Source organism: Haliotis cracherodii, unplaced genomic scaffold, assembly GCF_022045235.1.
Source record: "Haliotis cracherodii isolate W230 unplaced genomic scaffold, xgHalCrac1.p SCAF_1, whole genome shotgun sequence".
Taxonomy (NCBI): Eukaryota; Metazoa; Mollusca; class Gastropoda; order Lepetellida; family Haliotidae; genus Haliotis; species Haliotis cracherodii.
The window spans coordinates 70,857,533-70,929,621 of record NW_027266264.1 but is presented as its reverse complement, the minus strand read 5'-3'; the positions used below and the strand labels follow the sequence as shown (position 1 = coordinate 70,929,621).

General features: G+C 38.6%; 1 protein-coding gene across 2 annotated transcripts; it reads right to left on the bottom strand.

Annotated features, from left to right (window-relative positions):
- Positions 1–16,711: 16,711 nt before the first annotated feature.
- LOC139466911 (neuronal acetylcholine receptor subunit alpha-10-like) lies at positions 16,712–65,624 on the bottom strand. Of its 2 annotated transcripts, none has more exons than XM_071248665.1 (7): positions 65,316–65,624; positions 62,518–62,747; positions 32,225–32,436; positions 25,379–25,423; positions 24,896–25,005; positions 20,704–21,239; positions 16,712–19,252 (listed from the first exon to the last, which is right to left on the bottom strand). In XM_071248665.1, exons 2-7 carry the CDS (start codon positions 62,579–62,581, stop codon positions 18,618–18,620), a joined length of 1,602 nt encoding a protein of 533 aa, XP_071104766.1. In that variant the 5' UTR covers positions 62,582–62,747; positions 65,316–65,624; the 3' UTR covers positions 16,712–18,617. The 2 variants fall into 2 exon arrangements, with proteins under 2 accessions (XP_071104766.1, XP_071104826.1); XM_071248725.1 differs by having other exon boundaries at positions 62,518–62,704.
- Between the last annotated feature and the right edge of the window lie 6,465 nt (positions 65,625–72,089).

Sequence of the window (72,089 nt, the reverse complement as noted above, 5' to 3'; positions counted from 1 at the left end):
CAATAAAAAATGGTCGCTGGCTCAATTCAGAGCAGGTTATCGTGATTTAAAGATTCAGAAATACATATTTCAAAGCCCAACAGTATCTGCACATCTTGTAAATGTAATGTTGTAGAATATAAGTATCACAGAAATTTATGTTAAACAAACCACATTTTATACAGCGTTAGGATTATTCAAAAGCGTAATTTGAAATTCGTTATCACTGGTCAGCGTACTAAGGGATCATGTGCGTTGTGTAGAGCTACCTCCCTTGGCGGCCAGAATCCGCTGGTAGCTGGATCGAACCCTTTTGGTCTGTCAGCACAATAAGCTGTTCATCTTCGGCAGGTGTCAATCGAAAACGTTTCATATATACTCACTGTTCTAACTGAAATCATATTGTAAAGGCAACGTTATCTCTAAATATATTCATTGTATGCAATTTATATCTTCAAACACTCTATTACGACAAATACATTGTCCATTATCCTTTTAAAACCCGATCCAAATGATATGATGCTAAAAAGAGCAGTTCAATGAAATTACGCTCATGATCGAGACCAATTTTATGCTCATTTAGTGAATAGAGAGATCAAGGGTATGTTTCATAAAATTATTGTAATATAAAACCCTGTATAATCGAGGATGACGTACAGTAGCAGAATAAGGAGGAAGATTTGATTCGGGTTTAATTCCTTATTTGTATATCATGTGTAGTTGAAGATCGGATGCCTGGACATTTTGAAGCGAAAAAATACCTCGAAGGTCGTGTCCATACGAATTTATGAGAGACTGTTAACATCTGAGTATAAGGTACCGTGACTTAAATCTACTTACATAGTTGGGCTTCACCTTGGGAAAGAGTTGTGTTCCACATTGTGAGTGTTGTGCTTCAAAGTTGTGATCACACAACTGATAAGGGTTGGGCTTCTATATGCTGTCACAGTTGGAGAGCGTGTAGCTCATGGTTTGAGAGAGCTCGCCTCTATACTAGGTAGCAGGATCTGACAGGTTGAGAGAGTTGGGCCTCACACTATAAGAGAGTTGGCGCTTCACAGTTGTGACTGTTGGCCTATACAGTTGATATATTTTGATAAAAAAAGTTTATGATAGTTAGGCTTCACTTGGCGAGAGTTGGGATTCTGCAGATGGAGAGATTTCGACTTCACATTTTGTGAGTTGTGTTCTGATTTTTAAGAGTGATGGGCATCATCGTTGAAGGGCCCCGGGCCTCACAGTTGGCGAAAGTGTAATCTCACGTTTGAGAGAGTTGGGCAACTACTGGAGGTAGTTGGGACATAAAAACTGAAGGGCTGAGAAAATGCTTCCTAATTTATTCAAAGACGTTCAAAGACGGAAACCAACAGAAGGTGACTTGTCTGACAAATACAACTCCAATAAGAAGGCCGAAAGGAAGTTATAATGTTACAACATTTATTCGCCGCCATCGATCAGCATGCAAAAAGTTTGGAACATCTGTAATGGTACACAGCAATACAACATCCAATCACGCTAAAATATGTTTGCTTCATGCATGCTCTAATGATTTGTAAAGATGTTTTAATGCTCACAATCAAACGAGGAAATAATTGTTTCCTAATTTAAAGATCTTTGACAGTTTTTCTACGCATCTGTCATAGGCTGCAGCAGCATCTCTTTTGATGCTGCATGGAGCGAGTTACGTTTGATTGTTATTCAGTGCAAATGCTAACAATGATTACAAGCTCACGAACAACGTGAAGCCTTACAGTCAAATGAAAGGATTACCCGCATTTATTTGTGAGGAGGGAGATTTTAATGTTGATATTTGCTCATTATTTACATAATTGTTTGTTCAAAAACAATGTTTTTTGTTGCAAAAATATTTCCGAAAAAAACCCTCTTTAACGTCATATCTCCAGAAGCAAACGTGTTGCTTTTTATAGATATGAATGGTTGTATCGACGCGTACTAGATAGTGATCGATGCGAATTACCTGTTTTCCTACATTCTCCTGTCCGTCGGTATGGAGGTTTAGACAAGATAGCAAGTAATATGATAGTTATATTTCAGAGGAAAGCAACGTTATATCATGGAAAGCACATCATTGACTGAAAAAACAGAATTAATCATTAAGGTACTGGTCATGCCGTTGCGTGCGACAAATATTATCATCGTCTGATTTACGAGCTGTCGCAATTTGTGTCGAAACAAGATAGTCGCCAGGGAAATAGTATTTAGTTCCTTCCCATCATTCATCGCGACGGACCAGAGGAGGTGGATTTGTGTAATGATGTTTTATGGGCTGGGCAGACACGGAACTACCAGATTTAACAAAGCTTCTCCAAATTCTCACGACAACAACGGATTACGAGCTATTCAGTATAAGAATTCTATGACTCAATCATGTCCTGTGCAATGGAAGGAAATGTTATTTTGGTACGACCTGTTTAGTGAGTGACGTAAATAAGCAATTTACATGTATATGTTGCGTTCATTAATGTATTGCTTCAAAGTCAAGCCATTTAATTTTTTCTGGGGCTGCATGAACAGTTAATGCAATGCGATAAGTAAGATACACGGACATGAAGCCAGTATACTCCGAGTACAGTGTTGTATCATGTATCATAATTGGCATAATATTGTTTACTCATTTCGCGAAACCTGGTGTCGTCACTGATTTTGAGTGATCCATTCATATTATTTTCACCGCTGTTTTGCCTTTTTCGCCAATTGGAATCTTTCGCCGGATAATGGAGACTGGTTATACTCTGTCATTGACGTCCGATATTTACATTTCACTTCTCTCATGGAAAATACAATTTCATGTATTTTGATAACACGAAATGTATGTCTTTCTTCTCAGTTGACATTAACGCTATTCTATCATAAGTCGCGGCATTATTAAAAGGGGACCGTGCCTGCGGCTATCATCATATACCTTATAACTAAAAACGAAATGAGTAGGCGACTATCCTTGTCGTAAGAGGCAACTAACGGGATCCGGAGGTCAGGCTCGCTGACTTGGTCAGCATACCATTAGTCCCAATTGGATCGATGCTAATGATATCAATCACTGCATTGTCTGGTCCAGACTCGATTATTTATAGAATGCCGTCATATAGCTGGAATATTGCTGAGTGCGGCGTAAAACAACAAACCAACCAACGAACCAACGAAATAAGTTTCGTCCTCTAACACACAGCATTCACTGCATAAAGGTTCGACGTTGTCACTAGTGTATAGATCGGGTTTTCTAAATACCTTGATCTAAACCCACTTAGAAGTTAACAAGAGCTTTTTCATAGTTTGAAATACTCATATCACTCAGATAAATTGTTACAGTATTGTTGGTCAATCTGAACATATTCTTTGACTTCTTTATTTTTTGGCGTCATTTTTAGACAGGTTCCCATAATCCGTTGATATATCAAAATACCGTCACATTACCTCTGTGACCAAATGCCAACTGTTTAGCGTTTAACTATTCCACAATAATTCTATGTTAATGGGTTTAAGTTGAACACGTGCGGAATATGTATACAAATAACTTTTTTGTTGAACATTTCCTTTGAAATATGGATGCCCTCAAATAGGTGACATTAGTGTGCTTTAAAATCAATACTGAAGCAACCTCACTTAGTGACCAGATAAACAAGACTGTAGTAATATATATTTATGTACATCTTCATTAATAAAACAATACACTGATTCGTGATAGTAACACCTTTGGATTCCTTACGGGGAGCCGCAAACATCCAACACGCAAGCAATAGATTTAGAACAGAACCGTCGGCGTAACTCGAGTGAGTCACTGAATATGTAAGTAGATGGTATTCCATTTGAGAGAACCTCTAGAAAGTAATAATTTATTACAATATTGTTAATCGTTCCGGTGTTTTCAACGGGTAGGGTGATCATGTTTCGGTCAAACATTCATTAAGTGGGAAAAACAGTATTCAGAACTATCATTAGTATATACTGTTGCCATACACAGCGTATTTGAATAAATTGATCAAGAAGTGCCCACTGCCATTCAGAGAGGCAAGTGCACGCCATGGTGTCAGAAAAAACATGTTTTGAATCACATGTGGAAGGAAAGTATCTCTTCCTCTTCAATGATTGCTTCAGTGGGCTACTGGTTTCTCTTTGACGTCATACCTGTGATGTGTGAGTAGGGCCATCTTTTTCTTGGACGTCATACCACTGATGTGTGAGAAGGGACATATTTCTCTTTGACGTTATACACGTTATGAGTGAGTTGGGACATGTTTCTCCTTGACATCATACCCCTGATGTGTGAGTTGGGACATGTTTCTCTTTGACGTCATACCCCTGATGTGTGAATAGGGACGTTTCTCTTTGACGTCATACCCCTGTTGTGTGAGTAGTGACTTGTTTCTGTTTGACGTCATACCCCTTATGTGTGAGTAGTGACTTGTTTCTCTTTGACGTCATACCCCTTATGTGTGAGTAGTGACATGTTTCTCTTTGACTATACCCCTTATGTGTGAGTTGGGACATGTTTCTCCTTGACATCATTGCCCCCGATGTGTGAGTTGGGACATGTTTCTCCTTGACATCATAAACCCTGATGTGTGAGTAGGCACATGTTTCTCCTTGACATCATTACCTCTGATGTGTGAGTTGGGACATGTTTCTCCTTGACATCATAAACCCTGATGTGTGAGTAGGCACATGTTTCTCCTTGACATCATTACCTCTGATGTGTGAGTTGGGACATGTTTCTCTTTGACGTCATTACCTCTGATGTATGAGTTGGGACACGTTTTTCCTTGACATCATAAACCCTGATGTGTGAGTTGGGACATGTTTGTCCTTTACGTCATTCCTTCTGATGTGTAAACGGAGACAAGTTTGGAGATAAACGTACTGTGCTAACAATGTAGAGCTAGGTTACCTGCTGATAAAACCGCGCTAAATTGAATATGCAGCCATCTCTATGATGCATGGGTGGAAGCCTAAAAGACTGGCAAGTGTCTGGTTTATAAAAATATTAATTGTTTACGTGGGACAAGTATTGTAAGAATGAAATTATTTGTCTCCTTCTCTCAGAGAAATATAATAACAAGAAACTGTCAGAGGACATTGTCCTGAGGCAACCGTTACGAAATGATCCAGCCTAAAACGCATTTTGGTTTAGGTCTGTTCACAAAACCAATACCAAAACAAATATACTATTCGTTCCGTTCTAACCTCAACGTCTCCTGCTGAGCAGATATTAATAACATCCACAACGCCATATTGAAGCACAGTAATCCTCTTCCAGGCTACGTAATGCATATTTGCTGATGAGTCTTCGATGCAGTAAGGTATTCAGCGAGACAAAGCAATACATTAAGAACATGCAACATGTTTGACCTGTTCAAGAGCACAATAGCTCATCGTATTATTCGAATCTGCTACACACAACAGCAGTAAAATAACAAAGAATAGCACGAAAACTCATTTTGGCTACAAGGCAGGTGACCACGATCTCATAACGACAGGCAAATAGCGCACCTGTTTGCAATTCTGAGGTAGTTCCAATTCGCAAGCACTGTAGCTGAATTAAGCTTGGACGAAATTAAACTCTATTACCTTACGCATGTGGAATGTTCAATAAAAGTGGGCAAGGAAATCTCGAGGTGGCAGAGACCCCGTAAAGATAATTCGGTGGAAGTGTTTGGAAGAATATTTGAAATAATCAATAAGAAAATAAGACCCCTGTGGGTATGGGTAATATCATGCTATATGGTTATGGGTTCAGTCGGATATTTGCACAGCTTCAAAGGGCGCTGTGTGAATGAGTGTTAATGAAGGTTTGGAAAAGTGTACTAAACCATCGTTGTAATAGGCCTGAGATACGAGGAAGGGATTTCACTGTGCTAAGGCTGTAAGGCAACGCGCCTAAACTGATCTAAACTGAGTATTTTACTGTACACATGCTTGGCGTGATTGCGTGATAGTTTGTTAACGTGATGGCCTTCAGAGACACGTGAGCAGCGCGTTTTGACGTTATGTTGTGTTCATAATTACAGATATTACCTCATTATTTTGTGTCGTGACCTGTATCGTTAGTTACCATATTAGGATAGAAAGTATTATTCATAAAAACAGTCTGATGCCATTTGGGAGCGCTCAGTTTATCATCAGTTGTTATTTTTCATCTATAACACAGCAGCATATTTCTTTCATCGGATAATATACTGTTTATGACCACAATAGAGCCACAATAATTCCCGCCTTGTCCCTGATCAATGCCTTAATCTAAAACGAAAACGGAGAGTGCATTTTATTGTGTTCAGCTTAATGCAGTACGACAAATGATTGCGAACATGGGCATAACCAGAGTAAAGATTATTTTAGAATTTGTTCTATCAGGTGAGGTTCTTCTATTATAACCGACAAAGAATAACTCTAGTGATTAAAAAGAGCACGGTTGGACCAGTCCAATCGGTTAATATGACGTCATCCGGAGTAGTGCTTACTACTCATACCTAGTAAAAGGGGGCACGGGTGGCCCAGTCGTCTAAGGCGCCGCGATTCGCTGTGCGGAGTTGCGTCCCTTGGGCACGCCAGAAACCTATGATTGTGGGTTTGAATCCCGGTTCGCCCCGATTATGTTTCTAGGTTTTTCAGCACCATACCCGTGCTCGTGGGTTTCACCGAAGTGGTAAACGTCTGAAACCTGCATCACTTCGGGCTTTCCTCCCACATTAGGCTGACACGCCGCGGTATAACTGGAATACTGTTAAAAGCGGCGTAAACCCAGCTCACTCACTCACCTAGTAAACCCTTGACAAAACGTTTCAGCCATATCTGTAGATAATCAAGGCCATGACGATCATGCAAACCAGATGAGACCAAAGAACACTGATTAAACACTCTTATGCCGTTACGACACAGATGTAAGTGAATTCGACTAAAGCATGAGAATCGTCTCAATGAATTACAATCAGGAAAGTAGTCCATCATAATCTGAACCTAGTTTATTACCATGGAGTAGCCAATCACGGATCTCAAATTCGATTTCACACATATGTTTGATACATGTACCAGTTATCTCAATGGGGTTCTCATCCAGAGGTGTGTAAGAAACGCCTTAGACTTGCGCCACTCTGGGCATCCCCTCCACACAATCTGACACGCCTTGATATGACTGATATACAACGGGGCATTAAACCAAACCCACTTACTATTAATAATGATTTTATTTGAGCTAATATATAAATGCTCAAACATTAAACATGGTTACAATTGGAACATTGCGTTCAGATTTTATGTCTTTTACTGTGATCAATTATAATAAATAACAGACAACTTCAAATGCACATAATCTTTTATTTATCACGATTGTAATAGTTAAAGTTGCCTGGCCACTTGCGTTTCATTTGGGCTGCTGAATAAAAATATTTACTTAGCTGTCAACAAGTAAATCAAAAACTGAACTTTGAGCCCTGTTTTTAGGATTCGGTGTTCACATCAACATCCCAGGTTCAATTTGAATAGGATTTAATACATGTGTATTCACATTGTTGGTAGAGTCGACGTACACACTTGTGAGGACGGTTAACACAGTGGGAGAGGGACCTGTTTCCCTCACCTACCATGTAAATGTGGGTTCGAATCCAAGGTATGGTCTGATAACCCATTACCTGTTTACGTGGGTATCACCTCAAACATTCACATCCGACTGCAGAGATATTTCTGTTTCAATTTTAATGCGTTAAACACCATATGAGGATATTCCAAGACATTAATTGATATACCGATTTGGAGTATATGCATGCCACACATACTGTTTATTTTACTTAAACAAATGTCACCTGAAATGAACAGTTCGCAAATATAATATTTCGCATCATACGTCGCATATTCTTTTGAACTTTTTAAAAATGAAACGTAATAAAAGCATTTTTTTCGATCATAATGGACCATGCAATGGAATTCCTAACTGCAAACAGTGCAAAGTGATGCCATAATTCAAATCTAACATTACAAATCTTCACTTCTTCAAACTTTGATTGACATCTATTGAAATATGAACCAGCAGCTCGACTCTTTATGACGACTTTGATGTGGATGGCTTTGCTATTGACATGATTCAGATGATCCTGCTGATGCTTCCACACGAAGCAGTGGGTATTTCTGTTGCAACTTGAGGCCCATAACGTGACTAACTAGGCAGGGAGTCGCTGTAACGGATCGTGATTTAAGTGAAGTTCACTTTAGAAATCATTCAAAACATTTTATTTTCAGCTTAAACTAACTAATGTTGTTAGTAGGCTCATCGTAAAAAAAGTCTTGAAGTCAAATTTTCTCGGTATCCTGTGCACAATTACTTTTATGTGTTGTTCTCAAAATGTAACCCCTGAAGGTGTAGAGGTTGTATTTCGATTCTTTCGAAAGAAACGAATAAAGACATGGCCAGAGGGAACAGACTAGATGTTTATTGAAATACGATGAAGACAAATCTTTTTATGTGTTTTTAAGAAACTCCGACTTGATGACTTGGATTACAAGATCTATTTTAACAACATGAAAATCGGGAGAGTAAACCTCCGCGACGCCGAGACCCCGGAACCTAGCATGTCCTCGTCGAACATCTCGGATGAAGTTAAGTCAGGTGCGCGGAGGAAAGTAACACCTTTGGTTACATTTTAAAAATCCAAGCCATATTGTTTTGCCATGTCGACAAGGGTCTGAGTGGAGTCTGACGTAACCTTGAACACTAAAGTAACTGTTAAAGACTCCATCTGACATTCATCACAAGGTCATTGTAAATCCGATGGTTGTGGTGTCACGACAACACATTGATCCGTTATATGAGAAAGAATTTAAGATGCGTTTTTTTAGAAAAGACGCCTTGTTGACGCTACACTGTAAGCATTAGACCTGTCTCGGATGTCTATCTGAAACAATTACTTCTTATCATCAACATGAGGGGGGCACGGGTGGCCCAGTCGTCTATGGTGCCGCGATTCGCTGTGCAGAATTGCGTCCCTCGGGCATGCCAGAAACCTATGATTGAATCCCGTTCCGTCCCAATTATGTTTCTAGGTTTGTCAGCACCATACCCGTGCTCGTGGGTTTCACCGAAGTGGTAAACGTCTTAGAACTGCATCACTTCGAGCTTTCCTCCCACATTAAGCTGACTAGCCGTGATATAACTGGAATTCTGTTAAAAGCGGCGTTAAACCAAACTCACTCATTCACTATCATCAACATGAAGGCGACCCTCCTTCTTTCAAGTTTACTTATTGAATAGAAGGAAAACAATAAAAAAACATTACAATAGCTAATGTTATAATTTCATAAATGGCATGCAGCACACGCATTGGGGCCAAGGTGCGTAATCTATCTGCTTTACGAACACCTATGTCATCCTTATATTATCAGAAATATTTAATATTTAACATTCGTTTCATATCTTCGAGAGTCCGAATGGGGATTCCGGGTCAGTATACTTCTCCTTGCAATGTGCCGCGTGCTTGTCGTTAGAGAAGACTTAAAAGCGGATCAGGCGACCTCAGTCTGTAACGTGGTTGAGTGCATGTCATTGTACCTCGATAGTGTGGATCATTCACTGGTCGTGATACGAATACTTTCATAACGGGACTATACACATTTAACTTGGATCTCACCGCGATAACAGCATCCACACTTGACAGACAGAGATGAGAGTAAGAAGACCTAATTTTATATGCGTTAATCTTTACACGTATATGTACATCCGTTATGCTGATTAAATTTGGAGATAAACCAACTGTGTTTTGAAATTTGAAATAGTCTTACTGTAGATAGGATATCTCGTATTGTAATGTGGAATCGAGGGCTTCAGTAGGTTTATCGCCAAGCTACCATGACGAGAAGAACGCTTTGAAAACTGTTCTCTCTCAGAACGCATACTTTTTTGTACACATGGACACATAGGCCAGCTATCGTTGAATGTGCCGAAAAAGAGATCACAGGTAGTAACAGACATAAAAACTGTTACTCAGGTTTAGACATTCAGAGATTATTTATGAGAGTCTTACTTTTTCAAAATAAGGGTTAAAAAATTCATAATTTGTACTTCTGTTCTAGTTAGTTTGAAGTTAAGATTTCTCAATAACGGTATTACACATTCTGAATGTTCGGAACATCTCTAGATCTGTCCATCGTGTTGTGACAGTATTATCCCCTTGTTGTCAACACCTTACCTATGTTATCCCACTCATATCATGAAATTGTTGTTACTGTTAATCCTCCCTCTAATGTATATATTATGTACTAAGTCCCTCATTCAGTCTTGCTTGACAACGGTATAAGGATCTATACCGAAACGTCGCTTTTTACAGTCTTAAAGAAGTTGTTATCCATTAAAATTGTGTCTACCATGTCATCCGTCAACTTCTAAGTAATGCCCATCAAACAATACATTCTGAATTCTTCACTTTCAGTGGTTGCCAAATAGGTGTTCATGGTGGCAGTAATATTTAAAATGGAAATGGGCCTGCTAGCACAACCTCATTGCCAAAGGAACAACCCCGAAGAATGGCTGAATACCGCTGTTTTTGTCCGAAGACATTGTACGACACGAGAGCGTTTGAGTTACTGCTCATTTTCATGACTGGTGATTATGTGGATCTGTCACAGCGGTAAGTGTGTGTTATACTTTATTGCTTGTTCTCTGAAATAGAGTTCCCCACTTTTGAAAAGCTGTTGTAATGTCGAACATCTACAATACTAACAGGTTACCGACAGCCGCAAGATTTTTGTTCGAAATGCCATAGAAATTTTGAATCATCAAATGGAATCAGATACTTGATTTTAATGTTAATTTGACCAATCAGAATAAAGCATTAGTCTGTGTAATGGTACATTTGGAAATGTGATCGTATGCAAGAAAATGGGCTTCATTCCTACATACGGTAAATCCTCCCCAGGCGCTACTTAAACAGATTGATATGTTTCATGTTTGTCGTGCGCATTGTTATATTTGGCTAGCTGTGTGCTGGAATGTTCCAATTCTATCGGTTCGTGTGTTTTGTACTTGTCACACATGTACCTATTTGATGCTTCCCAAACAATATGAAGCCTCTGGTGTAATTCCTACAACAATTGTATTTTGCGAATGATTTAATGGCTGGTTTACTTAGCGTCTGCGTAGTGTCTGCGTAGTGTCTGCGTAGTGTTTACGTATGTAACATTGTGCTGTTACTGCTATGACGTTACTTGAGACGTTCCTTGATCTCTAACGCGGAATAACCCCCCCCAACACACTCACATATTTAAATACCATACACCAAGAACGTTTAAGCACGGTGATTATCGCACAAATTATGTAATTTATGTTCAACGTATTCCATGTCCCATGTGGTGCTTTTATGTACTTCTAACATTTGGGATAATCTACACTTTAGATGTTCTTGCTGAGAAAAAATCGCCATCGACTTGTGACTTTCCACACTTGGTTATTCAAGAGAGTAGACTTGTTTGAGTGAGGATTTGAAATATTTCTTGAAAGAAGTGCACCTATTCTGAATGTTATTTCTATAATTAGACTTGTAGTTAAGATGCAGACAGACATTTCGCCCCACTAGGTAAACACATTTTATTGCAGAGGCTTACAGAAGCGGTTCTACATACCACAAAGGGAAGATTACCAGTTGAAGCTGAGAAAATGAGGGCAACTATGTAGTTACAGGAATGCCATAGATGAGAGAGAAGTGGCCTTGATGTACTAGAAATGTCACTAAGGTGCATCCAGACCGGCCATTATGTATCTGTGATGCAGGGAGGATGGGATTGAGAGTGTCGAATTCGATCAAAACGTTCGAAGAACTAGGGGAAAAGGGACAAATTAGTAGAATTTATCTGGCTTTGCCTCTCTGAAGGGCAATTTAGATTCCGTTTTTCATAGCGCCTAATTAGTGATTTTGACACAGGAAAAGGAAGACTCGTAAATATTGACGGGAAAGTTGTAGCGATTGAAATCAATCTTCAACTAGGACTGAGAATATTGGTAGATTTAGCTGTATGTTTTTACATCATTATTCGTTCAACACTTTACGCAGACATTATAAGGACATTTGATAGGGGAATAATTTCACAATTTGAAGTCTTATGATGTCAAAGTTGGCATTTGTTATCAAGGGAGTAGTACGGTGACCATTTCATCTGTTCGAGTCATTACCATGTGTTAAGGCGTTTGATATGCCCGTCTAGATGTTCGTTCATCATTATGAATACAAGAACACATAGGCATACACAAGGGATAGGCTCCAGTTACTGTTATATCATTTCACCACTAACAACATTTGCTACACAAAACAGAGATGTGTCCTTAAAATGAAAAAAAATTAATGAAAAGTTTGTTGACGTGCACTTTCACTTAAGTGTTCATCTGTTGTGGTAGTCCTGAGCTGGTTGCTTGTATGTGTGAATGTGGTAGTCCTGAGCTGGTTCCTTGTATGTGTGAATGTGGTAGTCCTGAGCTGGTTCCTTGTATGTGTGAATGTGGTAGTCCTGAGCTGGTTCCTTGTATGTGTGAATGTGGTAGTCCTGAGCTGGTTCCTTGTATGTGTGAATGTGGTAGTCCTGAGCTGGTTGCTTGTATGTGTGAATGTGGTAGTCCTGAGCTGGTTCCTTGTATGTGTGAATGTGGTAGTCCTGAGCTGGTTCCTTGTATGTGTGAATGTGGTAGTCCTGAGCTGGTTCCTTGTATGTGTGAATGTGGTAGTCCTGAGCTGGTTGCTCGTATGTGTGAATGTGGTAGTCCTGAGCTGGTTGCTTGTATGTGTGAATGTGGTAGTCCTGAGCTGGTTCCTTGTATGTGTGAATGTGTTTAATAGATGTATATACCTCGTGAAACATTATCAGTTATACTATCATCTAAGTTACATTTACAATGGGATACTTACATTTATGTTCAAATGCACATTTGTTCCATCTGAGTTCATGAATTTATCACGCTGATCCCAATGACATTCCCACTGTATGGCATTGGAATCTGTTATTGCAGTCGGCATCGTCACAATCGCATTACACTTGTCAGTTGTTGTCTGATGATAATCACTTTATAGGCTTGTTCGGGGTATCATTTCAGAGTTAGTGAGTTAATCGTATCAGAAGCTATCGGTCGCCTATGACAACCAGATATTACATTGCATAAAGTAATTAATATTATGTCATGATAATAAATCATTCCATTTAAAACCACGATATGCACAATATTTCAAACCTGACAGTGTTTATCGATTTTTCAAACAATTATTTACTATGATAATAATAATGAAAAATCGCGAAGGGGAAGACACGATTCAAGCAATGGAGGAGGTATGCGGTGTTTGTTTGGTCATATATTTCCATCAGTTGATACAGCTAATGTAAATGCTTCAATACAAATTTCACTTTTAAACGTATTCTGTGACGATGAAATGGCCAACTTACACGCGTGCCTTTTACGTCAACAGCTTTGTACAAATTTACTTTTCATAAATCAAGCGGGGTAATTTCTCGACCTAACGTTATTCCAGAGAAATCGAATGTAACGAACAACCAAATACATTCAAGTGTTGGGGCAATGGAGTCTGGTGGCAGTACAAGACAACCTTATTATCTGACTTGGTCAATAACGACTCGCTTCAGCCATCAGTTTCCCTATAATAGGCTCAGCAAGGCGCTTAGGACATGTGTGAAATAAGCAGTTACGAAACTGTCACGAAGATTGCCTCCTATATCAAGAAGAAGATTCGGGTAGAGAAATGAGATCATTCTGAGGGCTTCTGTGGTGGTATTTGGACCCGGAAACGTCTTGCTACGTATGAGACGAGATACTATTTCAAACGACTAGTTACAGCGTTTTACACTAGAGATGTCAACGTTGCGACTGACCAGTGATTGAGTGGGCTGATTGATTGGAAGTTTGTAGCACTGGTGACCAATGGTTTAGAGGTGAAGGGGATAACATTATATACCTTAAAACTAGATCAGAGTAGTCACATCTAAGAATGATGCATCACTTCCACGTATCGGTATTCAGGGTTATTGGTATACTGTTGTGGTATTTCTGTACCATTCTGTGGTACTTTGTGAAATAAACGTGAGTACAGAGACACGTTTTGGTCGCCGGTTTGTTTTATTCATATTCCAGGTGACAATCCATAGTAGGCTTGAAAATGCCAGGAATATGGTAAAGTGTATTGACGAATATGCTATCATATATTTAGAGCGCCTCTGTGGTCTAGTGGATAAAGGGTCTGCCCTAAGAGCGGAAGCTCAGTGAACTTGAATTGCCTGGATTAACACAGATTGTGTGACGTATGTAACAGACGTGACAATCTATACACACTAAGGCTTAGTGTTTCTTTGGGCCTTCATATAGAGAGTGGACGTGGATACGTTAATGACGATCCGTCAAGTAGGATGATATGAAACGCTGAGATCACTTTGATTCACTGTGAAGAGCATCACTGTGTAGTGGAGGATGGGGAGGCCCACAAACCATTAGTCTCACCCACTTACATGAATTCTGGCACGTACGCGTGTAACTCAGGGAATTAGGTTTCAGTCCATATCAGCTATATGGATACACGCGTGTGGGCATTAAATATTATTATCTGGGGGACTAAGGTGACGTGAAATGGGGTTTAATGTCGCGTCCAAGGTTAAGAGATTGCGCGCGCGCGCGTTTGTGTGTTTTAACATGAATACCAGGGTAACAACAAGTATAATCTTTTAACGCTCTACCACTAGACCACGGCGAATAAAGGATTCGAACCACATCCAGTGCGATGCCACTTTAACCACTACGCCTGAAGCATACTCTTCAAAAGAAGTTAAAGAACACCAGATTGTTTCATATGACTACTATATTTAATCTGCCATGTCGGGTTATATAATTTTGCTAGTATATATTTATATTTTTACACCTGGAAAAGGGTTAAGTAACACCTTCTTGCATTCCCGATTATAATTTTTGGAAATGTCTACATTGGATGTTGATTTGAATATAATCAAAAAAACTTGGTAAAGAACAATGAATATACCTCATATGGTCGCAATTAATGAGTTATGCCACTCTGGAAACAGACACAGATGTGTTTTATCATAATACAGAGCTCCATTTATGATAAGTAGTTATTTATATCAATATATGTTATGCAGCGTTAAACCCTTTTCAAGGGGTATATATGATTTCATGATACATTCGCATGAGTAATATCTGAGCAGACTGAAACGGAACTAAAATGTAAATTCAGTTATTTTACACTACCTCATTCAGATACAAATTTATTTCACATGTAACTGAACCAAGGGGAAAGAAAGTAGACATATCATATTTAAACCACACACAGAGCCATCAAGTAATACAGAATACATTGTAGTAAATGATTGAGAGAGTTAAAATTTAACGTCGCATCGGCATTATTTCAACCATATAGCGACTTGTAGTAAATGAATACCAAAAAACCTTTACAGCAGATACAACTTTTATGTTTATATTTGACATAAAGTATGTACACATATACAGTATGATTTTCGAATAGTAATATGCTCTATATACAGATCAAAGTGTGCGAAAACCAATGGCTATACAAGCATCACAAGTAGCTCAAGCGTATATAGGATATAGGAGCGAGAGAAAACGAGTTTCCATGTACACCACGTCCTTGGGTAGGACAATCAATAGTTCACAATAACAATACCTTTGTCAACTAATATAATAGCCGATCATATCAACAAGGATAAACTATGTTTATCACATTCTTCAGATTGTCCCGTCGATCTGCAGAACAGATTGATATTTGTGTACTACTGTTGTATAGGAGCAGTAAGGCAGTGTAACGTTCAGTTACCCATCCCCTTTAATTGTGTTGACGTCGATATGTGTACGATGACAAATATATACATGGTGTTTTTTTAGAACACATTTAGATATATTGCCATGCGTAGATCTCATGACGGATATATTACCCAAATTTTATAATTTGGTGAAATTGCAAGTTCGATGTGTGCTTGAAAGGTCGTTCAGTGTGAGCTTATGAATTCGTTATTGATTAAAACTTAACCAGAAGGCATTACACGTGAGTGACCATGTGATAATCGGAGCTGTTTTTTGGAGGCTCGATTCTTTGTCAGCTGCAGTTGCTAAACCATATATATAATAATATATATAATAATTCCAATATTAAAGAATACTATTTACTATTATAAAATAGAGAACGCCTTGCAACAATGTGTTTTTGTGTCAGACAATGTAAAATAGTCTGCAGCATATTTTGTTTTTTGGTAAGCCAAATCATATTAATAATATAATATAAGAATGGACGATCCCTTGCTTGGACCTTTTACAATATCTGAGTTTTTTGGTACCTATATGATGTTATAAAAGAAAATTGTTCGTGGCAACGGGAGGGTGTACGAAACGATCCAGGCACACTACTGCCTACTGCATACTACCAGCACCAGCTTGAAAACTGACAGCAGTGATGGCTGACAATTGGCAGTTTTAGTATAAATGCTTTAGGTAGTGAAGAAAGCGTTGTATAATTACTATTTGTAAAAAAATAATGCGTGTCAGCATTTGTTGTGATTATACATAATTTAGTATATGCTATATAACGTACTTACAAAACTGCACTCATAGTAACTATACCTAAGTCTTGCTTTGCAAACAACAATGTCCTTACATATACTACACAAAAAAGTTAAGGATCACCTGATTCTTTCATATTACTAAAGTTAATCTGTCATACCATGAATAACTATTACTATAGAAATATGAAAGAATAGGTTGTTCTCCAAATTGTGAGAGTAGTTTCGTCATATGGTTTTATGCTGGCTTATTCTACGACCGATTTAAGCGAAAGCAAATTATGAAGCATGGTACGTTTCCACACCTCTTGATACTTAATCTTGTTACTGACTATGTCGTTGACATGAAACCAACATTGAAACATTCTCATTGTTCGACCATGATATCGATAACAGTGTATTTGTTCATAACAGAGAACAATATAATCTATATAATACAGTAACATTCAAGCTTATACATAGCTGCATGAGGGCAGAATAACATGAACTAAACACAGCTGTTCAGCATCTTTATAAGTATATGCACCAAGCCTAAATCGAAATACAATTACGAAACTATCGCACTTAAGCTGGGCTTGAAATTATCCGTATCGATATTACATACAACGTATAATCAGAATTGTCCTGAAAACTTTGACACGTGTATGAAATGATATGACCAGGGTAAAATCTGATCGCAATGATAATTTTGTTTATGATATAAATAAACAACCGAGCACTAATACATTGTTTAAAATTCCATAAACACCTTATGTGATATTTGTCTTCAAATTGAAATCAATAATTAACTTCTGCTGAATTTCTGACACGTGGAATATATTATGTCTAAGCTTGGTGTATATATCTTTAATATCTACATGTAGCTTAAACTACTCCCTCCTCAGAACATTTATAATGAGTATAATTCATGCATTCAATTACAAAGCACAAAGAAAAATAAATACAACAGTATTATGATGACAACAATATATCCTTTCACACAAAACTTGTGACATTCTGTAGATAAACCCGTCTGTCTGGAAGGACATGATTAGATACTTGATTTTCAAAAGGGCAACGTTCACTGAAGCGCTTATAACACACATTCGAGACAACTGTATATCGTCCAGTGATATGGAAATAAAAGCAATAAAATCCTTTCCATTATCATAAGAAATCTCTGCCAAAAGCAGTGTCCATTGCGCGATCCGACAATATCATGAGTATGCGTTTATGAATTACTATAAAATAGGGATGATACAAAGGCGAGTGTACCATTTTAGCGCTGAGGCACCCGTCTCAAACACACGCAAAGGCAAGTCAAGTGTTCATTTGAACAAACACGGGAACACAGGGAAAGCCAAACTTAGGAATTGAATCGGACATTATTTCGGTAACTGCTGCGTTAATTTGGAAATTCCCTCCTTGTGTCTACATAAACAAATTAGAAAGTTTTACTAAGGCCGTGAATTATGTAACCCTGATAATTTGAGCAAGAGACGCATGACGCCTCTTTGAAACAAACGTCCCTGTAGTTGTAGCTCCGGCACGATGGAAGATGCACGAGAAGTGATTATCGTTGTCCCCAGTAACTGAGAGAGACTAAGCTGAGCAAATATATAACTGTTGACATTTTCAAAACAATGTTTGGAATCCTTGAAATTGGATTGTCAAATAAAGACGAATGCCGTGTCACAGTAAAAATGGGTGGTTTGATAATAATGTTATAAACGAATACATCTAGTCAATCTGAATAAATTAAAACCACCCACAAAAGATAAACCGTTTAAACAGCTGGAGACAGAAATCACCAGAGGCACACCACTAAGAAGAATAGTTTCTTATTTGAACTAAGTGTTGTTTGTTAAACACTTCCTGAACGCAGCGACAATTTCAAATACTACAGTACACCATTCGTTTAGAAAGTGGTAGACATATATCCCCCCAAATTAGGAAAAGGTAAAAGAATGAATACTAGTATTCGCTATGAAATGTGAGATGTTACGCCCGTTCGTGAAGTTAATGAATTCTGTATAACAGGTCTCTTTTAAAAGCGTTACAGTAAAACACAGAAATTGGTAATGAGATTTGTATTACACAGGTTGTGTAGCCGGTGCAATAACAAGGATAGCTAAGGTTGAAATTACAGTTCCAGCAAGGAATATACAGAAAAGAATTCTGTCCACAGTCTGCGCCAGTCGACGCCAGTCCTGCATCACCTCATAATCTTTTTCCTCTTTCTCATGCTTGTCCAGAATACGAGTTAAAGAAAACAAAATGTCCTCGTAAGACTTGGTAAACTTTCCTCTGGAGTTGGACTGCTTTGAATGTCCATGACTATGTTCACCCGATACACCTGACAATGTAGGGTACGCCCTATCCCTTCTGTCCTGGGAGGTATTCTGACTATGAGTGTCATTTGACAGCGGCTCGCCCACACCATTGTCTAAACTGAGTTCATCTTTCAGCTCCTGGGCAATGTTTTCTAAGGTTAGTTTCAGAGACAAGTTTCTCATGAAATTGCCCTCATTGGACGAGCAATGGTTAAGAAAGCACCTGTCGTTGTTGGAAAGGAATATACTAGGATGACGATAGCTCCCAAGAAAGATCTTTCGCAGCCAGCCTGGAATAGCTCTTTTGTCTGGGCCTCGGTGATGGAGGTTCAGCACAAACACCGTCATGATGACGGAAACAGATGTTAGCGACATGACTATCGTCAGGTAGATGCCTGTAAGATAACAGTAAAAGAATCCTTAGATTGTAGTCAGTGTAGCAACTACTAGGGGCGGTAAGCTATTCAGTGTGTGGGTTGAAGCCATATCATGTCGTGTAGCACCAGGGCATTTCAAGCCATTTAACCAAATCAGGCTCCGAATAGACGATTTCTAATTATGTTACAGATACCTAAAGCAAGGCATTAACAGTTTTCCTAGAATGTTGTAATTTAGAAATTAGAAAGTATTTTTTTGGTCATCCCTCAGATCTCTGTATATGGTAGCTGTTGGGCATTGTCATTCTTTGTCCATGGGAAGATTTGAACAAAAACTTGAAGTCGATATCGGTTCATAACACACGTGGGAAATTTACATAAAATATATCGATTTTTCACACACTGAATTCAGGACTGATTGAAAAACAGGCTTTTGAAAGCTGGATTAAGTAATAATTGCAAACTTAGAAACATTACCTTGGGACATTATTTTAACATTAAAATCAACATTTGCTAGCTAATCAAATAATGTAATCTTTCTTCTTGACTGGACATATGGAAGAATTGTGCAATATTGCCATAAAGGTAAGATCAATACAGATAGGCTGCATCTTTAAGGGGCGTTTTTCTTCTGTTACAACGTTAGTATTACATTATTTCGACTTGCTGATCACAACACATAAAAAATATGTTGCTTGAAAGGAAAATACTTTCACGATTTTCAAGACTGTAGTCGTGACAGTACAGTGATGGAATCCGCGAACATTGCTTTGTTTAATTAACGAATTGTTAATGTTTGTGCCCCCAAAAGAACAGAGCTGTTTTTCATCGTAGTACATCTGAATATTGATCTTAATATAAAGACATTTAAGCAACACCAAATTCATTCTATATTCATATTGTCACACATTGTCTGAATGTAAAGATGACAGGGATGATCTAGTCATCTCTGCCGCCACAATCATCTATGCAGAGTTGCGGCCCTTAGGCGTGCCATGGTCCTACGGTGGTCAGTTCGAATCCCAGATTCACCCTGATAATCATTAATGGTTTGTGAGCAGCATACGCGAGCCGTGTGTTACAAAGTGGTAAACGTGGCAACTGACTCACGTCCTCACGTCCTCCAACAGATACACCGTGACATAAATTAACAACTTTTCAAAACAACTTATAACGCAACTCATTTACTCTTAATTTAAAGGTGGGGTGATTTAGCAATATTCCAGCAAAATCACGGCGGGGGACACCGGAAATGGGCTTTCCCCATTGTACCCATGCCGGGAATCAAACCTGGGTCTTCGGCGTGAGGAGTGAACGCTTTAATCACTAGGCTACCCGACCGCCCCTTTAAAGGTGGAAATGATATTTGTTTTTTCATAATAACTGAGATAATATCGACTCAATTCTTAATTTAGAAAAACGTTAATGTTAACCTGTTAAATAAGAGAATGTAATGTGCAAATACTTACTAATTAGAGGAACAAACTCGGACGTTTCAGGAAGATTTTCAGCGACGGCTAACATGAAGACTGAGAAAGCCAAGAGCACAGTAATTCCTAGTGCTATTTTCTCACCCGAGTCTGGTGGCAGACAAAAGACGAGCAATGTCAGAGCCGACATCATCACACACGGGAACACCACGTTGTACATGTAGTACAACGTACGACGTCGAATTGTGACGTAAAATGTCACGTCAGGAAAAGGCTCATCGCAGCAAGCATATCGCACAACGTTACGGACAATCTTTATACGTATAAGTTCCCATTCTCCGTTGACGACGTAATTGCTTAAGTCTACCTCTGTTGTCCGGTTTGTTATGTCCACTTGATAGCCATCATATGTCCAAGAGCCGAACTTAAGACGACATCGCTGTATGTCGAAGGGGAAGTAGGTGACGTCAACCTTGCAGGAACTCTGTAGTTTGGTTGGGACAGGCCAAAACACGTTACCGTCAGAAGCTACCATAGCGTTAGCTGGCATCAGTCCGTCAGTATATTCTGCAGCACTGCAAAAGAAGTGCACTGTTTTATAAGAACAAGGACTGGCTTTGTGTGACACCATTTGATTAACAAGTACATGTACTTTTGAAATTAAATGTTGAAAAGAACATTGAACGGGTGAGTAAAACCACAACCCTTTGTCAAAAACAGACAATGCAATTTGTTGTTATGTTATTTAATGACAACATTCTCACTGTTTCAGAAGTTCCATTCTGAATAGTTTGCATAAAGAACATAGACTGTAGACTGAGATTTACTGACCTAAATGTACCAGTTTATCACATAGAGGATTAAATATATTCAATACTCGTATAACGATCAATAGTCTGGCAAGAATATTCACATTCCTACTTGAATCTGGGAATCAATATATCTTTCCTTAATATTCCCTAGAACGTTTCATACATGTAGGCGGAAGTTATGGTTTAGGAAACGTATGGCACACACATAAAGATAATGAGAGCAATGAGACTTTAAACGACATCCCTGGATAAACTCATAGATTCCACCCAGAGTACCAACATGTGTGATTGCTATAATATTCCCGTTTCTATGGTAACACGTCCTTTAATGTTTTTGCAAGAATGTATTTATGAACTCTGCATATTTGCGAAATTCGTTCTGTCATCTGGTTCCATAAAGTACTGAAACGTAATCTCGTATCCCACTTTGCATGTCCGAATACATATAAAACCAATGGATATAAACCGACCAATAGTACAGGATTAATAATGACTTCAGATGTTTTGGAGTTGATTTATACAACGAACAAAGGAAATTGAATTATTCCCCGTGAGAGTGTGAATTTAGGTTTGTTTCACTCCTTTAATGACCAGAAACTACATAGCACACAATTTGCAATTTCCTTTCAAAATGTCACATGCTGTGTGTCAAATATCAATATCGACTTAAATAAGTGGTAATTGGTTTACAGAAAGGCAAAACAAGAATTCATACCCACACTGGAATAAAAAAAGCGATAAAACTCTTTCCATTCTCATAGGTGAGGTGAGGTGAAATGGGGTTTAACGTCGCGTCCAAGATTATTGCACTTATATAGCGACGTGCATGTACGTGTGTGTGTTTATGTGGCTGCTTGTACTAGTCCGGACTGATTCCGATTTATAGTGCCTGCTCACTGAGATACCATGCCGCAGTTTAACATGAATACCCTACTCAGACACAGTATACTGACTCCGAGCCGACTAGTCCTTGTTTTAGCCCTTTATTGCCGAGCGCCAGACAGGGTAGCAACAGGTACCATCTTTTAATGTCTTTTGGTATGACGCGGTCGGGGATCGAAGCCCGGACCTTCCGCTCTCCGGGCGGACGCTCTACCACTAGACCACGGAGGCGGTTCCATTCTCATAAGAAATCTGAGTCGATTGTACGGATCCCAATATATTATAAGAATGCGTTGATAAATCAATATGAAGTAGTCATGAAACCAGGTACAGTGACAATGCACGAGAGGTGGCTGAAAAGTTCTGATCTAACATAGAAAGATTTATTGAACACCCTTAACAGATTGCATGGTGTTTGCAAACTTTTGATGTTTACAGGCTGTATTTGACCATGACAAAGGTTTAAACACGGTGGGTTTCAAGGCTTCTGACGCTGATCTGAAACGCTCCAGGTTCCCCATCTCTCGTTAAAAATCACATCGTCTTGAAGCAGACCTTACTGCTTCTTGTGAGCGATTTATAGCCATGGACAATAGTTGGGTTCATCTCTCTCTGCCAGACTTACAGAACGTCCATCAGCTGGCAAGGTGATGCTTTCGGTTTTCGTCATCCTACTAGTGGACTACCTCCCGAAAGGTCAGACGAATGCGTGAGGATAACATGGCTAAACGTCGCTGACGCTGACGTTGTTCCACCACGACAATACATCTGTGCACCCGTCTCTTGTCTCCATGGTTGCAATGCATGAGTGTCGCTTTGAACTCATTGGCGCGATCAGAATTACACCTCTTCCCAAACTTTACGAAAGACCTGTCTGGTAAGTATTTTTTCAAATGATGATGACGTGGATGACATGAATAACGCCAGGCGGATGCCTTCTACACCAATGGGATCCAAAATTGCTTGAAATTGGCGGAATGGGGACTATTGGAAAGTTGAGTCATCCCACATGTCAATAGTGTCAATATTGTCTTGTGGATAGCATTTTGACATTATGAATCGTTAAGCAGAATATATACACAAAAATTAAGGCGGTTCACTGGTCTCCTTTCTTTCTAGTTCAGGAAAATAGATAAGGGTAAGGGAATTGGCTATTTGACAATTATTGAACCATACCAGGTCATCGATAAGTTGAAAACGTTTGGCAAAATTCCCTCATTTATACTTTTGCAAATCAGAAATTCCGATTTATACGCATAAGGTCGACAGGAGGCGGTGCTCATGGGGATGCCTACCACTTGCCTAAATGTCCCATCCCCAGATTTCACATAGTGTTATCTCAGTAAACATAAGTAAAGGAAATATATGCTTTCAGTTTTGACAAATTGTCCTGAACCTTTGACGACTGGAAATGTAACAATATGTGGCCACCACGTTTGATGCCAAATGCCCTGTGGATCAAGGAATAAATTTATCTTTATGTTTGTAGTGTGGTATAGTGGTGTACACAATTGAAAAAAATCAAAGAAGCTTTTCCGAGATTGCAATCAAGCAAATCCGTTGAGGTTTTTAAGAATCTACATAGTTGTAATTATCACTTATATAGCGTAGAATTGTATGAAAGATTATCGTTAATCTTTGAGACAGGGGTTTGATGAACATGGAACCAGCAACATCTCCCTCTTTGTACTTATTTTCATTGAGCTTTGGAATCACTTACACTAAGATCTCTGACCAAACAGTTATTGTAGTTATGCTTACATATGTGGTTATGTTATTTGAGGCCTTGTGAACAATTACAAATATTTCATGTCTGGCAGCCATACTTTGGATAAGAGCTCTCTGATTCAGACTGAAGTTATTCCAATGAATTTGTGCATTCACACACAGACATGTTGCACCCTATTTGAACAACTTAGGAAGATTGTAAACAGTAACATTACCTTTACAAAATTTCCTGGGTTATAAATGGACAAATAAACTTGTGTAAACTTATGTTTATTTATGCTTTTAAATATGTAATATTTAGATTTATATGTCATACTTGCACGAACTGCTTATGCAAAAATTACAAGTAAGTGAAGGAATACCTTTCTTCCGGTACCATAAACATGGTATTATGCCGGAACTCATAACAGGCTAACATCTACCAGACACAGGGCGTGCTTGCGTAAGCACGTTGTGCAGTTAACGTTAAATAATCGTATATGGTTTCAAAAACAGTTGTAATGTACATGTATCAAAATGCCTGCCTTACATTCATTATACAGTGTATACATTATGTATCATGTCTTTACAGAACATTTTTCTTTGCTCAGAGAGCTCAATCAAATAAATATTCTGCATAACCGCATTCTTTCGATAAACGTCACAAAGACATTTTCATAATAATAATGAGTCTCCACACAAAAAACCCAACTTAACTTACGGTATAAAAATTCAGTTTGCTGTCTAACGCCGCACTCTAAATATTCCATCTATGTGGTGGCGGAGGGAAACATACATACATAATGTTCATTGGAAGACATTAAACTCACTTGTTATAAAGTACTATATCTGGCAGCCATAATTTGTGGCATGGTATCCTCAACATAGTGATGTTATTGAACATCGTTGGATTCCAGGTGAGGAATTCGTCCACCCACTCCTGAAAAGAGGACATACACTGATGCAAAGGGAGAAACAAATGCTTCCTGTTTTTCTACACTCAAAAACCGCTCCCTTACGATTCGGATTTCAGTTAAGTTACTAAACATATATACTAACTTGAACGGAAAATGCAATCTAAAACTTCCATTCAATAACTGAGTTATCATTGACAAGTAAAATCATTATTACATGGCATTCTGAAATGTAATTGTAGTCTTTTTAAGGCTTTGGTTATCGTATGTTTTTTTTTTCAAATACGACATGGTCGATTTTTCATGGAGATTAGATTAAGTATGTTCATGTTTGCCAATATCATTGTTCTATAATGTTCAGTATTTTAGCTTCTTATTAACGCAGTTTGTTGTACTAACCTGATCTAACCACACGTTTGTAACGAGAACCTGATTCTTCTCATCCTGAAACAGAACAAGGGTAAACGGTGAGTATTCAGATGTATTCAGTAATGCGCAAGAACCAAGAAGACTTGGCTGTGCACACAACGGACAATGAAGACCATTTCCATGTCCTTATATTCAACAATTAATCGATGTCGTAAACACCAATGCTCGAAAACACGTACATGATCCTGACTGTTGTACAGGGACGTAGTCTACGGTGCACAATTATTATTTAGAAGACAAAAGACAGACCAATGGAGACTTCTTTGAGAAATAGTATTAGTCTTGGAAAGCTTAAGAAGAAAAGAAATCAGCAAAGCCATTTTCTCTTCCTCTAAAAGAACGCAATTGTTTTGTTCTCAATACTGAAAGGCATAGAGGGAATGTATTACCATGTATATGCAGAAAGACTTTACGCAAACTTTACTTTCTAATTGACTTAACGCTTTCTGTCTATTTGGTTATTGTAGAACCAACTCTAGTAATGATAAAAATAATATTTTTCACAAGAATACATCGCTGGAGTCCGTCATGACATACATGTACTATAAACGCGTCAATATCCTTGTTAATGTTTTACAGCTGGGAACAGGTCGCAGAGAGAGCAGGATACACGAGGAAATGTAACAAGCAAACCCGATTACGGCACAATCCGTTCTACAATATACGTTTACAGAAATATTTGTCTTACAAAAAAGGGGGCACGGGTGGCCCAGTCGTCTTAGGCGCCGCGATTCGCTGTGTATATTTGCGTCCCTTGGGCACGCCAGAAACCTATGATTGTGGGTTCGAATCCCGGTTCGCCCCGATTATGTTTCTAGGTTTGTCAGCACCATACCCGTGCTAGTGGTTTTCACCGAAGTGGTAAATGACTGAGACCTGCATCACTTCGGGCTTTCCTCCCACATTAAGCTGACACGCAAAAAGAATGCAAACTAACATTGCACGTGTATACAATAAATTATCAGTATACATGTATATGCCTATTGGATGATTGATCTCCCATATACGTAGGGGCATGTTGTTCAACATAACCATGATCTGAACAGCTTTTCAACGCAGTAGGGTTTTCTTTGTCGGTAAGTTAGCTGACCGGAAGCAGCTATTGATAATGTGCGAAACGGTATTGTGGCGAAAGTAGACATTCTGGATTCTTACGAATCTTAATTTGGTGACAAATATTGATATTTATCGCTTCATTGTTACATAGAACGTTATTTTAACCTACCAGATCTATAGTTAAGCCGTAATTCATGTCCAGACATTAATGACGTATGTTTTGTGGGAGGTTCAGTCTGAGACAAATCCTAACAGCAGTATTCAGTTGTCTTAATTCAAGACAGCGTTGGGGTGTCATGCACAGTGTCTTCATTTGGGTTGTCCGAGGACAGAAATAGACGTAATCCTCTGCTTAAGTTATTTTAAAGTCCTCCGCGTGCACAATTTCACAAGGACATCAAGAAGACCCATATCGTATTTTGACTGGCTTTATTTACGTTTTCAGCACGTGACGTTACTAGTGAAACGTCGTCCTTTATAGCAACAGAATCCTAATGCTAATGTTGGCAATGTTCAACATGTGTGCCGAGTCTGAGACGTTCATTCACAAACGAGGACAACCACAAGATTGTCTGATGGAAACCTAATACCGCTAATTGGAAAACTATGTAAAACAAGAGTGGACCAGGTTGGACGTGGCTATCCCTCAGCTCTTACTCTAGCCTTGTCTGATCAATTTGGGATCTGTAGAATTGTATTTAAGAGTGAAAACAGGATGATGTCGCATCTCCCCTAAGGGGCTGTTTGTCGGAGTAATGAGAGCAATTGTATTCGCCCCCACGCTAACTTCCTTGTTTACATTAGAACCCGGATTGGATCAGAAATTCTGGACACGGGATATAGTTTGCAATCAGATTTTGCTTCCGTCCTTCTCTCCTCGGAGAGCTGGTGTCATTAGCCTATGGCTATTCACAATAACATAAGGAGGGGAAGTATCAAATGTATCGAAAGTGTTTACACTGTTAGATACTGTTGAATCGCCAATTATCTGACTTAAGGCATGCGTTTATTTACAGATGCAGAAAACTCCAGAACTGTTTTCAGATTTCCTTTCAAATTTGTTTTATTTGATAAAAATCGTTACTTATGATATGGTCCCCGGTCTGCACGTCAAATGAAGCTGACATGCTGGGAGTTTCACGTGATGTTTCCTTCCGCACAATCAATGGCTATGATACTCCATTACTTCCGCGAGTGAAAGTAAGATGTCAATGGGCGATCTTCCCGTATTCTGGGTCATTAGTTGCTTATTCAGTCTCACAAGAAGTATAGGTAATTAATTGATAGGTGGAAACAGCGCTGTTGTTGATAAAGGCGAGGATCATGTTGATATGCAAGGATGGAATTGGATATTTTTCATCAGATACCTTCAAAGAATAACACGTGACATCAACAGATCCACCTGTGCAGACCTGAAGAACAACCCACAGGGGAAATTTACCGGAGTTCAAAGTAACTGTAAAGGTCTGATCTAAGACAAGTGATCTGCATCTTCGCTGAGAGTTCCTTTGTACCTGGTTATATCGTCATGTTGTCCAGACTGGACGGAATATCAAACAGGGCTCAATTAGTAAATGACAGTGTGTGTTTTGTCTCTGTGTCTGTGTTTGTGTGTGTATGTGTGTGTTTGTGTGTGTGCGTGTGTGTGTGTGTGTGTGTGTGTGTGCGCGCGCGCACAGTTAATCTAACTTGACACTTGTTACTATATTAAAATGCATTATTGCGTATTGTGAGGCCATTATATGTGTTATCGAAAGATTATATCTCAGGACAACATTCCATTATGTTATATTTAAAGCCAAATTGTTTCCTCCCTCATCATCATAATATTATTTATCTTATGTTAAAAATTAGAGAGTATCAAAATAACTTCTTTATTACAATTACGATTACATTAAAATTATGTAATATCTTTCCTAATGACCCCAGTAGTCTTTAAAAACACCTTGTTTCAGGTTGACTCTTAGATATGTATTATTTTAAGTATATCCCCTGTCGAATGACACATTCATTTTTGTTTGTGTGCCAAACAGCTTGTTGTAATGTCTCCAATAAATGTTCCCTGGTATAACAGTTAGATAAGTGTGTACATTTGAAACTGACCGATAATCACTTATTGCCAATAAATAATGAATAACATGTTGAATCTTGTTAGCATGTGCGCTTTTCGCCCGAACTCTCTGTTGCGATATACGCATGTCGATCATGGAAAGTGTTTTTGGAAACAAATAATTACCGTGAAATAACATTAAAAGGAAACGCAAAAAAAGGGTATAAGAACAACCTAAGTTATGCTATTCAAATATTTACTTTGTGAGGTTTCAAGTTCTTTTCGATCGTTATATTACAAGAAAGTTGGTTGTAGGTTTTATATGTGTGAATACCCTTCACTGTGGGATTGTACACTGCAGTATTAATTCGGAAGGTGACTTTGGAGATGTTGAAAAGATATTAACAATGTAATTTTTCGTACATACGGAGATAAACAATAACAACAGAGAAATTGTAATGGAGTTAATGATAATTTCTGTGTTGATGGCCTCTTCTTCTCATATATGAACAGAGATGGTCACATTTAACGTAAGCCAAATTGACACGGGTGCACGTCCAATCACTTTTGCACTAAAATACTTTTTACGAACAAAGTGTCGAGCAATATAATAAAAAAAGTGTTATGAAAATATTCACGGTGGTTACGTTTTATGTCTCGCGCTGTTTTCATGGAAGCCTTTAAATAGTTCAAGAAAAGCAGAATCGATAACGTAATGCTTCGCACGTTGATTAGCCCAGATTGGAGGCACAGAGGATGCTAAAAGCCGGTAAACATGGTTACTGGGTTGTCTAGATTTTCATGATATGAAGGCTATAATTACACTTTATTTTGGATTTGAAGTCTAGAGATTGATAGAACTGGGGGCCAACATGTGTATTAATGCAATATGAAAATAATATATTTGTCAAGGTATCACAGGTGTCATCCGATTATGGAACGGAAAATAATAAAATAAAGGTTTAGCATGAACTCATGTGCTTATTTTCCACGTCAGTTACATTGGTGTCATCAGTGGGCGTCCACCTGAAAAGTACACGGGAACATATATGGTAGATGTCCAAATAGGGAATTATGTCCCTGGTGCGTCTTATTTGGAAATGTCCTCCACATTTTTTACAAAGTTTTAGCAAGGCCTTGAATGAATGTTGTAACCCTGATCAAACAGCTTTTTGCGCAAGAGTCGTGTGAGGCTCTTTGAAGTCGTGGTAGAAAGAGCATGCACGATATCGATTGTACCTCAATTTTTTAAAATGTAGACATCAAAGGATGGAGCTGCTGGAATATTGCTCTACATAAAGGGAATGTTGACAATTTGAAAGTTGCAGAAATCCCTCTTGTGTATAGTTCTTTGTCGTTCTAAATCTTTATGCATAGATCTAAATATGAATGGGATGAGGTGGTATCACAAGTCTCCTTTATTTTTAGCTTAGGTGGGAAAATCAGGGGACGGAATTGGCGGTTTGATCGTTATTGAACGATATCCGATCATCGATATATCTGAAACGTAATTTAAAACGTACTGGCAAAATTGCCTTAGTTTGAGATTTCAACTCGTATGTATAATGAAACAGGTCACATATTATCATTTCGACATTGCATTTGTGGTCAGGGAGAACCAAAATTGGCTAATTAATTTCGAAATATTGCACTTGTAACAAAAACTCAATAATGAGAGAAATTGGCAAATCAGTCTATTTCAACCTCAATCATGTAATCCTAGTTTGTCTAGTTTCCTTTTATCGGGAATGCAGATATCATGAATCGATTATGTATGAACTGTCACGTTTCGTAATCAATTGCATGGCAAAATAAAGTATACAGCCATGTTTGATGGTGGCTAATATGAAACAAACAAGAAATGTTTTTTAGATGGGGATGTATTCGAAACAGGTATCATTGTCGTCTTTGGATCTGAAGTTTGGACTGTTTCGACGACTGTTGTCTGCCTAGTAAAGAATTGGATAACATCTGTAATTTTACAAGATAGACACAATTTTATGGATAACAACTTCTTTAATACGGTATTAAAGAAGTTGTTATCCATAAAATTGTGTCTATCTTATCATCCGTCAACTTCTTAGTAATGCCTATCAAACAATTTATCTGTAATTTGGTGCCCAAATCCATCTTTCATGTTTATACTTTCTTTTGCCCGGCCGTTTAGTACGTTTTAGTTGCAGCCAATCATGACATCATCAAACATATCCCTGACATCCACGTTTATACATACAGAAGAACCGCGTTGTGTCGAACACGTGGGTACCCGGGAAAAAGTTTGAGTTATCAGGGGGAAAATCGAACATAATCTTTTTGAAATATTATTACATGTAATCTAGTCCCTTTGGTTTCATACTACCGTAACGTTTCAACGTCGATAAGGGGCACGGGTGGTCCAGTCGTCTAAGGCGCCGCAATTCGCTGTGCATAATTGCGTCCCTTGGACACGCCAGAAACCTATGATTGTGGGTTCGAATCCCGGTTCGCCCCGATTATGTTTCTAGGTTTGTCAGCACCATACCCGTGCTCGTGGGTTTCACCGAAGTGGTAAATGTCTTAGACCTGCATCACTTCGGGGTTTCCTCCCACATTAAGCTGACACGCCGTAATATAACGGGAATACTGTTAAAAGCGGCGTTAAACCCAACTCAACTCACTCACTCACTCAACGTCGATAACCATATTGACATTATAGTCATAAGTTCGACACAGCGAGGTTCGACTGTATACTGTTACTGATGATATTGCCCAAATCCTGAAATGAAGAGTGCACCCGAGAAAGTCAACCATTCTATCGAGGGATCTTCGTTTCCTGTTTCTCCTTTTCACTAGTTGCAATGCTAGAGCAGACCCGCCTACATTATGTTTGCAAAGGAGACAATATGTAAGTGTTGTATTGAGCTTTTCGGAACATGCCATTGACAACCGATGTGTTATGGATGCGTTTGCAAAAGGAACATGTAACTTCAGGGCGACGAGGATGAGGTCAACTCCATTTACGACAACCAAACCACCGAGTTCGTAAATGTAGAGAGTAAACCTAAGTAAAGTGTGTGTTTGTTTGTTTTTTTGTTTGTTGTTTAACGCCGCACTCAGCAATATTCCAGCTATATGACGGCGGTCTGTAAATAATCGAGTCTTGACAAGACAATACAGTGATTGATATCATGAGCATCGAACCACGCAATTTGGATTGATGACATGCATCAACCAAGTCAGCGAGCCTGACCACCCGATCCCGTTAGTCGCCTTTTACGATGCACCATTTGTCCAAGCATAATCACCTTTTACGGCAAGCATGGGTTGCTGAAGATCTATTCTACCCCGGATCTGCACAGGTCTAAAGTGTTTCTAGCAATGTTTAATCCATATTTCATTCAAATGTGTTTTGTGCTATAATTAACCAAGACACAAATCTTTATTTAGTACATTTATTATCAGAACAGAATGTTTATTTACTTATCAACGTGTTCAAAGCCGACTGACGTAACTTGCATTTAATCATAACGCCATGCTGTGTTGAAAATAACCATATTTTGCGTACAATGTCATGTGTGTCATCATTCAGATACACAGATCCAAATGTCATATAATTCATCTGTACATATCATGCCAGACAAACTTATTACCAATAACCTTCAGCACACAGCCAACTCACAAATTATAACAACACTCATAAAGCTACCATCAGTCGATTCAAACACACTCACCATATCAAATATTTGTGTTAGCGTTAATCCCATTCTAATAATGACTGCCGTTGTGGCGTTCCTGACCGGCCTCACTGCCTTCTCATAGCCCCTCATAATGTGGTTCATCAGCCTCTGTTCATCGGGGATGTTGGCCATTTCCTCTGGTGTCCGTTGTACTTCCACCAGCTTGATCTCCACAATGTTGTTGCCTTTTCCCCCACATCCTGAAACTAGTGTGACTGTCATAGATAAAGTACACTAATTGATTCACAATGCTGTCATGATATTTCTTGCCAATATTTAAAACATTGTCACTATTGTAGACGTTGGTCATATATCTGTACGTGATAAATATATATTAATGTTATCTCTAGCAGCATCTGAAACCAATGAAGGGTTGTACATATTAATCAGAGAAATTTACAAATGACAATAATACTAACAATAATAAAGCGTTATCACCGTTTTATTAAAAGATAAAACTTGAGATGGTCAAAACAAAACATACACTCAACAGTTTCCACATTGACAGTATCAGAAGCAAAACACTAAACGTGTAAACGTCAATAGTTATATAAAAGCGATCAAACCATTTCCATAATCATAGACACGTGCTACTACCGTAACTGAACAGTTACACAATGTCCCTCTTCTGTTTGTCTATTTGTGTCTCTTTATGTCTTTTTCTCAGTGTCTCCTATTTCTCATTTCTTTATCTTACCCTGCCTTACCGTGTCCGTCCGTCTCTTTCTCATTCTAACTCTCTGCTACTGATTATTCATTTATTTGACGTCTTACCTATTTAACCAACAATACTAGTACATGTACTACCATTCACTTCGTCGATGTCATCATTATCTTCATCAGACGGTGTAGGTGTGTTGAGTGTTTTCTTCGTGTGAATCAACAGCCCGTGTTGCTGATTAGTGATGCCTACGTGTAGAGATTCATACATTTCATAACTTTTTGTGCAGAGCCTCAAACTCAGCGAGAGATATATCACTAGCGCGTTTGTCATCAAACCTTTTTTACTTCGTGCTTCAAACTTTTTTCAATACTTGAAGAAATCAATACTCTGAAGAGTATCTTATCGGAAATCATGCGCCTCAAGTCTGCATGTAACCTTTGCTTGTCGTTTTGCTTTAGTTAGGCATATCAGAAAGGTGACATTAGATGGGTGCAAGTACCACATTCTCATAACTCTTTTAATCAGCGGTTATATTAAGATTTCTTTTATCTGGCCTCGACCTCGACGAGGCGTTATTAATTGTATTGACCTTATAGTAAATGCACAATGTCATGCAATCATGCGGAATGTCCTCAGTGGTTTAATCGCGATACTTTTCTCTGCAGACTGTCGTTTGTGTATAACCTATCTTAAAATATATAGGATCATTGTTCGTACTTGGTATATATAGGTGTCACGAGTGGTCAACTTGTCTGGGCGCGTTCAATGATGTAGAATCTGCCTGCCGTCGGTTCGAATCCCAAGAAGATTATATTTCTTTGCGACTGAAATACTGTTCAAAGTGGTGTTAAACCCGCAATCTCTCACTCCACAACATTGCAAAGGTTGTACACACGAGCAATACCTTCATCCAAGTTGACGAGATGATACTTATAGATATCCCATATGATTTCGGTACATTTGATCTTTCATAACTAAAATTAAATTACTTTCAGAATTGTTTGAACTTCTCCATTGACGTAGCCCCCAAAAAACAGCTATGAACCAGGTTGTCAAAGTGTCAATAACTCAGTAATCTAGTTAACTCCAGTACTTCAGGGAAAGGCAGTAAAAAGCATCTTAGAAGATAACAATAGGCATTCTCAACAGACCAGGCACAGTCTGATCCTTCTTGAGATAACGAGGAACGCTCAGAGCGTCAGGAACCCGGGAGAAGCCACTACTCATTCTCGCGTGGAGCTCCTTCACATGCCCATGAAACTTGCACGGTAAACATAGATCTGGCAGGGACTTTTTATTGAGCCTATCATGTGGTGAGAAGCACGTCTACTCTGCCCATACATCGAGTTTGTTATTCCAGTTTTTTAGCTTCATTTATCACCAGTTGTGAGTGCTGCCTGGTCAACAGGTCATGTCCAGAGACGACTTGATGATCACAGCGTTCTCACATTGTATCACGCTTGGTAAATACTGAAATAGTGTTACCGGAATCCTTTTAGGATTGACTTGATTATACGACGTATGACGTGTTTGTTATGAATAGAAGATAACCGTTCTTTGATGGTCCAAGTTCTCTCAGGAACGTTCTGGAAATTCGTCAAGGGCAGTTATGTCAATCTGCATAATGCGTAAGTCATTGTCCTCAAGACTAATGTACTTATCAAATCATCTGGTTTATGATGTTCTCACTACACGTTCTAGCTGGGATGCTCCTTTGTTCTGATTCACTTTGTACGTTTCTATTTCTAAATTTGTCATGCTATTTAAGTTAATTAACAATTTGTCTTTTTCGCTTCGCTCGTCACGGCAAAGACCCGGATTCGATTCCCCACATGGTTACAATGTGAGAAGTCAATTTCTGGTGTCCCCCACCGTGATATTACAGGAATATTGCTAAAACCACACTCACTTTCTCACTCACTCTTTTTCGCAACGTAATCGCTAAAGCAGAGTAGTCTTGTTATGTAACCCATAGTCACATCATACACGAATGCTGAGGTGGCCATTTTCAACATCCCTTAAACAAATCAGTCGCTTTCCGATTATCATGTTTGGGTCTCTTGATCTTTAGATAATATTTGTCCACAGTAGAATTCAGTCAACTAGCAAAACTTATCATCAGTTATGTATCATTGCTGAAAAGCTACGAGAAGGGGTTAAATATTCATCGGAGTATGGAACAGAGTGGTATAGGTTTATTTACACAGTTGACACTTCAACTAAAGGTTGCCCTATAGTTAAAAATGTTTCGGGGTACAAATCTATTAGAAAGCTGGTAATCTGTTCGTCACGTTGGGGAAAAGATAAACACTGTGACGAAGTTATCAACAGTTGCTAATGTTGCTCTATTGACAAAGAACGCTCAACCGCATCGCGTAGTGACACATGTTACTATACAGCAGCGTTTGCAACAAACCAACATGACATTACGTGAGTAGATACTTTTACCATTAAACACTAAGACCGGGGGTAAATGTTATGCCATCATTTATGTTAAAAGTTATAATTGCTGTTATTACTTCTTACACCAGCATTAGTAACTTCACTGACGTAACCGGATGTATGCTGTTCTATATATGTCAGATCTAAGGGAACACAACCACAATCTTGACCTTGTGATGCGTGCGTCCTAGATATCAAGTTTCTGGAGGTTCTCAGCGTCAACGGGTTTGTTCCAATATTATGGAACTTTACTGCGTAAATGGTACAAAATCGTTCGTCTAACGTGAAGTGCATACAATGTCGTTGTTATAATGATTCGAAAAAGTTATAATTAAAAATGTGTCACTTTATACATATTGTTCAAGTTTCGGAAAATATGAGTATTCGTTTACACATCGGTTTCTAGCATTGACATATTTAAATTGGCATTGGCTATGCTTGTTTGATGTTCAAATATTCTGAAATATTGATAAATGTCATATTTGGCAAACGTGTTCTGCCATCACTTGTGATCTGTTATTATTTCAAGTTGTTCGTCAATATGACATGCACCACACAGAGACTGCCATGGGTAATGAGTGTTGGACGAACATGTTGTCTCTTCCTTGTTATTTTTCCTGACGTTTTTTGCAATTTGTCCTTGTATTCATTATTGATCCATATATCACCCCGCAGATCCCCATATCTGACACAAATAAATAGCATGCCTCACACGCACTTGTCAGACTCTACTCCCACGTCTACATCAGAACATTGCAAAACCTTCATGTCTGATAAATCGACACTTCACAGTCCCTCCACTACATACATGCATCGATAAAGGCCGATAACTGTTTTAATGCGTCTGTGGGAATGGCAATTCTTTTCATGCAAAATATATATCCTCTGCCTAGCATTGATTGAATGAACTAAATGGATCGTTCTACTAAATATTTCAGTCCGAACTACTTATGGTAAAACTTTCATGAAAATCGTATCAGACAAAATCATTTACCTGGCGTCAATAGGCTGTTAATATGATCTTTTGAAACATTGATGTTTCAAACTATCTTCCCGAACAAAACATTGATCTCATTTCAGTCGTAACAACGTGATGTTTGTCTTCAATTGACAAAATTTCAATAATAGGCAGCTTTCTGAGACGTCATTAAACAGACATTTCGGGATGTAGCTTTGAGGCATTGGAAGACAAAGGTTTTCCAGATTAGTAGAATATGATGGTGCCCATAAATTACATTGACATGCTAAAGAATCTTTGAAAGTTTTTGCATTTTTGATTGGATGTTTGTGCCAGGAAGGCCAATCTTCATTTTTAATATACTTTTCATGGCAAAATATTATTGATTATAATCTCATTAGCATGCTTTGTAATACTATAAGGGATAATTTAATTTTTTTTATATATTTCAAAGGTGGCTATCGGAAAAATCTCTGTGTGTAATTTAATAGGTGCAACGTAATAACTGATGACGATACAACATTAACCTTTTCAATGCGTATTTTCAAAAGTACAGTGACACAACAAAGAGTTTCAATGCTGACGTATGATTGTTGCTTTTAAAGGACATTGTCTCATGTGTTTTCAGAAAATGTTATTAACCCTACACACAGTGACAAGCATAACGCCTCAACACGTGGGTTGCAATCTTGGTTAAACTTTACATATGTTAGCAATATGAACGCAGGGGAATCTAATAAGAGCGAAATCTTTTCGAGAATCATCCATCAATCACCAGACTACCTCACCACGATCAAAGACAGACATCTCCGATGTATGTGCCCACATTATCTACTTAACCGCTGGTGCATGATTGACATTACACACGATTACAGTTTAATATAATCTATACACTTTCCATGCAGACTTAACATATATATGCATACTGTAGAACATTAAGTTAATTCTGATATATATCTTATATAACTAAGTATCACTCTTTTTTATATTCACATATACATGCAAACATTAATAATTCTTAGAGTGATAATTGCATCCTTAAGATAAGAATATACTCTTGATTAATTCGCCAATATCGTTTAACGTCCCACGTAAGCATTTCAAAAAAGCTAGCGGACACAAGCACAGACATATATCAACATTAGAAGTATTGGGTTTCTCCTCTAATAATGCAGTGACAGGGATATTGCACAGATTGCATTCTCGTTCCAGTTACACAACGTAAATCCACACAGCACGGAAGTTCAGGATTAATATGACGCGGAAACTAGAATAGAATGCAGCCAATTTATAAGGCACAGTTTTCCTTGATTTAAGCGTTTTGGGGGTTCCATTGTCCGATCCTTTTAAATGACGTTTGAGGATAAAGCGTTGGCTTCACGAGATTGTGCAATTACGTGAATACTCCGGAAAATACATTTCTAATCACACACCGTGAAATGTGTTAATTTACGGGAGATTTCGATCAGGCTGCAGTTATGATTTTCCGGACCACTGAACATTAAAATTGAGCAACTTGAAGTTTTTTCATTCACCCAAATCAGCAAGACCTATAGGTGAGTCCTTTTTTATCTCAAAAGACACCGAGGAACGACATGAGTTGGCTGATCAGGATTGGCGTGACTTTTATGGAGATTGTCGACCGCAATCATGAAATTGTGTCGTGTCTTTACAGTTTCCTACAAGAATTGATTTCTAGATTATATGTAGATAGGTCAGACAGGCATGGCGATAGTGGGGGTCACTGTTGGCTTTTATTGGAAAAAAAGCGCTGGACGTTCTTCCCGTTATCGTTTCGTTGTTTTATAATCTTGTAGCGTCTGTTTCCCACACATAATGTCATCGTAGTTTCACACTGTAGTGACATAGCCATCATTTATAGCCGCTGGGTTAATAGCCAACCCATCAAATCAGTGCCTTCGCTAAACTCAATATTCGCATCCCTGAAGCGGACAATTTTAGTATTACCATCCATATGCTGTCTTCACCTTTTCACCTTGAAGAAGGTCCCTGGTGAATAACAAATTCATTATAGAGAGGATCCTAAATCTTCGTTTCGTTGAGTAACATTTATATCTACCCGAGAAATAATTATGCAGCAGAATACAACGCTTTCTAAAGGAAAGTTCCCTTCATATGAAAGATTAGCTTGACCTTATAACCGGACTTATTAATTAGGAAACGTTTAACACCGATTGGGCATTTTATTGATATTAACACATATACCTCACTGTATGTGGCATCTACACACCGAATGCGTGCCATGATGAAATAACAAATAATACCATATTCTACTCAATATCCTGTTGTGTGAGGCCCAATGACAAACCATTCCCTAAACGCTCCACATATTCCTCTGTCTGATAGCTCTTGTTAGTTATGTCCGATATAGAAAGTAGATTGATGAGGTTAATACGAGTCAATTGCTAGAAACCTGCCTCTTCTTCCAAAGATGAACATTGAGTCCAAGAATCGATGACTATCTATTTGTGTGGATGATGGGCTCATGATGGTCAATGGCTGCCTCCGGCATACATCATTCATTTCATAAGTTCAGTTGGGGATGAAATTGGCCAAGCCCCTTACTTACTAGTAATTTGTGTCCCTTCAAGTTCAGATTTGTTTGTCAAACTTCTCTGGCTCAGGAAGATTGCTCAAGGGCAGAACAGAGTCTAGACAACACCAATACATACAAATACTGTTTCCACTTTTAAGTGAGTGAGTGAGTGAGTGAGTGAGTGAGTGAGTGAGTTGGGTTTAACGCCGCTTTTAACAGTATTACAGTTATATCACGGCGTGTCAGCTTAATGTGGGAGGAAACCCCGAAGTGATGCAGGTCTCAGACGTTTACCACTTCGGTGAAACCCACGAGCACGGGTATGGTGCTGACAAACCTAGAAACATAATCGGGGCGAACCGGGATTCGAACCTACAATCATAGGTTTCTGGCGTGCCCAAGGGACGCAACTCTGCACATATGCCACTGCATTGTGGGACTTACGACTGTAGAGATACACGATGTATTAATATGCTGAACCCCAAAAGAAACGTCATCATGGATAGATATATAAGAAACCTTATTTGTCCAAACACTGTAAACATACTTTGAGACATATTAAAAAGATGAAACTTGGCCAAACTGATCATGGAGGTTGAAATTAAAGTGTCAAATGTTCTTAAAGTGAAACACAGCACCGGTCTCTGAGAAAATGGCATCACAAGTCAGTATCTCGTGTTTCTGCCATGTGCATTGATGATTGCCGTGCTACGTCGATGCATGGAATGGATGAGGCGGTTGATGGAGGTCATGGGCACTTGAGGCCACACTCTGAGGAACGCCTGACGTTGTTCAGCTGACGTTGGTCTTGGTCGGACGTCATTCAGCCGTTTTTGAATCTCGTCCCACAGATGCGCAATGGGATTTAAATCGGGACTGAGGGCAGGCCACTGCATGGTTCTGATGCCATTCTGCTGGAGGAATTGTCTTGTTCCTCTCGGAGTGTGGGCACGGGCGTTATCATGCTGAAACTTGTGGTAACGGCGACGTGCCAAATATGGTATGGCGTGTGGTCTCAAAACTTGATCAATGTACCGAGCTGCTGGTGGCGCCAATGCTGGTGCTGTTGTCCACTGAAGACGGTCCCGGCGATGACGTGGTGTCAGAATGGGTCCTCGGTGTGGCCCGTGACAGTGGAGGTGTCTGCTCGTCAATCGTAGACGCATCGTGTCGGCACTGATGTGTGGCTGGTGTGTCCCCTTGGTCTGTCGAGCAGTTTTCGCAGCAGTTACAAAGCGATCTTGAAGATGTTGTCGCACAATATGACGATCCTGACGTCGGGTAGTGACCCTTGGTCTTCCACTACGTGGTCGGTCATCTGTAGTGTTGGTGGTCTGGTACCGTTGCTGGAGCCTGTATATGGTCCTTACATGGTCCTTACGTGGACTTGCCGGGCGGTTTGTCCAACTTGCAATCGTCCAAGGGCTTGGTGTCGCTGATTTCTTGTCAATCTTGGCATGTGGTAGCAATTCAAAAACGAATGAATGTTATCCGATCTGGGTGGATTATTATAGGGCAAGAAATCGGAGAACGCATGTGCATTTAAATTTGCACAGAACTCACGTGCATCGGGTTACCATGGCCGTTGCTGTGATGCGTTTGGGCAATCGGTTTATTGTCATCCGCTTTGTTTTTTTATCATCAAATTTCGATTTTCCGGACAAGGTAATGTTAGATTTTAGAAACTTTGACAAAATTACCCAGATATTTAAATGACAACTTTTCATGCAATGTTACTTTGGGTGACGTTTCTTTTGCGGTTCAGTATAGTTTGTACTCAGTTTTGTATTACATGTGTAACAACTTTAGAATCAGAGAACTGTTTGAATGCTGTGTTGCATATTCACATATTCGTCATTGTCCTACATGAAAAGTGTGCAGTTGTTCACACTAACAAGGCCACAAACAGTATAACCATGATATGTAAACATCGCTTCGCTAACTGTTTGAACAAAGAACTTGTTACAAGTGACATATAAAATATTGCAACACAGAACACAGAAAAATTACACATAATCTTAATACACTCAAAGAAGGGCTTTATATTCACTGAAAGTATTTGAAACGAGTAGAATCAATTCCATGTGGATTCTCAAAATACTAAAAGAATTAGTTTCAATTCTGTCAAAACATTTAATTTTTCAACTTTGTACATCACTATCCCATATGACAAACTTAAGGAAAATCCCCATCGCTTGCTCAATGGGTCTTGTGATACAAAACGTGGTGACCATAGATACAGTTACATATCTATCTTCAGAGGTTTAAGACCATTTGCCATTAACGAAAGCAAATGCCATTATGTAAAATGTAAGATGGACCTTATTGATAACATCTATGTAACATATCATAGTAATAATGAAATAAGTGGAGTAAGATTGAACACAGTTTTAATAGGCTAGCGCTTTCAACTCGTACCACGTACAACGTACGAGTCTCATCAGGCCATTACTGAATAACGGACATGAAGGTAACATATGTTACAGGAAATATGTATCATCAGTCTGGATCAGTGATGAATATCATAGGTGTTGTGACTGAATGCAGTGACAATGACTTGTACACAATAGCTGTGAAAGGTGGCACACTGAATGGGAAGTTCTCTCAGACAAGTTTGATGTTTGTGCTACAACATTGTACTCAACTGAAGACGTTGTCAGTTACAAGAACATTTCACTTCGCCAGGCTGTGCAGTTAGAATCCAACTGTGGAGGACACGGTTTCACCCGGTTTTACTGTGCTTGTACAAAGAAAGGTCAGACCAAAAGATGTAGATGTTTCAAGGCTAAGCTGCTTTGTAGGTTCCTCTCAAAAACTAAATTATTCTTGTTTGTTAAGTCTATCCTATGTTTAATCTAGCATTGTTTTGATTACAGTGTAGACTAATTGTTAAGCTAAGTGAAAGGTATTTGTTATCATGTCAAATAAATTTGTCTTCTCATAAATAATTTGTTTTTGTTTATCAAGTTTGATCATACAAGAGCTTCAAAAGTAATTTCAGGGAATATGTCTAAAAACCTTGATGTTAAATCAGGGAATATGTATAGTACCTGAAAAGTTTAGGGATTATGTATATTCCCTGAGTGAATCAGACATTTAATATATTCCCTGAAAATTTCAGGGATTATACATATTCCGTGATTATACATATTCCCTGTAACATGTATATACATATACATATATATGCAGGAAACAAAGGCTCTGTTGTTAAAATATCGTAGTATATTCATTGTTGGTTAAGAAATCGCTATCGAGTTGTCCCCACTTGTCCCCACCTGAATACAATTGTATCAATGCACCTCTGAATAATGATCTTATTAAGAAGCATTCGTATCCACGACAGGTCCAATGCTCGGTGATGACAGCCTAGTTTGAGGTTATTGGGCTGAGAAGAGGACTCGTGTTGAATTATATGCAGCTATAATTGCCAAGAACTAAACTGTCCATGATAGTGAAATATTTGTACACCAGGGGTTCTCAGTGGTGAATGGCAAAGTGTTTTGACTGGTATTGAAATGGTAACGTTTTCCCCGAGTTTCCTATGTATTCGTACTGGCAAAATGGTTAAGTTTGATGATATGAAAAGTAAGTAGGAATAATGTGTTGAAATATAGAGATAGATATATTGAAATAGAATATCTATCTTAAACTTTCATATTTCACTATTACGATGAAGGTAATGAATAATAAAATAATTAAACCTGTGAATGCTTACTGTACCCATATAATTACACATACGTACTTGGTGGATATGCGTATATTTGAGCTTTCAAGGACCAAATCTGATGCATTGATTGTATTCATTGTGTTGTGCACACTGTAAACGTAATAATACAATATCGATTATCTTAACACGTCTCAAAGATTGTACCCACACGGCCCAAACTACCCCTAACATTCTTATATGCCCATACGATAACAGAGAGCGTCAAACAGAATGTCCTACTTTTGGAAGAAACAGCTTTTATTTGGCTGCAAAACTGAATATATTTCTCCCTTGAGTAACACATACAGTGACGATACATAACCTATCACGCAATGTAGTATTTAGCTCGGCCAAACTAACACTCCTGCGCAATACCTAGGTCGATGGATATATGACCTAGGTTATGCTTGCTAACCACATTAATGGTAACTCTGACAGCTGACATCAGCATACCAGGAAATCCAAGGAAGCTAACTTTTGTATTTCTCTAGTTTTTTTTATATCACCATGCATTTATGACTGCTCCCGGGGCTTGGATGAACATTTTTCAAGGCACTTAAGCATAGAGCTCTTTACACACCATCCGCATGAGATTGCGTAATTCTGTTTGAAGCTTGGAATGTAGGAACCTAATTTCCTTCATACATAGGGCCGCTGTCGGTCATTTCAAAGGAGATATTGCTAGCCCAGCTTCTTCTCGACGGAGGCAGTCAGTGTCATTAGTGCTGAAGTCATGCTATCCGATACGGTGCATGGCTTGGGGATCAACGATGCTATAATGGAACACTGAACAACCAACAGTGGAAAACATTCCTTTTCTCTGAGATAGTGTTACGTCCCCTTCATACCTGGACGAGTATTAGGGGTGAAAATTGCGTGCTTCTCCTACGGGGCAAATGCATGATTAGATGGACAAGCTGGATAATGAAGTGATGGTTTTTTTCAGTTCAAGATCCTGACAATGCTATTGATTAAGACTATTGCCCTGATGATTAGATGCATAAACTAATGTGACATGGTGTGGGGCAGTGGTGTGTAAACGATATGATATAATAGAGCATGAGAATTTTTCTGCTTTTATGAGATTTTGGATTTGAAATATACATATACTGTCAGCAGCAATAGCATTATGCTATATTTCAACAATCGCCTAATAGAATTCATACGTAGGAATTATGTAAACGATGATAATAAAGCATTTAAACATATCATGTAAGAACACATAAACAGCATTTGGTACGCTAGGGGACGCTTTACCCTCAAAACACACTTACTCTTTCGTCTTTTTTAACTTTGAAATATCCATACAGTCAATGCCTTTGCATACCTTATGTCCCATTTCAGGCATCGCGATCTAGTTTTATGTGTAAAAAACACACGAAACCGACAATAATTGGAAACGATTGCTTTTAACCAGTGTCACGTGTTAGAATTTCAATTACCCAAGGCGGCTTTTTTATCGCTTGATATATATCAAAGACTAAGTATCATCTTGCTAAAACATCAACATCAAAGGATTCCCAAAGCATCTTGCAATAGCGTCCATAATGAATATGACTGCCTTGTCGTGATCCTGTAACCCTGTCCAGAAGGTTGAAAGACCCACAGTGGATACACTTGGGAGTGGTTTACTATTCCTATCACCACTAGTCAGACGTTGTACGATCATTGTGTGTTACTGGAAGCCATTCCCTCCTCCAAACAAGCAGAAGATCCACTAGGGTATTTTCTATACATAATTCATCTTTTTCGCATTAGTTCAGTTCACCCGAGCTCGATATGATGTGCAAATGCAACATGAAAGCTTGGCATGGCATGGGCTGATTATCATTATTCAGGAAAGAAGTTCTGTGATCTTATAGGCAATGTTTTTTTCTTCGACCTTTGGAGAATTCAGTCGACGTCTTCAGATTGTGTTAGGTTACTGAATGGTGTGTGTCAATATGTGCACAGCTATACCACAGTTGCCTAAATACTACAAATTGATATTTTTCCTTTCAAAACTGCAAGCTTTATTTACACGTCTGTTTTGACACTATGTTCAATTTATTAACTGTCCTGAGAAATCTCACATGGATTTTATGTCTAAACTAGATGTTCCTCACTATTGAAGTGAAAGAGAAACATGCAGTTATTCACAGTTAACGATTGGTACCGAATTCAGAATTAGGCAGAGTGAACATTTCGATTGACCCTGTACAGTAAAACTCGTTGTCCCGGAAACTCACATCAACGACCATTACCTTTAAAATGATTACACACTGTTACCCTACGTTTTCGTAGCCAAAATGATCGAACAGTGCGCATACACGAGTTTCTGCTGAATCGAAATCCAACCCCTCGTGGGCTTTCTGGGGAAATATCCATAATATCCCATGCTTGTCCCGAGAGCCTACTTCGACTAATAGGGATCAGACGAATCGGCTGATTGTGTGTCACCGTGATTATGTGGATCGTTTCTCATACTTTCGGCCAATGGTTTGACCGGTCCAAATCGATTATTGACAGGCTGCCCACGCTATTAGTAGACAGTGCTGTTAAACCAAATCCACTCACTCACTCACCGAATCATAACGGCACCGAAGTATTCCGACTCTTGATCAAAGGTTGTTTGATCGAGGTTACACCTTTAATGCCTCAGTAAATCTTTCAATAAGTTTTATAGTAGATATATGGAGGGCATTACCAAATTTGCCAAATTTCAGTGCCCCCCAAAAAGTCGAAACAACTCCCTAGTCAAACTTTCCGTGTCTTTTTCAAGTGAACACTTGACTTGCCTTTGCATATGACGGGTGGCACCGATGGAGCAGGGTACTTTCACCTTTTCGCGAAAACCTACCATCATCACTATTTTATAGTGATTCATAAACACATGCCCATGTTATAGCCCGAATCGTATAATGACTCTGCTTTTAGAAGAGCTTTCTTATGAATATGGATAGGATTTTGTCGCTTTCATTTCAATCCATTATTGAACGAATACTCTTGTCATTTATCATGTTCATTGGTCGTTGGTACATGGTTTTCAAAATGAAATTATATATTATTTGTGCATTCATAATTGTTGCTTACATTTCAAATTATGCACACATATGAAATACATCACTTGTCAATGCGTCAAAGATAATTAGGAAACTACGTGTTGAATTTGACCAAGCAGAAACTCCTGACTTGAGTAGTATCTATCATATTCAAATGTCAACCAAAAAAAGGAGTCTTTGAGATTTTCAGGATGTTCCTCGAGAATGCAGACATTTATTAACATAATTAACCATCCTCTTGAACTGTAAGCAAACACGCATCCACTTTTCAAAGACCTTGGGCATGATTAAGGTAATGCAGAAATTGTGTTAGATTTGCTACATAAACAGTGATGAAACACTTTCTGCTTGTAAAACGTGGAATGGGTAGCAGCTTCCTGTGTCGATCAAACAAAGAAGATTGCCGAAACTGATACTGAAGGAATACCCATTTCATGATTAGTGCACTTGCAGGGATTGATTTACATTAGAGTGATACTGCATTTGTATGATTGTGTCATAAGAGTTATTCTGATTTGATAAATAATTTATTCCCCTAAAACTTATTGATTCATATAATCTGGGACATACGAATTCATTATTCAAAATGTACCGTGGCATGATTAATTATTAAGGATCCTTCACATGAAATACGCATTTAATATCCATTTCTCGTATCACTGCCATACAGATTTAAAATTGAAGATGTCCTTTAAAAATATTGACAGAGAATTTCCATAGGTAATGATTCACTGGGTGAAAGACGACGTAGTGGTACAGGCTCCCACCTTTCAATAACGGTCGGGACAGAAAATCAATGGATTATTCAGGAGTGTTTGAACAAGAATAGCACGTCAGTGATTCAGACTCAAATGTTAACCGTCACATCATATACAACCAACAGGGTGCCCACAGCCAAACGATAGACTTGCAACTGTGGAGTAGCAGTTGTCATGAGCATGCAATTGCTGCCCACAGAACGAGCGTTGGTTCCGGCTATCATAGGGAAAAGGTTAAAACAACAAACAACAGATAATTTACCATGGCCACTTTCCTGGTAATAATTGTTTTGAATGTGGAGACGTTGTTCTGTAATTCATGCTACTCATACTAGAATGGCTAGATGGCAAACCATTTGCACTTGCAATTTATTTTACGCCATAGCTTGTGAATAGGAAAAGAACAGTAATGGGTTTAACTTTTCATGACAACAATCTATAGAGACGTTACGCACGCTTGAGTACAATCAGCTTTATAATGGAAGTTAGAACGGTTGCATACATAATCGAATTCCCTAACGGATTTGTAAGACGCAAATGCGAACTTTCCATTTTGTAAATTAAATGAACATTCTAGGCTTTCTTTTGAATCTAGTCCCTTGGTCAGGTGAAATACACTTTCAACCTTTCAGTAAATCGGTAAGTTGATGTTAAAAGTTTGGCACTGCGTTTTGTTCCTTTTGCGGTTTTATCCGGAACTTAGATAATTATACTCTAGCGATCTAAAAAAACCAATTACTTTTTGAGACGAATGTCTGAGTTTTATGTTGTTTTCTGTGACTGTAGTTACTTATGATACCTGTTTTCGTGACCTATTATCGATAAATCATTTCTGAACAAATATTTGCAAATATTTATTGGTTGTATGTCACTCAGTTATTTCGTACAGTTATTAGCTTATTTTCAACATCGTGTATTGATATGTTTTGTTCATTTCCCCTGTTGATTAAGTCGGTAAGATTGCCGCTACAGATATGAAAGAAAGTCTTATTGTCGTGAAAGAAAGTCTTTTTGTCGTGGCAGGCTATTATAAGATATTTCAAATGGCTGTTTCGAGGAATCGATTTCTAAAAACACGATTGATAAAGGAATTTGTTGTTGGATATATTTTAGATGAATAAAAGAAAATTACAAAAACGACGCCTTTAGTCTTTACGACTTTCTGTGTTTGTGGTAGTAGCTTTCGAATTTCCAGTGGTTGCTTCAAGCCTTATCAGATGACTGTCTTCCTACGGGTATATCGAGTGATCTGTTCCCTAAGCTGATATTCATTACGCACAAACCATTGTAATGTAACTTCCAAACAATAGCTGAACATGTACAACGTTACACACATACGAAATTTTATTATGCCTCAAAGTGAGATTGACCAATCAGAGAGCAGTATTACTGACCTAATATGAGACCGTATGAGACCATGTACCGTCAGTGGCAGCCATTTTGAATTTTCCATCACCCATCTCATATATTTCACATGGAAAGTCTGGTTCAGACATTCGTTATTCGACACTGTTTTGTGTTTAAATATCATTAATTGTGATGAGCAAAGATATTATTCATTAAAGAAACCTCGTTCTTGACTTTATTTATGAAAAAAGTATAGATAAAAAAAAGCTTACAACGGAGGTCACTGGGTTACATATAGCATCGTCATAGAACATACTATGGGATAACGTCACAAACAAGAAACGTGACCCCAATGACGTCACACAGCAATAGAATAGATAGCAGCCCGTCGTCACGGGACTGCTATCAAGTTACAGTGGCCCGATGATTTCTGTTAACATGCGGGCATTTTTATGATAATTGTATCCACTTTAGCTATAGTACTTTAAATGTTCACATTTGGTATTATATATTCCACATTATATATTCCATTGTTAACGTTTATGCTTATATTAAAGCATTGTATCGGACACTTATCTACTGGTCCTGTCGTTCAGACCGGTTGTACACGTAAGAGTCTAGTTTTGATTTTGACATGATATGTGCGACAAAGATACCAAATAGTGTAAAAATTGTGGCATAATAATTTCATTATGGTGTCTTTAGTTGCCGTATACGGTGTCATATTAGGTTAGCAGTATACGGCAACTAAAGACACCATAACTAATAATATACAACAACAATCACTGACAGTACTTCCAAATGCGGCGTTACGCCCAGCCCCGTCTCGTGTCTTATGAACGTTTAGCTTATTGATTATAGAGTCGACTGGACAATCAAACACAACAAATGAAACCTTGAAACTGTGCTCAACATAATGTTACCTTGACATGAATGTTCATATAGTAAATGTCTTATCAAGCTGATAAATATATCAGTTTGGTAGTCTGACTATGCCTTGACATATGGAAAATGACGTATGTGCTTCAGGACAAAAGATCCAAGGCCTAAACCTCTAATGTCCTTGTAAGAATTGTTCAATTTTTTTTTCAACGTTATCTTAAACGTCTATGCCAAAAGCCGCGCATGAATCAATCATACAACGGAAAGAGAACTATTTACACCAATCACACATGTACTGTAATGACATCGATGGCATAGAGAGTTCGTAATTATGGACAAGATTGCCGTCCCACATATTTGGTTGAACTATGTTTTAATCTTCACTAGCATTACTCAAACCTAATAGCCAGTGTTAGTCGGAATGTATACTTTGATAGGGACATTCTGAATGTCCAAGGTAGGGCTGAATGGCACTGGTTACTTGGATATTTTGTCACACAAATGGTATTTGATATTGCCAAAAAAATGAAGCATGATAGTTTTTATTTCAATTTAATACATTTTAAACATAAATTGCTGTCCTCATTCGTTGTAAGTGATTATTAACACACCAACGAAATTCCCCGATCCAAAAAAATGTGTATATATAATTTTTTATAAGATCATAGATTAAACCTAACATAATAAAAGAAAATACATATAAACCCGCATTTTCTGAACGGAGATTGTCTCTATGTGCTGAAAAGGTGTGAATGGATTGAGGAAGGCCCACTGAGTGCTGCAATTAGACTATTGTCTATGCAAAGTAGTGATACAGGTGAATGTTCACTTAGGACCCCAACCCATACTATAGAGCCATGGGAATCGTGTCTGGGGGGTGAAATCCAATCTCAGCTGGTCTAGATGCTATCCGTTAGAGATTTAGCAATATATCTCTGTTATACCTTATTTCCTGAGCAAGTATTTACGAGGACCAGAGAGAGAGAGAGAGAGAGAGAGAGAGAGAGAGAGAGAGAGAGAGAGAGAGAGAGAGAGAGAGAGAGAGAGAGAGAGAGAACAGTTAGGAACACGTTTTCATTATAAGTATATAAGTATCATGCTTTGCTAAAAATACCGATAATGAAGAACATTTTGATAGTATGTTACGTTTTGGCATCTCGTGGTTTTTCTAGTTTTATCTAAGTTCATGATCATTACTCAGTTTCGGATTTGTACTACAGGAGATACATGATACCCTTTCGACACTACACAGCTATGCAATTCCCCAAAAGTACACGCATTTCTATTTCTGTCGTTCTGTATGACCACCATACTGTTTGCAGTAATTGACCAGTGTCGGCTGGCGGATGGACAGATTATTAATCGAATTGTACATTGGGGCACATACATCAGTGGCAAGCACAGTATCTAGTCGATGATAAGCGAAGTCTAAAACTCACATGGCTAAAGACCAAGTAGCCTTGATATAATAATCAACTATGAAATGCCAAATATCGACGTTTTAGATGCAAATCTCTAACTAATAGATTGCATGTGCTCTATGCACAGCAAACTGTATAAATATTTGGAGTAATACTGTGTTTTAAATAAACAAAAATCTTTCTCTTATCACCAGAAATCTCCAGGATCCATTGCTCCCATTCCGACTATAGCATAAGCATATGTTTATTAATCACTATCAAATGGTAATGACACCAGGTGTTCTCGGAAACATGAGCGTATCCTGCCCAACCGGTGTAACCCGTCACAAACACATGCGAAGGCAAGTCAATTGTCAATCTTAACACGGCAACATACATGTATTGCAAAAAATAATAATCAAAAATGGGGATTGCTTCGGGAAAATAATTTTTGTCACTGATGCATCAAATTTTTAAATGGTCCTCCACGTGTCTGCCGTGAAATCTTTTGAAAGCTTAACTAAGACCTTGAAACGTTTGAGCAAGAGTTGTTTGACACTCTTTGAATTCTTCATGGAAGGGCATGATCGATTGTACATCACAAGTTTTGAAATGCAAACACGAAAGGCTGGAAGTGCTGGCATATTTATCGACATAAAGGGAAAGTTGACAATTGGAAAATAGAAGTAATAATCTTGTCACATATGGCCGATGTAGTTCCCTGTTTAAGTCTGGGCCGTGTGGTCCCGAGTTTGTTCTTGTGGGCGCTTGCCATGCTTTTGCATGTGTTTGTTACTGTAGCCACGGATGGGCTAGCATACGCTCATCATTTCGCAAGCACCTGCTGTCATTTATGTCTCATGGTGATTCGTGGACGACGCTTGTGATATAATGAGTCTTAAGGCGAAGGTTTCAAATGGCTAGTTTCGTTTTGTCTCCAATCCTACTGGTTTACAGGGAGATTTTCTCTTCCACAATCATGCCTGGTCCCAGATGTCTTATTTGACGTTTTGAGAGATACAATAACGTTGACCTGTATTCCAAAGAGCCCAACCAGATTCTTGTGATACAAAATCCGCTGGACCTAGAGAATTGTATCTATTTGACCACACCATTGATTGTGACACGTTCATCCTTAAATACACACAAGGACTACAATCTTCGTGTCGACAGAACCTTTGAGGAATACTGGTATTCCCCAAACCGCAGATAACAAGGTACATAAGACAATCTCCTTGCATTTCACAACACACTGACAGTATCCTCTATTTATCAGCGGCCAGAACCTCATCTGACCAATGGTCTTGCTGCGCTATCTCAGTTACTCTTCATCTGGAGGTCGCTAGGTGGACATGCTATCACACTCTTCCTACTTAGACGGATTCATCCCGCTGGTCACGATAAGGCTACTACCCTTGGAATCAATACTCTTAGCTGATTTACAGTACTTTATCAAATATTGTATCAGAACGAACACTAATGATTTGATTAAGTAGACGGCATGGAACACATGCAACGATCCCTTCTATTACTGGACACTTGTCACACACCTTCAGGGTCACAAGCTCAGAGCATAAAGGCAGAAAGACTGTGGTATTTACAAGGCTTTTGCCACTCGAGTGTCTAACCTGATTACATACTTCGATTGTTTGACCAGTCGATTAAGAAGACGGTGCTTTCATATTGTTATCCCAACTGAAATACTGTGTCTACTTTTAGAAATTGCTTATTATTCCTATTTGCTCGCAATGAGATATCGTACAGTTCACCATTAACCCAATTTAATCAAGTAAGTTGGCACAATATGTTATTCGTTTTTAGCAAAGACAGACAATACTCTAAATGTGTTTCGTGAAATTATTATATAATTATATAATTATATGATTCAACAGAAACACTTTTCAAAGCGGTGTCAAACCAAACTCAATTACTCACTCAAGTTAATTATAAAATCGATCCACGAATAAGATAATGCACGTTCTCAAACGTGTACTCATATCATTTTTTTTGTGAAAAATGAAGCAAAATATTGATACGTTAACAGCGGTACATTACAACCCAAAAGATACTATCATGAAAATTATTCACAGATTCAAGCACATAAATGATTAAGACAAATATGTATCAGCATTGATGGATCGCATATTATTTGCACGAATGAATTTCAAGTTGATAAAAAACAATCACACAAAAAGGAAATCTGTAATTCCGAGATCGTGTGGAGGGACGGTTCCTTTTATAACCCATTACCATCTTCGACAAGGAAATACAGAAAGTTTAAAAAGAATACTTCTTGTGGCAGTGCATTTTATGCCTGAAACAGTCATTGAAATCATGGACATTGAGGACGAGGCCGGAACCCTCATGCAGCTTCCTGTTTCTGTCGGCCGCTTTTAAGAACATTCAGAGAGTGACTGTAGATTAGAAGCATGCAATCAGGTCACGGCACCAACACGACCCTTTCTGTTTGCCCGTATGTCACTATCAAGATTCATTTGGCAAAGGAAACCCTCGCCTTGCTATTTCTTTTGGTAACAAGCACATAAGCAAATGTGTTGGATACCGAATTATAAGCATGCAATCCTGACGTTTTTTTCTAGTCAAATACACTGATAGTTATTGACAGGTGGGCCTGATATCATTGAAGTAATATGTTTTATAGGTGCACCACGAAAGCACAGGAAAGCTGAAAAGGTAATATTTTCCACTCAAGGTAAAGTGTGTGAAATGATCAAGCTTATTTGACTCATATAGGGGCGTGCATGCGCATGTGTTGTCTGCGTGTAACAATCTGAACGTATGCCAGTTTTATGGTTCTAGCCCACCAAGGTATTTTGCTGCTGTTTAATATGTCTCACTCAGACACAGTATACGGAGTCCTTGTGTTAACCCTCAATGCCGAGCTCCAGACAGGGTAACAACAAGTACACTTTTTATATCTTTCACTATGACACGGCCAGGGGGTGTCGAAGAATATATCATGGATTGATATCTCGATTTTTTGCAGATTAGGGGAAAGCTTGTCACAAAACGTTTAGCCTTTTCATGGTGCAATATTGAGTGAGTGAGTTGGGTTTAACGCCGCTTTTAACAGTATTCCAGTTATATCACGGCGTGTCAGCTTAATGTGGGAGGAAAGCCCGAAGTGATGCAGGTCTCAGACGTTTACCACTTCGGTGAAACCCACGATCACGGGTATGGTGCTGACAAACCTAGAAACATAATCGGGGCGAACCGGGATTCGAACCCACAATCATAGGTTTCTAGGATGCCCAAGGGACGCAACTCTGCACAGCGAATCGCGGCGCCATAGACGACTGGGCCACCCGTGCCCCCTCATGGTGCAATAAAATAGAACAGCTTCTCCAAATAAATGTCTTAAGGTACACACAATTAATAAATTCTAACTGCTCTATTTGCTCGTGAAGCTCGTGTCTGTGGATGGTACTGTAAATGTCAACCCCAAAGCTAAATGGACGACATCCACTAAGAGTCAGTGAGTTGGCTTTAACGCTACCTTTAACAGTATTACAGTTATATCACGGCGTGTCAGCTAAATGCGGGAGCAAAACCTTAAGTGATGCTGGTCTCAGACGTTTACCACTTTAGTGAAACCCACGAGCACGGGTATAATGCTGACAAGCCTTGAAACGTGATTGTGCGAACCGGGATTTGAATCCACAATTATAGGTTTCTGGGGTGCCCAAGGGACGCAACTCTGCACAGCAATTGCGGCGCCTAAGACGACTAGGCGACCCGTGTCCCACATACACTAAGAAAAGGAGTGAATGAGGATGGTTTTACACCGATTTTAGCAATATTCCAGCAATATCACGGTGGGGGACACCAGAAATGGGCTTCACACATTGTACCAATGTCGGGAATCGAACCCGGGTCATCGGCGTAACGAGCGAACGCTTTAACCACTAGGCTACGCGACCGCCCTGAAGAAGAGGAACTAAATTAAAGTGACTATTGATGGGAAAAAGATGATGAACTGAATGTTTATTATCATGTTTATCATCATGCACTCATCGATGTACATCTTGCTTCAATTGCCTTAATCACACCAGCAACAGTATTCCAGAAATCCATTGCGCTAAGAACTAGTTTCAACTCTAGTCTAGTTTATTGTTCATTGCATGATTGGGCCGCCTCCGTGGTCTAGTGGTAGAGAAGGGAAGGTCCGGGGTTCGATACCCGGGCGCGTCATACCGAGAGGCGTTAAAAGATGGTACTTGTTGTTACTCTGCCTGGCGCTACACTAAGGGGCTAACACAAGGGCTGGTCGACTCGGAGTCGGTATACTGTGTCTGAGTTGGGTATTCATGTTATCTCATGATATGTTTTTAATTTGAAGTTTACACGACATACGGCTTTTCCATTAGACAAGTGGTCGGTCACATGACCGCGAAATTGGCATTCAAACGTTTTTTCACGAGACCGTATTCTTGAAATAACGTAAACACTGACGGACTATTTCCACATTCCTGGGGGAACCCACGGGAATTCCCTACAACAAATGAATACAGAAGTGTTGTTTCTCATCATTAAGACCCTTTAATCTTGAACTTGGCGTATTTGCATACATTGGGATAAGTCAGGGTTTGAATGCATGTCCGTTCAATGATATCCCCGCTATTAACGGTGAAAAGCTACTTGATCCGTGTCTAAACTACAGTGACGATCTACAGCAATGAATGTACCTAAGTATTTATTTGAAGCATCTTTACAATCACCTTTCAGTGATCGGCCAATTGATCAGTGATAACTAACACTTGGAACAGCCACAGGTTCATTTACAAATTCGGAAATCTCTCCTGTCTCTCCCGTCACGTTTATCGTGTCGGCCATTTTGACGTCTTGTACTTGATGTAAATGTATTACGACGCGCTGTCATTGTCACTGACTTACTGACGTACTTCTTAACAGACCTTTCTAATCTAATGAGGATATTATTTGTACATTTGTACATTTGTTGTACAGAAACTACGGAAGTTGTTCCTGCTGAGCATACATGAGCTCTTGTCACCTCTCGTTTTGAGGAACTATCTTATTCCGCGATACAGATGGTTATTGTATATGGCTGTCAGTGTAAACATGAAATCACATATCCTAAATATAACTGTCGCAAGCTCCGACAGGGCCATACAGTTTGGCCATCACTCCAATGTACTCTCACAAAGTGAAAGCCAAATCTTAAATAGAACCTCTATGGGCTAGCACTATAAAATCGGCATTTGTCCCGACACACGTACAAGCAACCACACACACACACGTGCATGCACGTCGCTATATAAGTGCAATGATCTTGAACGAAACGTTAAACCCCATTTCATCTTACCTAACCTCATCACATGATTGAAAACGGTGACACAACATAATAAGGAAGATTATCATCCATACTGTCATGTCAGTACTTCTTTTTCTAGCTCTAAGTGATACTGAAACATCGAATTTTGAATGTATCTTAATTCTGAAAACCTTATCTGACTGTCAATTGTCAATATCAATATAATGTTAACTTGTCAATATCGATACAATGTAAAATTGTCAATATCAATATAATGTTAAATTGTCAATATCAATATATCATTAAATTGTCAATATCAATATAATGTAAAATTGTCGATATCAATAAAATGTTACATTGTCAATATTAATATAATGTTGAATTGTCAATATCAATATAATCTTAAATTGTCCATATCAATATAATCTTAAATTATCAATATCAATATAATCAATCTTAAATTGTTATTATCAGTTTAATGTTAAATGGCCATTATAAAAATATTGACGTTTTTCAAAATGTCAATATCAATATAATGTAAACTTGTTTTCAATATAAACCAGATCACCTAGATCATTACTCAACCGAACACGAAATAACAATGTTAATGAACAGTGTCCGAACAAAGTCAGAACTCTTATTTCAAAGACAAAAGAGTTTCAATGACTCTTCGTAAGTTTTTGTTCACGAAATGGTTCAGTATGTCCCCCTGATACCACCCGTTAAAGTGGCCCTTACTAAACATACCAGTAATTTGTGGATGACGCCATAACCAAAGTGTGACAACTTGACAGCTGAAAACTCAAGGATAAGAAGAAGTCCTTAAGGATCGCAATAAAACCCTCATGCAGGAAACTAGCTGCCACATTTGAACTTTACACATGTGTGAATTGTAAGGAAATAAACATTTGACACATGTACCAGATAGAATATTGCTGGTAATACTTTGTGCATCAAGTGTTTTTCATACTTATACAACAGAAAGGCTTCAAATAGTAATATCTCTTTATGCCGCTTTGTGCGTACTCCACAAGAGAAATGTAGAAAACGACCAACTTTGAAAACGCCCACCGGGTTGATAAAGAAAACGGCCACTGCATAAGAGAAATGGCCACGAGGGTCAGTGAAAACGGCCACCGGGTTAATAAAGAAAACGGCCACTGCATAAGAGAAATGACCATGAGGGTCAGTGAAAACGACCACTGCATAAGAGAAATGGCCATGAAGGTCAGTGTAAACGGCCACTGCATAAGAGAAATGGCCATGATGGTAAGTGAAAACAGCCACTGCATAAGAGAAATGACCATGAGGGTCAGTGAAAACGGCCACTGCATAAGAGAAATGGCCATGAGGGTCAGTGAAAACGGCCACTGCATAAGAGAAATGGCCATGAGGGTCAGTGAAAACGGCCACTGCATAAGAGAAATGGCCATGAGGGTCAGTGAAAACGGCCACCTCGTATGGAGAAAACGGCCACCACGAATGATGAAAACGGCCTCTGTATTTATAATGTTTTGATAGTGGAGTACCTTGTTAGAATAATCCATTGGTTTTTCAATGTTGTGATTGTATTTGTATGTGTTGATTGTAGAAGCCAGTTAGAAGATTAAACTTCTTACTCATCTATAAAACAGACAGTGGAATGGTTTCTTTATTTTGAATGATTTCATTTCAGTGTTTTAATTGTAGAAGCCAGTAAGCTATAATTATGAAGCTTAAATATAAAGGTGAGATAAAATGGATTTGAATGAACAACTAGAAACCCCAGAACACGCACTCATCCACTGCACACATTACCTAACACATCGAACAGCATTACAAACCACCCTCAATCTAAACAAGGCTCTCACTCTAGAAGCAATACTAAACCCACAAAATAAACTAGAAAACTTCAAGGCCTTAGGCGTATTCTTAATCAAAACGGAACTAATAAAACCCATCTAAAAACACTATAATCTACCAAATCAAAATCACATAAACAAACAAACATCCACCATACCCAGCTCCCTTAGTTCTCCTCCCCAACCCCATCGGCATCTATTCCAAATCTCAAAATTCCCAAATTCTATATGAGCAACCCCTAAAGCCCCCTCTTGGGTTGCACACACCACTTTCGTCCCTTTCGGAAACACATTAAATGGCCTGACCGGGCGCGTGTGCGAAATACGCATCAGTCGGAAAGCGCACGTTAAATCTCCAAAGTAAGTAAGAAAGTAAGTAAGATTTGAATGATCAGTCGTCATCATGAAGCCTACATGCTCGCATTGCAAGAAGACAGTGAAGTAATTGAGTTTTGAGGTGCATGGATATGAATAAATGTCGATACCACGCTACAGTTAGATAGCGTTTATATTCGAAACATTTTCATAATTTTACTAGTCATACTATTTTTGTGAGATATCAATCACGTGATGTGAGATCTTTGAAGAGAGGGAAAACAACTGTGAACTCTGTCAAAACATGTTGATCGAAAAAGTAATGTAAAATGCATGTTGAATGTTAACTAAATATCACAAATTACCTGTTGAATGCCATTAAAACTGATTTAAAACCATATTGTTACTTCCTTTCCAATTAAATATCCAGAGGCCCTTTCTCCAAACGTGTGGGTCGTTTTCACTAACCCTATTGGCCGTTTTCTCTTATGCAGCGGCCACTTTCTCTTATGCAGCGGCCGTTTTCTCTTATGCAGCGGCCGTTTTCTCTAATTGCGCGATTGCCGTTTTCAAAGTTGGCCGTTTTCACTAGCACCCCCTCCACAATATACTATAACATTGCGTTGATAAGTAAGACAATTTTACTAAGACACATATGTTTCTTAACGATTGAAAAATATCTTTATATTAAAGGACATAATTACTTAAATGAAGAGGTTTACAAAAAGTAAGTTTTGTTTGTTTGTTTGTTGTTTAACGGTGCACACAGCAATATTCAAGCTATATGACGGTCTGTGAATAATCGAGGCTAGACCAGACAACCCAGTGATTGATATCATGAGTATCGATCCACGCAACTGCTATACGATGACATGCATTAAACAAAGTCAGCGAGCCTGACCACCCAATCCTGTTAGTCGCCTCTTACGACAAGCATAGTCGCCTTTTACGGCAAACATGGGTTGCTGAAGACATGTTCTACCCCGGATCTTCATGGGTCTCAAAGTAAGTAGTTACCTACAATTTCGTTTTTCATACTTTGTTATTTGTAGTAAGATAATAATATGACAAGGAGTATCATCATGGATAACAGCTTCTTTATAATACATTCACAACGTTTCAGGGCTAACTGCACCTGATAAAGGGCACGAAGTTTAAGTAGCCCCGTAAAGTTGTGTGTGTATAATAAAGAAGTTGCCATCCATAATAGCGCTCCTTGCCATGTTTACGTACAACTTATAAATGTCTATAAAGACTCATAGATAATAATGTTCATGATAGATCAATATTTATATGCTTATAATTATACAATACATAGAAAACAGTGACATCGATCTTAAAATGAACACATACCCAAGGTACTAAACGACCGTTGTGCTTTGCATTATAACGCTGACGACAGGATAAGGATTAATTGATACGTTGGTGAAGCAGTACCTATCCTTGTGAGTGATATGTTGGTCCATACCGTGAATACCACGTTATCTTTCACGACAGATGTGTAGCACTCCTAAACGTACAGTGAACAAGATGTATGACGTGATGCAGCCGATGCTGGATCCGCGACTAAGAGCTTTCTGTTTGCGGACAGAATCAATCACACTTAGCTAGACGTGGCCATGGGCAGATATGTCTCCATAAAGGGACAAACATATCGCACATTTCTATGAATTACATTCATCTACTTAGTTTTGTTTTACAATGACATTTGTATGCAATTTCATTTTCGTGATATGATCATAAAGAAATAAAAGCAATATTGGGGCACACTCATACACCTTGACGCGTAAACACAGTGTTAGGCCTATATGTATATGTGAAGACAATGTTGAGATTCATGTGTAGGCGGCAATGTTAAGCCAATGTAGGTATTCACGGTCTAGGCGGTCATGTTACAAAAAAGTTGGGGCTCTCTAGTGTCGGCGATCAAGGTACCACAAAGTCGTGAGACATAGTAAGACAATGTCGAGAGTCTATGTGTAGGTTGTCATGGTAAGACAAGGTCGAGAGTCTCTGTGAGGGCGGCCATGGTAGAACAGGTCGAGAGCCTGCTTAAGGCTGTCATGGTAAAATGAGATCGGGAGCCTCTGTGTAGGCTGTCATGGTAAAATAAAGTCGGGAGCCTGTGTGATGGCTGGTATGGTAAAATAAATTTGGGAGCCTGTGTGTAGGCAGTCATGGTAAAATATGATTTGGAGCCTGGGTGTAGGCGGTCATGGTAAAATAAATTTGGGAGCCTGTGTGTAGGCCGTAATGGTTAAAAAAGATTTGGAGCCTGTGTGTAGGCGGTCATGGTAAAATAAATTTGGGAGCCTGTGTGTAGGCAGTCATGGTAGAAAAAGATTTGGAGCCTGTGTGTAGGCGGTCATGGTAAAATAAATTTGGGAGGCTGTGTGTAGGCAGTCATGCTAAAAAGGATTTGGAGCCTGTGTGTAGGCAGTCATGGTAAAATATGATTTGGAGCCTGTGTGTAGGCGGTCATGGTAAACTAAATTTGGGAGCCTGTGTGTAGGCAGTCATGGTAAAATAAAATTTTGGAGCCTGTGTGTAGGCGATCATGTTAAATAAGGTCGAAAACCTGTGTGTAGGCAGTCATGGTAAAATAAGATTTGGAGCCTGTGTGTAGGCGATCATGATAAATATGGTCGAAATCCTGTGTGTAGGCAGTCATAGTAAAATATGATTTGGAGCCTGTGTGTAGGCGATCATGATAAATAAGGTCGAAAGCCTGTGTGTAGGCGATCATGATTCATGGTAAGTCAAGGCCTGGAGTATCTGTGCCAGCGGTCATTTAAAGACAATGTCGGGAGTCTGTGCCAGTGCAGCGTCGGAAGTCTGTGACTCTATGTGCAGGAGGTCCTGGCAAGACAAGGCTTGGACTCTCTGAGTCTTGGAACGATAATAACTCTATGATGGATTCGTTTTAAGTCAGCACATTTTGAACATACATGTTGCGTATTAACGATTTTTACACTTCTGCTTTTTCAAGATAGCATTTTCTCCCGATATTCTCGTCACTGAAATGACTTGCCAGCGGGTTGGAATTATCTGCAAACATCCATGATAACGGGGGAGTATTGGTTTGTCGGACAAGTATGGTTTCAATGGCCATTCGTGCATTAACAAATGACTTTAGCTGTCAGTGATCCGATTGACTTATACCGATATACCGTGTGGTGAAAGTTGAGAGTTTGCTTGGCTGACGCTATGCCATATCACGTTTGAAGTTACTCTAGCGGGGATTTCAATGTCTGAGACAGGCTTAGGAACATGGACACTGCGTATCCTTGCGTAAAATACCGGTTGTACTATCCGCTGCATTAAGTTTGTGATGGATTATGATGATGGCACCGCAGTTAATGCTTGTTTAGCGTGTATAATTATCTGGACATTGTGATGTTTAGCGGATACATCATTGCAGCGTAATTAGACGATGTGGCTTTAATGATGAAATGCAAGATTATGATAAGAGTTTGTTCAAGAAGATACGGCGGCACGTGTTTTACGGTTTAGAGCTGAATCGTGACTCCCTTGGCTTTTCTTGTTTGAATGTCATTTTCAAATGTTTTCTTCAAAGGTCTCAGCGCCATATTGGATGAGACTCAGTACTGTTTAGAACAGACACATTGAAACGTTGTATCGTTAGAACTGGTTTCAATGAAGATGTGTGGGAGTACTTACGTGAGTGAGTGACTGGCATGGGTGGGAGAGTGCGCTGATGCGTGCGAAACGTTGTATCGTTAGAACTTCTTTCAATGACGATGTGGGGGAGTATTTAAGTGAGTGAGTGTGTTGGAATATGCGTGCATGCGACATGTGTCGCTAGAACCGTTTTCAATGAAGATGTGTGAGAGTACTTACGTGAGTGAGTGCGACTGGGATGGGTGGGAGAGTGCGCTGATGCGTGCGAAACGTTGTATCGTTAGAACTGCTTTCAATGAAGATGTGTGGGAGTATTTAAGTGAGTGAGTGGGTTCGAATGCGCGTGCATGCGACAATTGTTGCTAGAACTGCTTTCAAAGAAGATGTTTTGGAGTACTTACGTGAGTGAGTGAGTGAGTGAGTCTGGGATGGATGAGTGAGTTGGAACAGTTTAGGTTGGAAACATACTACATAGTCCATTACAAAAGCAAACAAATGCCTACTTTGTTACGTAGTAGTTATAAGCACACGTGTACAAGTCCTTGTGTGTGTGTGTGTGTGCGTGCGTGCGCGCACGCGAATTTGCTTTCACAATCATATTACGTGTATATGCGCATACTTAAACGTGAACATCTATTTACAAATAACTATTTTACATATCTATGGGCATAGTCTCAATAATACATTTACGTGTATATATTGCATATGCGAACAATGTTCAATTATACATGGTTTAATTCTACGTATACTTGTATAAACTAAACCATGCTCTTTATCTTGTTATGATGTGTGTCAACCTATGTATAAACGCCAATGTATTAAAATACACTTTCGCCGCCATGTTAGTGACAGATCACATACTTTTCACAGCGAACATTCTAAAGCATTCGTCTTCCTCTTTGATTCCATAATACATTCTTCTGTACACAAAAGGTCCAGTGCATGTTTACAAGACTCTATAAGTTGGGGTACGGTTTAAACTGTCAAGGTCTTTTTCCACTGTTTTAATCTATAACCAGTGCTATCTTTGAAAGAACTCTTCATGAAATCAATATTTACGCACATAACCGTAATTAGAATGTGTTACAACGAAATGCATAATTATAAAATATAAGAATGTGATTACATCACAAATAAACATACAATCAACATGGCTAGTTTTTCATTTTGAGCCAGATTATGAGATAAACCAGTTCGATACAGCAATGCAATGATAAGAATGTGGAAAAAACTTTGATTTCCCCAATCTAAGTTGCAGCATCCGTCATCATTTGTGGCAAATATAGCGCTATGATTCCAAGATAATGGCTTGTCATAATGGCCAAGACATCATTGATCCAGACAGTCTCATAAAATTGCCACTTAGGAATTTTGAAACTTATTAATTATAAGGGACAATCTCCTGATCAGACAAGTCAGAGAAAGGTCAAACAAGCCTTACCTCCACACACTAGGATGGAGCTGATGACACTAATCCACACACAGAGGTTGTCCACAAACATCATAGGGTACCTTCACCCATCGGGGTGCGCGGTGCAAGAAGGGAAGGTTCTGTGTATCAGTGTTTGGCTGTCATCTCTGGTATGCGTCCATGTAGAAAGGATTCGGATAACCGCTTAGCTCTGGTACTGGAGAACATGAAGTGTTGAGATATTACCAGTTGGGATGAATCTGGAAGGCATACAATTATCGATACCGTGAACATTCTTGTACATGAATAGTGTATGTCGCACGACATTTGTCTTAGACCAACCAATGGGAAGAACACTTGCTAGTCCGAGTTTAGACAGAGCACATTTTTAATCTTAAGTGGATCTGTTCTCTGAAAAAGGTCACATCAATTAAGGGCTTGTCTTTGCTGGAGGAAATGTAAAAGAAACATAACTGCTCGTTAAGTATGAAGTGCACACGGTAGTGCAGTGACGTGGCTTATTTCAGCAACGTTAAGTAGGAGATTGATCATGGATCATCATTCTTTTCTCCTATGCTATAGATAGTATGATGTGTGCCAGGTGTATGACATATGTTATGACGGCACCAGCGTGGAACTTTACTATATTTTAAATCTCCTAACGCATTTGGTGATATTTGGACAAATATAACAAAAGGGAAATTCAGCAAAAGCTTTTAGCAAGGTCACATACTTCAGCAGCAAGAAGTCCATATCACTGTTTATTTGAATATAAAACCAAACAATCAATGATTGTATTTAATTATTTATGAAAATGTCAATATTTGCAAAATTGTTAATAGTTTATTTATTAATCTGTCTTGAACATTTACAAAACCGATTGCCTTTCCGCTGAACATGAACTATTTGATATCCGGTTTCAATATTAAGGTATTCGGACAGCATAATATAATAGACATTTGAGTGGGAGACCTGTTCAACATCAGACAGGCAGGTATAATAGTTTTCAACTTCTCTGGATTATGTGGTACATATTTATATATCTACTCTGGATAAAACAGATACCATCTGACGAACGCATATCAATTTTGTCAAAATGATGCAAAACATGAAAACAGTGTTTTTGACTTTTGTTTTAAGAACGTAAATGGTACTGATCGTCAGTGATCAGTGATTCATATAATTTTCACCGCTATTTTGCGGTTTATGCCCCATTGAATCTGTTTCGTAAGATAATCGAGACGTTGACGTTACAGATTAAAGATAAAGAGAGATGGTTTTACATTATATTCAATACCCTACCCTACCCAATACCCCGAACTATTTTCTCAATTTTCATTTCAAATACAAACAAAGAGAAGAGAGTGGATATTCTGAAACATATATGATATAAACAAGGAGTCGATACCTAGTCTGCATCGCAATTTATACTATACATTGACACATGGTATTTGTATATGTATGAACAAATACTAGCTTGGCATGAACATATGTTTTTGGTTGCTCTTAGTTCCATTTTGTGTTTCCTCAAGGCTTTATAACCTATATTCAAATAAAAATCTAGCATTACAGTTTAGGCTAATAATCCTTTATTTAACAACCTTTAATTATCAATCATGTTCTGGGTTGGAAATGATATTGAATACAACCGTGTAAGTCAATGAAAGATGTCATGATGTGTTAATTATAGAGGAATCTCTTTCACCGTATGCTATGCTAACCCCCTAATACCAATATAACCAAGATAAGGAGCAATGACCGCATCCTATATTCTATGTTTTCATGATCGTAAACCGTAAACGATTTTTGCACCACCTTTAATTACCTATCTTTCTTCGTTTTTTCTCAGATTAATGTTTTTCTTTAGTATCAGCTCCGTCAGTTTTAGCCTTTATTCCTTAATGAAGGTATATTCATATGAACTGTGTGACACCATCTATCGACAGATACTGTCTAAATCCTGCAAAAGACGTCATACGCATTACATCCTGCATAGAGTTAATTTCAACAGAAATATACTTGAGTTGAACAATTCTGATGGCGCTTGTTTCTCGAAAGGTCAAAGAAAGCTATGAAAGATTTAATACAATGCCGAGGAATAACAGAAATCGATAACTATTTCAGGCTGTTCTTCAAAACCTGAATATTTCGAATTCAGACAGTAATCACACCAAGGGACACAGTTTGACATAAAACACAAGAAAGATATTTATCTTAATAAATCTATTAAAAAAATTACAGTAACATTATATAACTAGTAAATTCGGTTTAACTGCCAGCTCATTGTTGATTCTCTCTCTTCTGCATGTAATTGTGATAGAGGTTGTCAGTGAGATATGGAGGGGTCATGATCAATTATTAAACGTCAGATTTTATGTCGAAATCACTCTTCGACTCGTCAACCTCTTGAGAAAAGGACGTGTCTTTAATGGCGAAAAAAAAAAATTGTTCATCGTATATAGATACGAATAACCTGCTAATAACGAAGACGTTTTAAGGTAAGTAAGAATTGTTTTTATCGCACCTACAAGCATTTGACTTTCAAACATAATGTCGCAAAGCAACACAGATTATATAGGTGTGAAATGTCCGTTTTGCATAAGTCATTATTTACAAAACATACCTTCTTGATTTACAACTTTGCTACTAAGAAGTTTGATTTGTGAAGCAATTACCTTATATCGACTTTTCCAGATGATTACATAAATGTAGGTAGTTGATAGAGACAAAGAATACATACATACCCATCGACATAGCAACAACATAACCATACCCATGATTGATGTAACCCGTTCAACGGAAACATGACGTTGCATGCACACACTCACCTTAATGGTAGTCCACAATCAGTTAAGCCATGTGCGTGTTTCTTATTCACGAGAACGTATCAGCAGCCATACAGACAGGCACCTCTCTACCGGTTCCCGCTTTCTAACAGAACAGATGCAACTTGACAAATCACACTCAAATATTTGCTTTGTAATATTTCTGCTCGTCTTGTCTACACAGCAATATAATCCAAGAATTGTCATTGATTATCTGTGTCCAGTTCTTCAGCATTCTAACACATGGTGCTACCTGCTCTTGCAAGCCAAACCAAGTGACTACAGGATTGAGTCTAGGCTCCAAGCTTGCTATTGATTGGAGGAACCGCCTTCGATTGACAGCCTCAAATGTGATGTATACATCCTCTAAGCTCGACAGCAGTGAAAGCGGAATATCCCCAGCGACTTATTCCTCATAATAGCTCTCTATTAGCCTTTTGTCGGGCCTGGGTGGTCGCACTGAAGGCGACACTATGAACACGGACCGGACATGTTAACAAAAGGCGAGATGATTATCACACCATATTTAACAGCTGTGTAGAATGAGAATGTTTATAAACAATGAAACAAATATGCTTATTTCATATATTGTCCCGAGGAATGTTACCAATGACCATTATTGAAATCATATTGAATATAATGTATTAAGAATGTGGTCAGGTTTTTGTTTGTCATTGAGAGTTTAATTGAATGCCATCATGTTAACCAAGTTTCTGTTTGTTAAATATAAACTTGATATAACTAGAGTGACACTACATGCTGACTTTGGTGCAATGAAAATGGATATATACAAGTATCACATCTAAAGCAGTGTCAAAACAGAGTGGAAGGGGGAAACGTTAATTATACATGTCTAGAAACCTTTTAAGAACAGTAATGTTTCTCATCCTAATTGGTTTCAAATTCCACGTTTGAAAGATATCCTGTTTTAATTTATTATATATTTAATGGGAGGGGGTTTGTTTTGGCAAATGTATTATTTGTTTTATCTAGTATTTTCCACATATATGTAAATGGCAAAGGACACAGATGCAAATGGCTGTTGGTATCACGAGACTCCTAATACCTAAGCAAAAACACTGACAAACTTAATATGGATTTGAATGCTCCCAAATATGAAAATGTAGAATTTACATTTCTACACTCACGAGATGGCATGACAATATCCCCATTAGACCTGTGGGATATTATCACTAATAAAAACACAAACACTAGAATTACGCTATGTAAATAAACATCTCAGATGGCTTATGTGATGATCCTCATACTAGCGAAGGAGACACTTGCCATGTAAAGGAGACCGCCTCCGTGGTCTAGTGGTAGAGCGTCTGACCGGAGAGCGGAATGTCCGAGGTTTGATACCCGGTCGCGTTAAAGACGTTAAAGACGATGGTATTTGTTGTTACCCTGTCTGGTCGACTCGGAATCAGTATACTGTGTCTGAGTGGGATATTCATGTTAAAACTGCGGCATGGTATCTCAGTGAGCTGGCACTATAAATCGGCATCAGTCGGACTAGTACAAGCAGCCACACGTACGTGCACGTCGCTATACAAGTGCAATAATCTTGGACGGGACGTGAAATCCAATTGTCACCTCACCTCATCTCATGCAAATGAATACAAGTCACCTCATCATCAACTTTTCTTGCAGGTTTTACCTGCACGTATCTGTCAGGGCTGTAAGTATTGCGTGAGAGAGTGAGCTGGGTTTAACGCCACTGTTATAGTATTCCAGCTATGCCTGATGTGGGAGGAAAGCTCAAAGTTGTTCAGGTGTAGACCAAGCAGGCGTTATGCGTGTACAAGTGCTGTATATTTACCCGGTACTGAAACATATAGTGCACAGAAGGTGTGAATAAGTACCTGTTCCAGTTATATTTTTCAGACGTTATAATTTTGAAGATTTGGATTACATATATTGCTAATAGTAAAGTATTAGAATTGAGTGTGTTTTAACTACAACAATATTGTTAACTACTACACTGTCGCAAAATTATTTCACTGAACAGACTATATATTTTTATTATGAAAAAATATTTCATACATAATTCAACAGAAACATTTAGCCGAAGTCATTTTCATGGACAGCGTAGTTCTTGATTGATATTCAGAAGGTGAAACCTGCATCCGAGTCTTGTGTGACGCCATCCCAACAACAGATGCTACTGACAGAGTAGGTTAAAAGTGATGAAACTTGGGTGACAAGTGTACAATCGTGAAGACAAACACCACACTATTTGCATTTCCCTTGTGAAGTGTATGAGATACGTACACTGCCGGCTGACAGCTGTCTGCGGAAGAGTAAAAAGATTACACGTTCGCTATTCACAGCACAAACATCTAATATTGCCCTAGGGCCTGTTATTGTATCCACAGATATGTGGGCGTTTGACGACTACTGTATCAGGTAAGTGATCAAACATTATTAAGATGGGAGTAGCGTGCTCTCCTATTTGTCTACAGTTGCTTGTTTTTGTGTACCAAGTATTTCATCGTCGTCGTCATCATCATCATCATCATCATCATCGTCATCATGATCATGATGATCATCATCATCATCATAAAAGCTGCAACAACAAGAAAATTATGTAAGCGACAAAATCATTTTCATACCCATAACATATTTCTGCTAAGATCAGTATATTACTGAATCACTATCAATTAGTGATGACACCAGGTGTTCGCGAAGGGGTGAATGTTTCCTGCCCGAAGTCCAACCTAGATAAAAGTCCTTAGGCTTACCTGTAAATTAGCGCTTAAGCTTGGCTTGATATAAAACACTTGTATATAAATTCTTTGGTATAGTTATATATAGTACACGCATGTATATAAGGGCTCACTGATAGGGTTACTATATTACAGCACGTACCTGTGTAAGCGTTTAGGATTAGTTTGATTTTAATAAAAAAAACCATGAATATAGGATCTTTGGATTAGTTTGATAGAAGTCACGCCTGTATACAAGTATTTACACCTAGTTTGATATAATACACACTTGTATAGTTTGATATAATATCCACATGTAGATAAGTGATTAGGCTAAGTTTGTTATACTACACACCAATAGGTGAATGTTTCCACTTTATATGATATAGTACATACCCATATGTATATGGGTATAACGTATATAGGAATATAAGAGATTAGGCTTAGTTTGATATACTACACACATATAGGTGAATGTTTCCACTTTATATGATATAGTACATACCCATAGGTACATACCCCTAGGTCCATAGATATAACGCATATAGGTCTACGTAAAGAAACGAGGTAACTCATATAGCGGGATAACTTCTTGTAAAGTGGCATTTAGAGGTTGGTGTGATGAACAATACATATGGACATTATGTCAACTTCATCACTTGCTTGATAACGGTGCTAGTATCTACACCACCGAAACAATTCATTGTAATACAAAGTTGTATGATTATAGAACTGTCTCCCTTGTACATATAACGAAAACTAAACAGACGTTAAGGGAACCAAGTGTGTGTCCTGCATTGGTTGGCAATCTCAGTACACATCACTCACTGTCACAGTGTCATGGTATCAACATGGTATTGAAAGCTGTGGAGGTACACCATCGGTGGTTCTATCGTCATGTGTTCTCGACTCTTGCCATCTTTTATGAAATCGTTGTTTTCTTACCCTTCATTATACTTGGAAGCAGTTAATCAGTATATTGGCATTCGCAACATCAAAGGTACACACTAATAAGACCATGGATAATCACTGATAATTAGGTGCCAATCGCTGAATAATGAAGAGGCTACCTTTTGCCTTAAGTACGTTAAACCTATGTCTAAAGAAGGTGCGCAATTACTTTGTATTCATTTGCACTGGAACATAACACCATTATCATGTTATCAATGCAAATCCTTGCCCTTTACTCCAAACCTCGTAGTTACATTGAATCCATCATCCATGATAATTGAATGTTACCCAATCGAGTATTAATGGGGTCTTTCGGTCTTGTGCCCAGTAAACATTTGCCTACCGCTGCAGTTGCATGATTTGTATCTTAATCCAGAGACTTGGGGGTCTTACAAATGTTGGGAGAAGAACGATTAGAATTCACCCACATTTCCCTCATCCATCATGCGGTAGGTTGGTCTAGACACGGGCCAAGAAAAGAAAGCCCCACCATTTTCTTCTCATTACCAATGGCGCCAATCAGAGGAGTCGGGTGCCCCTACCAATCGTTAGTACGACGTGACAATTGCCCCGATTTCAAGAGGACAGGGAGCTCTTTTTTGGAAAACCAATTCTTTGGGGATTTACTCCATGTATAGTTGCATCATGTTTGTGAGCTCTGGTTCTTTAAGATCGTAATGTTGGTGTAGTGCTTTCTCTGGTCTCACCACCAGCGATTATTGGCCATTTTATTCCCAGGAGAATATAACAGGGTTATGACATAAGGGGCATCGATTGGACAAATTTATTATATTTACACTGATGTTCCAAAGATCGACCCTTGGAGACACCGCAGCCGGCTCAAGTCAATTCAGACTACTTCACAATAAAAAATAGCATTGTCGTTTCTTCTGGTGAATCTTAACATCGATAGTGATTCCTAATTGTAGCATGTCATCTTCAACACTGTGATTGACCTAGACTATATTGATGTTCAGCGTTTCTTCCTCGGAGAGTATTATTCTCTCGTGTACTCACTGGAACCGTTTTGTGTGCCTTGAAACAGCAGAGTTTGGAACGCGTAGAATTTTATTACATTTAACCCTTGAAAAAGGGCCCATCGTAATACTTGGGAACTTAATGATGGTGTGAACTGAATATCGCGCGGAGAACTGAAGTAAGGCATTGTTGATGAATCGATCTTTGCCTCATTTTTACCTTCAAGAATACTCATACTGTGTTAAGCAATGGACAAAAAACCGTATTTTGTTTGCATTGAATGTAGTAACCTGCTACACAAAGTTCCGCTTGCTATATGTAAGTGTAACTACTCATTCATGTTTAACATGGCATGCGTTTTGTTACTTAGCCAGGCATAACAATGTAGGTACTTCATGTCCATCACAGTGCGTGTATGTTTACAGATTCAAAACGTCACTACAGTTAGTCCGCAATAACACCACTCCGGGACTTCCACTTAGCAGCACCATGAATAGAAACGCATCCGGCTGCAAAAATGTCTTAAAAATTTGCATAAAAAATATTCCATGAGAACTCAAAAGGGGCTGTAATTTCAAGACCATTTTACGAGATGAAAGATGTTCTGTGATAAGAATTTATCCTGTCATTTCAGCATCTATCGTCTTCATACATACTTCATGATCATGGTGAGCCTCTCATGAAAATGTTTAGAATTATGCTACATGCTGCAAAAACGCTTATCAAGCAGTAAAATGGAGCAAACGCAAATACGCACACTATCCACAAGTGACGCTTGACTGTATAATTGAACATCGATTCTTGTTCAACCTTTAATTCTTATGCCGTTTTAGTGACTCACGTGTGTTGGTGTTGGAATGTTGTCCACAAAGCCCGACCAGTGCAGTCTATTTCGTACCAGATCGATGATTTGCTGGGTGAATTTTGTCTCAAAATATCAATATCATAGAAAGTGAATATTCCCTATAAACCTAATTAGCGGAACTGGATATTTACACCACAGGCCTGTTTACAGTGAGTATTCGCATTAGATTTTTCTACAAGCTTAAGTGGAAGCCATGTAGGGTCCTAGAGAACGCAACCGAGTTCTTCGGGACTAAGAGACACAATATCTCGAATAAGAAATCATTTAACGATCGTTCGCTTCAATTTGCCAACATTAGGGCAAGTATGGGACAGTTGCGAGCTGATGATGAAAGAGTTAAGATGAAAATTACTGGCTAGAGCTGGGGTATTCTATAATTAAATACAATTATCCTCCCATTACTAACATAAACTAGATTCTTGACTAGTGTGTCATTATTATTTTTCAGCTACATTTTATTCAATCATGATATGAGATTAGGCCAATTTCAAAACTGTCGGAGGTTGATGTGAATGGGGTCAATGAATCTGAGCTAAAGCAAACTACGTGTGTAGAACTCGGTAGTCTAAATCAAATAAGCATTTACATGACTATTCCTCATTATGGTAACTACATGAGCTGCTGGGTTCAACGGCGCCTTGACATATCTGTTATCACTGATACCATTATACTGCACAATGATAACCTAATCAGTCTAAGTTCAGCTCAACTAATTCATAAATGGAGTGTTTTGTAAACTAAGTCCTTTTTGTTACGTCTCTTTCTTTGGCGTGTTTCAAAATATGAATACATTGGCACTGTATATGTTCGTCTTTGACAATATTATTAAACGACGTTGACGTAAAAATGTAAAGTTGCACATGATACACAATGACAGCTTTAAAAACATAAAATAATTTTGAAATGAATGTCACATTAATGCATGTGACATGTCACAGTTATCAAATATTTTGACGGGAGTTATATTCTCTCAGGTCTGTGCAATAACTTTGACAGTTGACAGGTGGCGATTCTCCTAGGGGAACACGATAGAATATCTGATTACTTGTATATTCCTTGATGATCCGATTGATGATGATTGATTGTTATGCTCCAGATTTTACAGTGTACAAGTAGCTATATAATAACGCTGGTGTTATCATATGGAATTACCAGTGTGACTGTAAGTGGTCGATTTATCCATCTACTTGTGATTGCCAAGACAATGGGTATATCAAGAACAATAATCCTTTGATTTATTCTTCAAAGGGTAGTCACAAGAAATGGTAAGGAGAG

Coding starts and splice junctions, on each gene's coding strand:
- LOC139466911 (XM_071248665.1), bottom strand. CDS start 62,581: ATGATGTTTGTGGACAACCTCTGTGTGTGGATTAGTGTCATCAGCTCC. Junction 25,424..32,224: donor TAACACAAATATTTGATATG/GTGAGTGTGTTT, acceptor GTTCTGTTTCAG/GATGAGAAGAATCAGGTTCT. Junction 25,006..25,378: donor CAAACGTGTGGTTAGATCAG/GTTAGTACAACA, acceptor TCCTCTTTTCAG/GAGTGGGTGGACGAATTCCT.